Raw genomic sequence first — 52,936 nt, 5'->3', positions numbered from 1 at the left:
CCCCGTCTGGGAGGTGAGGAGCGTCTCTGCCCGGCCGCCCCGTCTGAGAAGTGAGGAGACCCTCTGCCTGGCAACCACCCCGTCTGAGAAGTGAGGAGCCCCTCCGCCCGGCAGCTGCCCCGTCTGAGAAGTAAGGAGCCTCTCCGCCCGGCAGCCACCCCATCTGGGAAGTGAGGAGCGTCTCCGCCCGGCAGCCACCCCGTCCGGGAGGGAGGTGGGGGGGGGTCAGCCCCCCGCCCGGCCAGCCGCCCCATCCGGGAGGGAGGTGGGGGGTCAGCCCCCCGCCCGGCCAGCCGCCCCATCCGGGAGGGAGGTGGGGGGTCAGCCCCCCCGCCCGGCCAGCCACCCCGTCCGGGAGGGAGGTGGGGGGGTCAGCCCCCCGCCCGGCCAGCCGCCCCGTCCGGGAGGGAGGTGGGGGGGGGTCAGCCCCCCCGCCCAGCCAGCCGCCCTGTCCGGGAGGTGAGGGGCGCCTCTGCCCGGCCGCCCCTACTGGGAAGTGAGGAGCCCCTCAGCCCGGCCAGCCGCCCCGTCCGGGAGGGAGATGGGGGGGTCAGTCCCCCCACCCGGCCAGCCGCCCCGTCCGGGAGGGAGGTAGGGGGGTCAGCCCCCCGCCCGGCCAGCCGCCCTGTCCGGGAGGGAGGTGGGGGGGTCAGCCCTCCGCCCGGCCAGCCGCCCCGTCTGGGAGGTGAGGGGCGCCTCTGCCCGGCCGCCCCTACTGGGAAGTGAGGAGCCCCTCTGCCCGGCCAGCCGCCCCGTCCGGGAGGGAGGTGAGGGGGTCGGCCCCCCGCCCGGCCAGCCGCCCCGTCCGGGCGGTGAGGGGCGCCTCTGCCCGGCCGCCCCTACTGGGAAGTGAGGAGCCCCTCAGCCCGGCCAGCCACCCCGTCCGGGAGGGAGGTGGGGGGGTCGGCCCCCCGCCCGGCCAGCCGCCCTGTCCGGGAGGGAGGTGGGGGGGTTGGCCCCCCGCCCGGCCAGCCGCCCCGTCCGGGAGGGAGGTGGGGGGGTCGGCCCCCCGCCCGGCCAGCCGCCCCGTCCGGGAGGGAGGTGGGGGGGGGTCTGCCCCCCTGCCCGGCCAGCCGCCCCGTCCGGGAGGTGAGGGGCGCCTCTGCCCGGCCGCCCCTACTGGGAAGTGAGGAGCCCCTCTGCCCGGCCAGTCGCCCCGTCCGGGAGGGAGGTGAGGGGGTCGGCCCCCCGCCCGGCCAGCCGCCCCGTCCGGGCGGTGAGGGGCGCCTCTGCCCGGCCGCCCCTACTGGGAAGTGAGGAGCCCCTCAGCCCGGCCAGCCACCCCGTCCGGGAGGGAGATGGGGGGGTCAGTCCCCCCACCCGGCCAGCCGCCCCGTCCGGGAGGGAGGTAGGGGGGTCAGCCCCCCGCCCGGCCAGCCGCCCTGTCCGGGAGGGAGGTGGGGGGGTCAGCCCTCCGCCCGGCCAGCCGCCCCGTCTGGGAGGTGAGGGGCGCCTCTGCCCGGCCGCCCCTACTGGGAAGTGAGGAGCCCCTCTGCCCGGCCAGCCGCCCCGTCCGGGAGGGAGGTGGGGGGGTCGGCCCCCCGCCCGGCCAGCCGCCCCGTCCGGGAGGGAGGTGGGGGGGGGTCGGCCCCCCTGCCCGGCCAGCCGCCCCGTCCGGGAGGTGAGGGGCGCCTCTGCCCGGCCGCCCCTACTGGGAAGTGAGGAGCCCCTCTGCCCGGCCAGCCGCCCCGTCCGGGAGGGAGGTGGGGGGGTCAGCCCCCCGCCCGGCCAGCCGCCCCGTCCGGGAGGGAGGTGGGGGGGGTCAGCCCCCCCGCCCAGCCAGCCGCCCTGTCCGGGAGGGAGGTGGGGGGTCAGCCCCCCCGCCCGGCCAGCCGTGCCATCCGGGAGGGAGGTGGGGGGGTCAGCCCCCCGCCCGGCCAGCCGCCCCGTCCGGGAGGTGAGGGGCGCCTCTGCCCGGCCGCCCCTACTGGGAAGTGAGGAGCCCCTCAGCCCGGCCAGCCACCCCGTCCGGGAGGGAGATGGGGGGCTCAGCCCTCCGCCCGGCCAGCCGCCCCGTCTGGGAGGTGAGGGGCGCCTCTGCCCGGCCGCCCCTACTGGGAAGTGAGGAGCCCCTCTGCCCGGCCAGCCGCCCCGTCCGGGAGGGAGGTGGGGGGGTCGGCCCCCCGCCCGGCCAGCCGCCCCGTCCGGGAGGGAGGTGGGGGGGGTCGGCCCCCCTGCCCGGCCAGCCGCCCCGTCCGGGAGGTGAGGGGCGCCTCTGCCTGGCCGCCCCTACTGGGAAGTGAGGAGCCCCTCTGCCCGGCCAGCCGCCCCGTCCGGGAGGGAGGTGGGGGGGTCAGCCCCCCGCCCGGCCAGCCGCCCCGTCCGGGAGGGAGGTTGGGGGGTCAGCCCCCCGCCCGGCCAGCCGCCCCGTCCGGGAGGGAGGTGGGGGGGGGTCAGCCCCCCTGCCCGGCCAGCCGCCCCGTCCGGGAGGTGAGGGGCGCCTCTGCCCGGCCGCCCCTACTGGGAAGTGAGGAGCCCCTCTGCCCGGCCACCACCCCGTCTGGGAGGTGTGCCCAACAGCTCATTGAGAACGGGCCAGGATGACAATGGCGGCATTGTGGAATAGAAAGGCGGGAAAGGTGGGGAAAAGATTGAGAAATCGGATGGTTGCCGTGTCTGTGTAGAAAGAAGTAGACATGGGAGACTTTTCATTTTGTTCTGCACTAAGAAAAATTCCTCTGCCTTGGGATCCTGTTGATCTGTGACCTTACCCCCAACCCTGTGCTCTCTGAAACATGTGCTGTGTCCACTCAGGGTTAAATGGATTAAGGGCAGTGCAAGATGTGCTTTGTTAAACAGATGCTTGAAGGCAGCATGCTCGTTAAGAGTCATCACCAATCCCTAATCTCAAGTAATCAGGGACACAAACACTGCGGAAGGCCGCGGGGTCCTCTGCCTAGGAAAACCAGAGACCTTTGTTCACTTGTTTATCTGCTGACCTTCCCTCCACTATTGTCCCATGACCCTGCCAAATCCCCCTCTGTGAGAAACACCCAAGAATTATCAATAAAAAAATAAATTTAAAAAAAAAAAAAAAAAGAAAAAAAAGAATGGACTTTCCCAGGCCAGCTGTGGTGGCTCACGACTGTAATCCCAGCACTGTGGCAGGCCAAGGTGGGCAGATCACCTGAGATCAGGAGTTCAAGACCAGCCTGACCAACACGGAGAAACCCCGTCTCTACTAAAAATAAAAAAAATTAGCTGGGCGTGGTGGTGCATGCCTGTAATCCCAGCTACTTGGGAGGCTGAGGCAGGAGAATTGCTTGAACCCAGGAGGCAGAGGTTGTTGTGAGCTGAGATTGCACCATTGCACTCCAGCCTGGGCAACAAGAGGGAAACTCCATCAAAAAAAAAAAAAAAAAAGGACTTTCTCAAAGAAAATGTATTTAAATGTCTGCACCAATAATTCCAGCATGTGTATGAATAAATATGATATGTCCTTTAAAAAAAAAAAATAAAAAAAAAAAATAAAAATAAAAATTAAAATGTTTATTGTTTATTCACAAGAGCCAGAGAAAGACTGGAAACAACATAAATGACAAAACAACAGGTGAATTGACAAACAAAATATGGTATATCTGTACAACAGGAAAGTACTTGGTAATATGTGTGAACAGACCACGTGGCTAAACACCAAGATAACCATGCAGAGTGAAAAATGCCAGACACAAAAAAATGCACATGGCATCATTCCACTTACATAAAATCTAGAAAATGCAAACTAATCTCTAGTAACAGGAAGGAGGTCAGTGGTCCCTGTGGCCAGGTGTTGGGGAGGGGACTGAAGAAAGCATAAAGAAACTTTTGGGGGTGTTGGAAATGTTCTGTGTCTCAGTCGTAGTGTTGCTTTTGGTGGGTGCACACGTCTGCCAAACTCATCAAAGTGCACACTACAAATGGATGCACTTTTTTTTGTATGGAAATTATACCTCAATTAACTTGATTAAAAAAATAAAATTCAAAGGCATCGAGGGGTGCCTTTCAGGAGCTCTTAAAAGAAAGGCATAAAAATTTTGACAGAATGAGTTTCCCTTTGCTTTGATTGGAATTACACTAAATTTGTAGACTAATCCAAGGGGAATGCACATCATTCCAACAGTAAGTCTTCATTTAGGGACATAGCAGGTCTTTTCCTATGCTCTGGGACAGTCAAAGCGGCACAATTATTTTCTTGTCCTTTAGGATTTGACAGATTTTACCAGTGAAATAACCTGGGCTGGGTGCCAAGGGACAAGGGGTGGATGGTGGGGGGTGGGGGCACGCTGGTGAGCTTTCGTTGTTAATAACAAGGGTGGAGATTGGATTCAAATAGCACTTACTCCCCATCACCAGTTCATTGCCACTTCATAAAAATCTCAAGATGAGTAGTCTCCATTCAGTTTTGTTTTGTCGTTTTGTTTTGGAGATAAGATTTTGCTCTGTCACCCAGGCTGGAGTGCGGCGGCACAATCATAGCTCACTGCTGCCTTGAACTCCTGGGCTCAAGGAATCCTACCGCTGAGCTTCCCAAATACCTGGGAATACAGGTGTGCACCACATGCCCTGCTAATTTTTATTTTATTTAAAACAAAATTGTCATAGAAACAGTCTTACTACATTGCCCAGGCTGATCTTGAACTCCTGTTCTAAAACACTCTTCCCACCTCAGCTTCCCAAAGTGCTGGGATTACAGGTGTGAGCCACTGTGCCAGCCTTACCTAGTGTTTGGTTATTCACCCTTTTCAGCCAAATGTTTACAAGCACAGATCTCTCTCTTTTTTTTTTTTTTTTTTTTTTTTTTTTTTTTTTGAGATGGAGTCTCTCTCTGTCGCTCAGGCTGGAGTGCAATGGCGACATGCGCCACTGCAACATTCACCTCCCAGGTTCAAGCAATTCTCCTGCCTCATCCTCCCGAGTAGCTGGGAATACAGGCATCCCCCCATCATGCCCAGCTAACTTTTGTATTTTTGTAGAGACAGGGTTTCACCATGTTGGCAGGCTGGTCTTGAACTCCTGACCTCACGTGATCCACCCGCCTCAGCCTCCCAAAGTGCTGGGATTATAGGCGTGAGCCACCACACCTGGCCACAAGCACAGATCTTTCAGCAGATCCTGTCACTGGCCCACCCTGCAGCTCCTCAGCCCACCTCTGGGTTCACCCGTAGCTGTGGTAGACACTGCCCATGCAAGCCTCCCACCACTAGCTTTTTCTCCTCTCTGCTTTTTTTTTCGGTAGGTGGTGGGGGGGTGCGGGGTGAGGGGCACAGTCTCACTCTGTCATGCAGGCTGGAGTGCAGTGGCATGATCTTGGCTCACTGCCACCTCTGCCTACTGTGTTCAAGTGATTCTCTCACCTCAGTCTCCCAAGTAGCTGAGACTACAGGTGTGGACCACCACTCCTGGCTTTTTTTTTTTTTCAGTAGAGACAGGGTTTTGCTGTGTTGGCCAGGCTGGTCTCGAACTCCTGACCCCCAGTGATCTGCCTGACTTGGCCTCCCGAAGTGCTGGGATTACAGGTGTGAGCCACCGTGCCTGGCCTCCCCTCTGATTTTTTTTTTTTTTTTTTTTTTGAGACGGAGTCTCGCTCTGTCGCCCAGGCTGGAGTGCAGTGGCGCGATCTCGGCTCACTGCAAGCTCCGCCTCCCGGGTTCACGCCATTCTCCTGCCTCAGCCTCCCGAGTAGCTGGGACTACAGGCGCCCGCCACTACGCCCGGCTAATTTTTTGTATTTTTTTTTTAGTAGAGACGGGGTTTCACCGTGTCCCCTCTGATTTTTAAGCTAAATGATTTTTGCTTGCTAGTCAGCATGGAGGGCAGCCTGAAAGTACTGGGGAGTTATCCTAAGGGCAACTCTCCACCAAGAAAGGACAGAAATAGGGGGAAGATATCCCAGCTTCCTCATTCCTCAATGGGACAATTTGAATGCATTCTACCTGATCTCTCAGAAGGCCCCGTGGAGCGGGGTGAGCCTGTCCTGAATGCACCCTCCCTGTCTTTTTTTTTGAGACAGAGTCTCACTCTCTCACTCAGGGGCTGGAGTGCAGTTGCATGATCTCAGTTCACGACAACCTCTGCCTCCTGGGTTCCAGTGATTCTTCTGCTTCAGCCTCCAGAGTAGCTGGGATTACAGGTGCATACCACCACACCCGGCTAATTTTTGTATTTTTAGTACAGATGGGGTTTTGTCATATTGGCCAGGCTAGTCTCGAACTCCTGGCCTCAAGCGATCTGCCCGCCTCAGCCTCCCAAAGTTCTGGGATTACAGGCATGAGCCACCGTGCCTGGCCCCCTGTCTCATTCCCTACTCCCTCCCTCATTCCCTACTCCCTCCCTCATTCCCTACTCCCTCCCTCATCCCCTACTCCCTCCCTCATGCTTCCTGAAATCAACTCCCAAATAAACTACCTGCACCCATTCCTTAACTCAGGTGTGCTTTTAGGAGATCCCAAAGACGTGCCACCAATACGCATGTACTATGGTACTATTTTACTATGTTTATAATAAAACATACACTGACTAGATGTTTTAAGGATAAGCTAAAGATAAACAATATTTAAAATAACTTATTTATTAACAACACAATCTTTTTACTCTCACCCAAATATTAATTATGATACTCTTAGTGAATGGCAATGTGATTAAATGTGCTTCATTATTTTTGAAAATCTTGATTAACACTTCGTGATGCAGCAATTTGAAAGCCTGGTTCTGAGTTCATTTTATTTTGATACTTGGTTTAATGGCTTGATAACTAAACAGGCACTTCAGGGAGACATGTGTCTCCCACAGAGCCCGGGCACCGCTGGGTCATGGTGCTCCCCTCCCAGTGACCACGCCTCCCACCAGCCATACAAATGGACCAAGAATTCTGTGACGATCCGGCCAGCAGATGCCAATCTTCCCTGATGACAGTCGGGGTTTGTGCTCCTTGAATGAGAAGAGTTGCATTTTTATGTTTTCAATCAATAGAATCAAAATCCTCCAAAATTAAGTAGTTTGGAAGGTTTAAAACCTATTTCTGGCTGAGTACGGTGGCTCGCGCCTGCAATCCCAGCACTTTGGGAGGCTGAGGCGGGCAGATCACTTGAGGTCAGGAGTTTGAGACCAGGCTGGCCAACATGGTGAAACCCCACCTCTACTAAAAATACAAAAATCAGCCGGGCGTGATGGTGCACACCTGTAGTCACAGCTACTCTGGGAGGCTGAGGCACTAGGATGGCTTGAACCCAGGAGGCGGAGCTTGCAGTGAGCCTAGATAGTGCCACTGCACTTCAGCCTGGGTGACAGAGTGAGAAAAAATAAAAGACGGTTTAAAGCCTAAGTAGACTGGAGTATGGATTCGCCAAATCTTCTCTAAGTTCATTTAAAACGGGTGCATCTCTTTGTGATGTGGGATTTGATGGTGCCTCAACAGCTTACAAATAAGCTCCAGATGTTTCCAGGAAGATCTATGGAGGGCCAGATTTCCAGGAAAATTCAGTCAGTCATCTAAATGGTTCTCTTCTTTCTAGAGTGAAGCAGAGTGGTTGAGCACGTGGGCCGGGGGGCCTTGCAAAACAGAGATAAGGCCAGACCGCTGTGGCAGTCCAGAGCAGAAATAAATCATCCTCCCATGTGTGTCTCTGATGACACAATGCTTTCTTTCCAAGGTATCAGCCTGCCCTGACCCTGGGACCCGCCTCCCCTCCATGGGTCTGTCCAGGCCCTGGGAGGGAGAGGGCAGAAAGAGGCCTGGACCGCATTTAGAAGCAATGGAGGCCTGCCAGGTGGGTGGCAGGAGTAACTATGATGCCACCAGGGCTGTGCACAAATTCTGCAGCCACACAAAATGGAGAGATGAAGGAAGCACCTATGCCCCCACTGCCTCCTCAGCTTCCTGGCAGGGAAAAGTGGACCTTCCTTGGGGTGCCCCAGCTCCCCCTGCAGCAAATTGTGGGGACATGGGATGCTACCCCAGCTTCCGGAGAAGTTCTGCTTGACTTGAAATAGATTCTGGTTTCATCAGTACAGACTCTCTTCTTCTTGACAAAAATGAGAGCACAGGTCCAGGCCTGACTGCTTGCAAAGAGACAGACTATGGTTCACCCATCGGGTCTGGACCCTACAAGGCTAAAAAAAAGCTGGCTTGCATTGTCTAAATGCCATGGGTTAGCCATCATGATGTCCATTTCACAGATAAAGACACTGAGGCTAAGTTGCTTACCTGAAACCCACAGCAGCCATGCCTCCTACAAGAAACCCAGTCTTGGGAGGGAAGAAGATCAGAATCATGTGATGATAGGATGAATTTAAAATGGCCTCAAGGCTGGCCGTGGAGGCTCATGCCTTTAATCCCAGGATTTTGGCAGGCTGAGGCTGGTGGATCACCTGAGGTCAGGAGCTCAAGACCAATCTGGCCAACGTGGTGAAACCCCATCTCTATTAAAAATACAAAAATTAGCTAGTATGGTGGTGGGTGCCTGTAAACCCAGGTACTCGGGAGGCTGAGGCAGGAGAATCGCTTGAACCTGGGAGGTGGAGGCTGCAGTGAGCTGAGATCACACCACCGTACTTCAGCCTGGGACACAGAGCGAGACTGTCTCAAAAAAAAAAAAAAGTACATGTGACACTTTACCAAGGTCCAGCTTAACCTGCTATGGAAATGCACCAATGGACCAGGAACCTAGGCCACACATTGACCCAAGGCAACATCTCAAGTAGAGCCTTTGGGAACTCGAGGGTGGAGGCTTATAGAACCTGGGGACATTCTGCATCAAAGTCCGGAGGTGGCCTGCCAAGCAACCCTTCCTGATGGTGCCAGGAGGCTGGAAGGAAGAGGCCGGCTTCTTGCCTGCGTTGGAGGCTCATGGTTGGATAGGGGACCTGGGTCACAGATATGCACCAAGGCCAAGAGCACTACCCTCTCCCTGTAGCTTAGAACTGGGTGATTTCAACACCACTCTCACTCCCATGTCCTCTGAGGTGTCCACTTGCCTCACTGCAGAGTCCCCCACTTATATTTGGCTGAGGTTTTCATCTTCCGCTAAGATCTTGTGCTTAACTCTGTATCTTTCTTTCTGCTGCTTTGTCCCCACTCAAATGCATATACAGGCTTTGCACCCAGATTTCCCCTTTATACTCCAAGGCATAAAAAGCTAAGGTCATGAGAGATCCATAAGAACAATCCCTCCTCCCCCGCCAGGCTTCTAAGCAGGAAAATATCCAATGGAGCTGGCAAGAATCAGGGAAGACTTCATGGAGGAAGTGGCATTGGATAGTGTCTTTCCTGTTTATCTTCTCTATGAGCCAAGACTCCTTTGGTTGTAAGTGACAGAAAATACAATTCAACCTGGCTAAAGGAAAAAATATTATTGGCTCAGGTAAGTGGAAACTTCCAGGCAGAGTGGGCTCCGGGAGCCCAGTCGATGTCATAAGGACTTGGCCTCCTCTCCTCTGTCGGCTTCAGTCTCAGGCAGGCCATCTCCATGTCATGGTCCCAACCTCTCCCCCAAGAGACCCCAAGCAGCAAAGGGCTTATCTCCTCTTTTAGTTCCAGCAAAAGTGCCAGGATGACACCCTGGTCATGTACCCACCTGTGAGCCCATCTCAGGGACTAGGGCAGGCCTGGATCACATGGCCAGTGGATTGAGGGGATGGAGCAGCCCCCTAGACCTTAGGGAATAAAAGTGGGGCAGAGGGGTCCTTCAAGGGACAATACAGATGTCTTTCTCTGAAGCAGGAGCATGCATGCCATGCGGGAAAAAGCAACACAAAGTCTACTTCTTTAATATGCTCCCCAGGCTTGGGGAGAGTCCAGCACTGGGCCCGGGACATATTTGTCTTTGGTAAATGTTTATGGGATGCATGGATGGATGGATGGATGGATGGATGGATGGATGGATGGATAGATGGAAGGGTGGGTTGATGCATGGATGGATGGATGCATGCATGCATGGATGGGTGGGTGGGTGGGTGGGTGGGATAGATGCATGAGTATCTACCTACCCATGGATAGATGGGTGGATGAATGGGTGGATAGATGGATAGATTCGTAGGTAGATGGATGGATAGATGGGTGGATGAATGAGTACATGGATGGATGGATGGGTGAATAGATGCATGGATGGGTGGGTGGGATAGATGGATGAATAGATGGGTGGATGGATTGGTAGATGGATGCATGGGTGGATGGATGGGATAGATGCATTGGTAGATGGATGGATAGATGGGTGGATGAATGGGTACATGGATGGATGGATGGGTGAATAGATGCATGGATGGGTGGGTGGGATAGATGGATGAATAGATGGGTGGATGGATTGGTAGATGGATGCATGGGTGGATGGATGGGATAGATGCATTGGTAGATGGATGGATAGATGGGTGGATGAATGGGTATGTGGATGGATGGATGGAAGGATGCATGGATGCATGGATGCATGGATGCATGGATGGATGGGTGGGTGGGTGGGATAGATGGATGGATAGATGGGTGGATGGAAGGGTAGATGGATGCATGGGTGGATGGATGGGATAAATGCATGGGTAGATGGATAGACGGGTGGATTAATGGGTATGTGGATTGATGGATGGATGGATGGATGGACGGATGGAAGGATGGATGACTAGATGCATGGATGGGTGGGTGGATGGGATAGATGCATGGGTAGGTGGATGGATAGATGGATGCCTGAATGGGTACACAGATGCATGGGTGGATGGATGGGATAGATTCATGAGTAGATGGATGGATAGATGGGCAGAAGGATGCGTAGATGGATGCATGGGTGGGTGGATGGGATAGATTCATGAGTAGATGGATGGATAGATGGGTGGATGAATGGGTAGATGGATGTGTGGGTGGATGGATGGGATAGATTCATGGGTAGATGGATGGATAGATGTGTGCATGAATGGGTACATGGATGGATGGATGGGTGAATGGATGCATGGATGGGTGGATGGGTGGGTGGATGGGATAGATGGGTGGATGGATGAATGAATGAACAATGTTTCCTATTTCCTGTGGTGCTCCACTTGAGATGTCTGGCCAGAGCAGGGCCCAGAGCCGCTGACCGGCTTTCTCCAGGAGCTGAGATTCCCAGCACACGTGGTAGGAATGCAGCATCCTGGAAAGAAGTCTGGAGGGAGGAAATGGGGGATCAGGAGTGGACAGCAGAACAGGGTAAGGGCCAGAAAAGCAAATGGTGAGGCTTGACAACCTCCTTGATTAAGAAGGCAGCTGTAGCTACCACGTGATGAAACTGCTGGCTGTATATGTGTGGATGCTGGAGTCTGGGCCCAGGTAGCCAGAAGGGACTGGCTTGAACTGAAGCAGAGGGAGGTCTCTGCCTGGGGAACCCCAGACCCAGTACTGCCTGTCTGCTTTGGCCTGGCTCCCCAGCCTGGAATCTTCCACCAAGAATCCTCACAGGCCAAGGCCAGGAGCTCCCCTGGGCCCTTCAGCTTCCTCTGCAGCCTCAGGTATGAGAGGAGGAGGAGGAGGCCCCCTGGGCAGTGACTCCTCTGTTCTGTCCTCACTGCTTTTGCCCCTAGAGCAAGTTCTGCACCTGGGGCTGGAGGCAGGGAAGGAGACAGTGTGGATGGCAAATCCCCAACCCCAGAAATCATCCACCACTCCATCTGCTTTTCCAAGGCCTGGAGACCCCTTTCCAAAAGGCCTTGAAAAAGTCAGAAAACAAAAATCCAAAAAAAAGTCTCTGGATGCAAGAATGAAATACTAGGTCATGAATATGGTAAGTCATCTTATTAAAATTTTGCTGATTGATTGATTATAGACTCACTAATCTCCTAGATTCAAAGATACCTGAAGAAAATGTGAACTTGTGAATTCCGGTCAAACAGTATAGGACACTGCCTAATTTATTTTCTTTAAAGTGACTTACCCCAATAATTTTTGGCTTTAAATTCAACATGAATATTTCATAAATATTCCATACATTTAAGATTTTAACCATTTTTACATCATATCTACAGTACTTTAGTACCTGACTTGTATATTTATGTGACTATTGTTAGAAGTGACTAATTGGGTTTGATTAGTTTCATCATTAATATTCTGTCCATAATTTAACATGCTTCAATAAAATACCCTAAAGCAGTGTAATGATTAGATTTCAGGAATATGTGTTTTGCAATTAAGTTCCTCTTGATTTTGATATGCAGATGAAGAAATGGTGGTCTCATTTAAAAAAAAAACTGCCCTTATTAACTCAGCAGTATACTCTGAAGATTAGGTAAGAAATCCAAGATTTTCTCTTTGTATATGCTAGTTAAAATGTATTTCAATCAAGCCTATGTGGGCAAATCAGATTTGATTAGTTTAAGTTCACAGTCATTCTATCTAAATGAATAATGTGTCACCTAACATTGCAAAAATTTGATTAATAGTTTATCAGTTAATTAAAAATGGGGTTTAATTTTTCTTTTTTAGGAAAATGCAAGGTAGATATTCCTTGTGTTCATCATAAATGCAAATTATTTCAGCTTGAATCTATTGTTCCTTTTTTGCTTCTTAGCCAACTGGAAAGAAAATGGAGCTCTTAGAAATATCTCTGGGAGGGAGGAGTAGCAAAACTTTTTTTGCTCCCATCTGCGGCTGTTGCTTGAGTCCTGCCTGCAGAGAGCTTGCTCTGGGTGGAGTTGGTTCCCTGGACCTCAACTTCTCCAGGCATCTCACCTCCTTTCCCCGCCCTTCTCTCCCACTCCTCATTCCACCTGCCGTCTTTAGCCACAAGACTTTGACTTTCCTTCTTTTTTTTTTTTTTGGTGAAACAGAGTTTAACTCTTGTCGCCCAGGCTGGAGTGCAATGGTGTGATCTTGGCTCACTGCAACCTCCGCCTCCAGAGTTCAAGCAATTCTCCTGCCTCAGCCTCTTGAGTAGCTGGGATTACAGGTGCCTACCACCAAGACCAGCTAATTTTTGTATTTTTTAGTAGAGATGGGGTCTTGCCATGTTGGCCAGGCTGATCTCAAACTCCTGACCTCAGGTGATCCACCTGCCTTGGCCTCCCAAAGTACTGGGATTACAGGTGTGAGCCACCGCACCCGGCCTGACTTTTCTTTTTCTTTTTCTTTTTTTTTTTTTTAGAGACAGGGTCTTGCTCTGTTGCCCAGGCTAAAGTGCAGTGGTGCGATCATAGCTTACTGCAGCCTTGAACTCAGGCTCAAGTGATCCTCCTGACTTGGCCTCTCAAGAAGCTACAGACACATGTCACCTCACTCTGCTAAGTCTGAAAAAATTTTGTGGAGATGGAGTCTCACTGTGTTGCCCAGGGTGTTCTCAAACTCCTGGCTTCAACTTCCCAAAGTGCTGGGATTACAGTCATGAGCCACTAAGCCCTGTCCCAAGACTTTTCCAAATGACTCCTTTTGTCACCTTGTCCAGTTTAATTTGTCTGTGGGGCAGGAGCCAGGAAACCAAAGGAGTCCCTTTACCCAGGAACCTGAGACCCAACATCAGAGGTGAAGGAGACACCTCTCATCCTCCTCGGGGCAGTTTGTCCATGCCCAGGAATTAGAACACCAGGGTGCCTTTTCTGCAGAGGTTGGATTCATCACTGCAAAGCTGCTGAGCCAAGGGGTGGTTCTTGCAGGCATGTTTCAGGGAGTGTTGTGTGCAGCAGGGAAGGGAAGGAAGCCAGCACTTCCTTCCTAGTGTACACGTGTAGGGGTGTATGACTGAGCAGATACTGCTGCAGGCAGCCCCTCTACTGGGGCCTCTGGGAGGCAGTGCAGACTCAGCCTTGACCCATCCCGTAGACATGAGAGCTGGGCTACTTATCCAACTTCTCTTCATCATTGCTGAAGGCTGTTCCCTGGGCCATTAATTTCTGGCACTTCCCCCTTGTTCTGCACACAACAGAGCAGTCTCCTGGAGGCAGAGCCTTTCCCCAAGCAGAGTGCCAGCCCCTTTCTGGGTCTCATGCAAGGGAGCAGTGAACACTGGAGGGACACAGGCAGGGTGTCCCTGAAGCCTCCTACTGTGGGTCCATTGCTAATGTGGCCAGCCCTAGTCATTCTCCTAAATTCTTTCTTAGCTTTACGAGGACCTTACGTCCTCTGATGTTAATCAAGTGCATTAATCAACAGATGGTTAAATGGGGTAGTACCCCAGCTCCAGACACAGTTGTAGCTGCTGTAACTAGAGCTGTGAACTTGCACTCTACAGACAGGAGACTGACCCAGATGTGGCAGGTGTGGGAAGCATTTTGTGCGGCGGGGGGCGGGTGGGAGGGGAGGGGTGGCGGGGATTCCTTTAGCCTGGGTGGTCAGGGAGGGTTTCTCAGAGGAGGTGACCTTGAGCAAGACTTAAAGGGTGAGAATCAACCTGCTATGTAAAGATCTGTGAGGAGGATGTGCCAGGAATAGAGAAGAGCAAGGGCCCAGGCTTCAAGGTGAAGATCAAGGAAATGTATCTGTAGCTGGAGAGCAGGGATTGAGGTCAGCAGAATGGGGGTGACATTGGGAAGGAGAGGAGGGACCAGGTGACTGATAAGGGGCCCTCAACCCTGCCTGCCCCAGAGTCACTGTGGAACTCTCCATACAGGGAGAGAAAGCAGAACTACCCAGAAAGCCCCCTGACTTGCCACCGGGACAGCATGCGTGGTTTATGGTCCACAGCTCCGTACAGGAACTCTCGCATGTGTTCATGTTCATTGATATCCTCCAGTCTGCACCAAAGGATGTCTGAGAATTAACGATCAACTCCAGTTTCCTGGAAATGAATGTGGAGGGGCAGACTGAGGTTGCAGGGTGTTCCTGGAGGCCTACGGTGAGACCTGTGCTACTGTGGTCAGCTCTATTCACAATGCATGCTTGAAAATGAGGCATCAGGGTAAATAACAGTGCTCTCTGGGTTTTTTTTTTTTTCTTCCCCCGCTCTGCTCCCTTTTTTTTTTTTTTTTTTTTTTTGAGACAGACCCAGGCTGTTGTATAACTGGCATGATCTTGGCTCACTGCAGCCTCCACCTCCTGGGTTCAAGTGATTCTCCTGCCTTGGCTTCCTGAGTAGTTGGGATTACAGGTGCCCACCACCATGCCCAGCTAACTTTTATATTTTTAGTAGAGGCGGGGTTTCGCCACGTTGGCCAGGCTGGTCTCGAACTCCTGACCTCAAGTGATCCAATGGCCTCGGTCTCCCAAAGTACTGGGATTACAGGCATGAGCCACTGCACCTGGCCTTTCCCCTGTATTTTTATGCATAGGTTGGAAGTGCTCTCTGTCTGGGGGGCCACGTGGAAAGATGGGTCAAAGACGGAAGCAGTGATGCTCCCAATAGCATCCTGGCTGCAGATCAGCTGGGTCTGGAGCTAAATCTTGGTGAATTTGACACACAGCCTGATTATTGTCTGGAAAGTTCTGGAGAGGAACTCAGTCACCTGTCACCTGTCTTCCCAGGCAGGTATTTCCTTCGAGCTCTTTGAACCTCAGCACCCTGCTGGGGAGTGACCCCTGCCTGGGTTTAGGTTCTGCAGTTGGCATGCAGGTCAAAATGTATCGGAGGTGTGCCTGCAACACAGGCCAGGGCCTGACTGGTGCTGTGTGTGCCATTATCCTGGAATTGAAGGGAGGAGAAGGCACTAGAATTTTGAAGACGCTTCTCAGGCGAGGGCTGTGCATAGCCAGGGTTGACAGGCTCAGGAGCTGGGAGGGGGTCCTGGGAAGAGGGTGAGAATTGGACTCTGATCTCACCAGCCAGGTGCTTCAGGCTGGACCCCAGAAACACCTGTCAGGTAGGTCACAGAGATGAAGGACAACTCAGGTCCCAAGAAGTCGAGAAGAGAGCCAGCCAGTGAGCAGGTTTAAAAGTTAGAGCTGGGCCAGGTGCGGTGGCTCACGCCTGTAATCCCAACACTTTGGGAGGCCAAAGTGGGGGATCACTTGGGGCCAGGAGTTTGAGACCAGCCCAGCCAACCTGGCGAAACCCTGTCTCTACAAAAAATACAAAAATTAGCCAGGTGTAGTGGTACACACCTGTAGTCCCAGATATTCTGGAGGCTGAGGCATGAGAAGCGCTTGAACCCAGGAGGTGGAGGTTGCGTGAGCTGAGATCACACCACTGCACTCCAGCCTGGGTGACAGAGCGAGACTCTTTGTCTCAAAAAAATAAAAAGTAAATAAAAGCTGGAGCTGGCTGGACTGTGGGGCTCATGCCTGAAATCCCAGTGCTTTGGGAGGCCGAGGAAGGAGGATCGTGTGAGCCCAAGAATTCCAGATCTCCACACAAAAAATAAATACATAAAAATAAATTTTTTAAAAATCAAAATATTAGCAAGGCGTTGTGGCACATGCCTGTAGTCCCAGGTACTCAGGAGGCTGAGGTGGGAGGATCGCTTGAGCCCAGGAATTTGAGGCTGCAGTGAGCTGAGATGGGGCCACTGCACTCCAGCCTGGGCAACACAGCAAAATCCCATCTCTAAAGTAAACAAAACAAAATAAAATAGCTGGAGCTTCTTGTCACCATAGGAGCTGAGAAGGGACTAGATTTGTCGTAACAAAACTCCTGCACGGGGTCCGGAGACATCATCTCAGACCATCCCCCAATGGCTCCCCGCAACCCTGGGCTATCAGGGATGAGGGGCTGCTTTTCAAGGAGGCCAGTCCAGGACCTTGGCCTGGCCTGCCTGACACAGCTACTCCTGGCTGCCTCCCCGCCCCTCCCACACATCTGCATGGGATGGCTGCCCTCCTTGCTCACCGCGGCCACACAAGCCTGCCCGTCTTGGCTTCCAGGAGCCGCAGTGCGCAGGCCAGGAGCAGCAGCCATCCTCTGGCTCTTCTGCCTTGGCTGAAAGTCAAGGTTATTTCTGCCCCTCCTACCTTTTCCCAAAAGCCCTCAAGGGCAGGGCCGGTTATGGGCAGGGCAGTGCGAGGGGTTGGAGGGCCATTCTGCCCAGGCCACTCATTCCTGATGAGCCCCCAATGCAGCCTGTTGTCGCTGTGTTGGGGAGGGTTTCTAGGAAGTATCTATGTGTGTTGAAGTTAAAGCATTCACTTGCTAAATATAGATGTATTCGGTTCACCTTAATTTGTGTAACCCCTGCTTTAGGAAAGAAGAAAAGAAAGAAAGAGAGAGAAGGAAGGGAATGAGAATGGGAAGGGGAAGGGGAAGGAGAAGGAGAGGAAAGGAAAGGAAAGGAAGAAGGAAGAAGGAAGGAAAGGTGAGAGGGAGAGAAGGAGGAAGGGGAGGGAGGGAGAGAAGGAAAGAAAGAAAAGAAAGAAAAGAAGGGTGCAGTGGCTTACACCTGTAATCCCAGCACTTTGGGAGGCCAAGGCAGGTGGATCACTTGAGGTCAGGAGTTCGAGACCAACCTGGCCAACATGGTGAAAACCCATCTCTACTTTTAGTAGATATAAAAATTAGCTGGAGGCTGGGTGCGGTGGCTCACGCCTGTAATCCCAGCACTTTGGGAGGCCAAGGCGGGTGGATCACGAGGTCAGGAGATCGAGACCGTCGTGGCTAACACGGTGAAACCCTGCCTCTATTAAAGAAATACAAAAAATTAGCCGAGCACGGTGGCGGGCGCCCGTAGTCCCAGCTACTCAGGAGGCTGAGGCAGGAGAATGGCGTGAACCTGGGAGGCGGAGCTTGCAGTGAGCCAAGATCGTGCCACTGTACTCCAGCCTGGGTGACAGAGCAAGACTCTGTCTCAAAAAAAAAAAAAAAAAAAATTTGCTGGGCATGGTAGTGCACACCTGTAATTCCTGTTACTTGGGAGGTTCAGGCAGGAGAATCACTAGAAGCCAGGAGACCGAGGTTGCAGTGAACGGAGATCATACCACTGCACTGCAGCCTGGGTGACAGAGAAAGACCCTATCTCAAAAAACAAAACCAAAAATAAAAAAAGAAAGAAACAGAGAAAGAAACAAAGAAACAAAGAAAAAGAAAAGCTCTCTAAAACTCATCAGGAACAAACTCCAAAGACAGCATCTCTCAGGTGAGCTCAGGAAGGGCTCTGAGTGTTTTGAAAATCAGGACTTGGTGAGGCCCAGTGGTGAGAGTGTCTGTGTAAAGTTGCATTATTCAGAACAAGTTTTCCTGTATAAAAATAATACCAAAAAACTAACCGCAAATGTCAGTAATCAGAGGTTTGGAATTTGGACTACTTCTGCTCCAGAAGGAACTATCTGGAAAGACGGCAGACGGGACCAGTTTCTTTCTGGGGAACGAGACTGGGCTGATGTCAGAATTCCCCAATTTAAAATCAGAACTTCCCCCTGTCCCCAGCTCCAGGCCCTCCTGGCTCCTGGGAGCCACAGAGAGATGGCTCCCGTGGGCAGCCGCTGTGGATGGATCCTTTATTGGGCATCTTGAATTCCAAGCACCAGCCCCACATTTGCAAGCAGAGCCTCCAGGTGACCAAAGTGGAGCTGCACCTGTGACGTGCTAACTCCCCATCTGCTGGGCGGCACAGCGGGGCAGAGGGAAGGTGGAGAACCGCTACCGTCTCCACCCCTCCAACCCCACCCCTCCCCCAGCCAGCTAAAGCGGCTTCAGGAAGGGCCACGTTCTGAAATGAGGGCTGGGGGCAGGCCACGAGGGTGCTATTAGTCCTGTGTTTGCGGCCTCCTTGCCTGCCTGGCTGGTCCATGAGACCAAGCAAGGCCCTTTCTCCCCACCAGCGGGGAACATGCTGCCACCGGAGGGATGGCAAAGGGTTTACGGGCAGTTGACAACTTGGTGTGCTATTTCCATAAGTGCTGATGAGTTTCTACCAGTTGTTCACACATCATTCAAGAGATACCTTTTGAACACCAAGAATACACAAAGCCCAGGCAGGGAGGGCAGAGAGCCTATGCCTGGCTAACACCGGCAGGAGGCAGCTGCTCCCTTCTTTGATGGAGGCAAGTACTCCAGAGGTGACAGAGGGGCCTTGCACCCAGGCTTCGGGGCAGCCACGCAGAGGCTCGGCAGAGGGTGCTTCATTATGGGCCAGGCATTGCCCCAACCCCCACCCTCGCCTGGGGCTACCCACTGCTCCCACTTCTCAGGGGCAGGAAGTAAGCCTGTGAGAGGTTAAGGAGCTTCCCCAGGCCTTTCACTACTCAGTGGTAGAGCTGGGACTTGAACCCATAGCACATGCCTCACACCTCTCCTCGAGCTAGAACCACTTACATGTTTGGGGGTCCGAAAGGCCAGCGTCCGTTGTAAATAATACAGGAACAGAGATGGGCTCTTGGAATGAACATGTCACTCCTGGCCGGGCCGGTGGCTCATGTCTGTAATCCCAGCATTTTGAGAGGCCCAGCTGGGGGGATCACTTGAGGTCAGAAGTTCGAGACCAGATATGGTGAAACCCTGTCTCTACTAAAAATACAAAAATTAGCCAGGCATGGTGGTGCATGCCTGTAATCCCAGCTACTCGGGAGGCTGAGGCAGGAGAATCGCTTGAACCCAAGAGGCGGAGGTTTCAGTGAGCCGAGATCGCGCCACTGCCCTCCAGCCTGGGCAACTGTGGAGACAGGGTCTCACTATGTTGCAGAGGCTGGTCTCGAACTCCTGGGCTCATCAAGGAATCCTCCTGCCTTGACTTCCCAAAGTGTTGAGATTACAGGCGTGATCTGTAATCAGATTTTTGAGACTCCATCTCAAAATAAACCAAGAGAAAATGTCAGCCCTTTGTTGGATGAAGCCATTCCAGGCTGGTGTCACATAATTCACTGTGCTTCCCTGCCCATCCCTCACCCACTGCAGACCTGAAATAGGGCATTGCAAGGGACACCACGACATTTGCAGATGCACACCATTTCTTATGGGTGAGCGCTGATTAGTCACAGGCCACGCAGCCCAGCCCTGTGCTGAATGATGTGGGGCAGATTAGAAACCACAGCCCATTTCTGCTCCTAAGGCTGAATTCCTCCATGGGAAGTCAGGATCAGAAAGCAAAGCAGGAGACGAATATGATCAAGCATTGGATGGCAGCCCCCATTCTCTTATTTCTGCATTTCTCTTAAAGTTCTGTGTTTCAGTCAAGAGTCCACCCAAGGCGGGGCAAGGTGGCTCATGCCTGTAATCTCAGCGTTATGGGCAGTCAAGGCAGGAGGATTCCTTGATGAGCCCAGGAGTTCAAGACGAGCCTGTGCAATATAGTGAGACCCTGTCTCTACAAAAAATAACAACAACAAAAAATTAGCCGAGTGTGGTGGCATGCACTTGTATTCCCAGGTACTTGGGAGGCTGAGATGGAAGGATCTCTTGAGTTCGGGAGGTCGAGGCTGCAGTGAGCTGAGATTACACCACAGCACTCCACCCTCGGTGACAGTGTGAGACCCTGTCTCTGACAAAAAAAAAAAAAAAAAAAAAGAGTCCACCCCAGGCTCCCCGCTGCTGGGCAGGCTTCCTGTCTCCCTCTCCCAGCTGCAGCTCAGACTCTGATCTGCACTTGCACTTAGGACAGCTCACCACACCCCACCAACCCCTCTCCCACCGCTACCCCTCTAGAAGCTGAGCCTCCTGGGAGCAGTGTTGGGGCAGGTTCTGCTTGGTTCCCCTCCAGCACCAGGGCCAGGGTGCGGCACACTCACACCCACCCACTCGGTCACGCCCTGGGTGTTTCTCTAGGGCCCTCCGTGGGCCAGTCTCTGAGCTGGATGCAAACGTTCTTAAGGAGAAAAAGAAATCAGTTTCTGTCTTCTGAGAACTGACAGTGTAACAGCAGTGAACCCAATAAACAACCATAACAAAATGCTCAGCAATGGCAGACCATGATAAGGGTTATGCAGGGAAGGAACAAGACACCCTAGGAGAGAGGAACAGCAGAAACTAAAGCTACATGGGCGTGGAGCATCAGGGAGGCCTCTGCTCAGGGTGTGCACGCCCAGTGCCTCATAGGGGCTCACGGTTTGATGAGCACATTTGAAGGTAATGGAAGGAAAGGTGACAAGAGAGGAGAAAGTGTGCAAAGTGGGGCAAATGGGCTGGGCACAGTAGCTCATGCCTGTCATCTCAGTGCTTTGGGAAGCCAAGGTGGGAGGATTGCTTGAGCCCAGCATTTCAAGACCAGCCTGGACAACATAGAAAGACCCCCATCTCTACGGAAAATAATTTTTTTTTTGAGACAGAGTCTCATCTGTCACCCAGTGCAGTGTCGTGATCTCGGCTCGCTGTAACCTCCACCCCCCAGGTTCAAGTGATTCTCATGCCTCAGCCTCCTGAGTAGCTGGGACTACAGGGGTGTACCACCAAACCCAGCTAATATTTTTGTATTTTTAGTAGAGATGAGGTTTCACCGTGCTGGCCGGGCTAGTCTTGAACTCCGAACCTCATGATCCACCCGCTTTGGTGTCCCAAAGTGCTAGCATTACAGGCATGAGCCCCGGCTCCTAGCCCAGAAAATAATTTAAAAAAAAAAAAGCAAAATGAAATAAAGTGGGGCAAAGGAAAATCCGACTGAAAGAGAGCCTGGCATTCGGTAATCAAAACCCTTTCCAAAGTTGAAGGACCAAAGCTCCGTATGAAGGTGACCAAGGAGGTACTGGGACAGTCGGCCAGCCAGCTCCTGAACGGCTGCAGGTGCACCTGATTCCAAAAAGTAGGAGTAAGTCAGTCCCAGCGGGAAGTACAAGTTCAGCTCCCTGAAGCCTGCTGTGCCATTTATGGGCCATTTCTGCGTGTAAAACAGGAAATTAGGGCATTAAAAATGACGAACGAGCCAAATTAGCCCATCTGTCTCTCACAGAATCCCCCTGGGCTACAGTAACTGTGACCCTGGCCAGCCCCTGAGAGCTGAGAACCAGGCAGGCTGCAGGTCTCCCATGCCCACGGTGCCCGACTCTGCCTCTCTGGGAGACTGAGCCCGGAGCAGGACTCCGCAGGGAGCTGCCTCAGCCAGAGCGGTGGTGGGCATGGTGGGGATGGACGAGATGGCAGGGTCTGAAGCTTCCCCGGGGACGTCTCCCAGAGAGAAGAGCAATCTCCTTCCGGAAGTTTCCAGCAGCCCTGCACCCAGGGGCTCAAACAGCGGCATCAGGACCCAGATTGTCATGAGAGGCTCAGCTGTCCTCGGAGTGGAATTCTTTCACAGGCAGGCTCTCCCCAGTGGCGCCAAAGGCGACTACAACTTCAGTCCCAGCCTCAGCTCAAGGAGAGGGGCTTGTTCAGCACTTCCCCGCCATATCTTGGGATTCGTTCTGATTGGTTCAGCTTAGCTCACTGCCCACCCCTGAACCAATCACAGTGGCCTGCAGCTGCACTTCTGTGCCCTCATTGGTTGGCCATTCCTGGGTAGTGCCACTCCCTGCTGGAGCTCTACCTAAATCACATGGACTGTGAGTCATGGATGGGTCCTCCAAAGAAAAGCAGGGTGACTTGGACAAAACAAACAAGACAGCCAACTACAGCTGGGATAAGAGACGTGTGAAGGGGGAAAAGCAAAACCGCAATGGAAAGGAAAAGTCCCCAAAGGGAAGTGTTAGGGCTCAGAGATGGAGGGGGACCCCGGCAGATCCAGGAGGTTGTAATGGGTCCGGCATAGCAGCTCCAGCCTGTAATTCCAGGACTCTGGGAAGCTGAGGCGGAAGGATTGCTTGAGCCCAGGAGTTCCAGACCAGCCTGGGCAACAGTGAGACGGTATCTCTACAAAAAATAAATATATATATGTAGACTGGCGTGGTGGCATACGCCTGTGGTCCCTGCTACTCGGGAGGCTGAGGCGGGAGGATCATTAGAGCCCAGGAGGTCGAGGCTGCTCCCTCGGGCTCACTCGAGGCTGATCATAGCTCACTATGATCACACCACTGCACTGCAGCCTGGGCGACACAGCGAGACCCTCTCTCAGGAAAAAAAAAAAGAAGAAGAAGAAGAAGAATGTCATGGAAGGAGTGACATTTGGATGGTTATGAAGACTGGGGAGTTCTCATGAGCAGTAACCACTGGGCCATTTTCTACCCTGCACTTTCTCTCTCCTGCAGGTGCCTTTTTCTTAATTACACCCAGAGAGTATAGGAAAGTGGATGCCAGCGATATTTATTTTCTGCTCTGAGCCCAGCACAGGTATCTCACCAGGGGCATCTTTCTTAATGAGGGAAGAAAAATGTCAGAACAGCGATCAGCCACGATGCACCCAGTGGACTTAAAAATAAGCAAAAATAACATGAAATTTTTTTTGCATTAGCTGGCTGTATATATCATCCAAGACTATGAGAGCAGGATTTTCTTTGTGCCATGGTGAGATCTGTTACTAGGGGTTTCCTCACAGTGGACGTGCTTCACAGAGGGGATATTCATTCTGGGGATTATTTTATTCAATTTAAAACCCGAGCAGAATTCGGGGGCTCAAGCCCATCTGTTCCAGCTGAGGTGCCAATCTCCTCCTTGTGTTTCAGGTCTGTATCCTCTACCCTCTTGGTGGTGCCTCCTTACTTGCATCTGAGGTTACACCTTTTATGTGTATTTGGGGGCTTCAGGGGCAGAGCAGAAGTCCCTGCCACTTAATAAGAAAGCAACCCTCTGTGAGGTCATATTACCTTCACACAAACCTGTGAGTAGGGATTCTCATCCCCATTTAAGAGAAGAGGAGACTGAGGCTTGGATGGGCTTATCTACTGATCCACTGTGCTACACACCTTCCCTATCTGCTCTATCAGGGCCAGAGATTGGCTGGGCACGGTGGCTCACACCTGTAATCCCAGCACTTTGGGAGGCTGAGGCCAACGGATCGTTTGAAGCCAGAAGTTTGAGACTAGCATGGCCAGCATGGGAAAACCCCATCTCCACTAAAAGTACAAAAATGAGCCAGGCATGGTGGTGCGAAATCTAATCCCAGCTACTTGAGAGGCTGAGGCACAAGAATCACTTGAACCCGGGAGGCAGAGGTTGCAGTGACCTGAGATCATGCCACTGCACTTCAGCCTGGGTGGCAGAGCAAGACTCTGCCTAAAAACAAAAAACAAAACAACAACAAAAATTAAAAGGAAAAAAAAAACAATTAGTGGGTGTGGTGGTGCATGCCTATAATCCTAGCTATTTAGGAGGCTGAGGTAGGAGGATCTTTTGAGTCCAGAAGTTAGAGGCTGCAGTGAGCCATGATAGTGCCACTGTACTCCAACCTGGGTGACAGAGCAAGGCTGTCTCAAAAAAAAAAAAAAAAAGCTGGGCCCAGTGGCTCACACCTGTAATCCCAGCACTTTGGGAGACCAAGGTGGCTGCATCACTTGAGGTCAGGAGTTTGAGACTACCCTGGCCAATGTGGTGAAACCACATCTCTACTAAAAAAAAAAAAAAAAAAAAATTAGCCAGGGATGGTGCTCGTGGCCCATGCCTGTAGTCCCTACTACTCCAGAGCCTGAGGTAGTAGGATCGGTTGCTTGAATCTGGGAGGTAGAGGTTGCAGTGAAATCACACCACTGTACTCCAGCCTGGGTGACAGAGCAAGACTCCATCTCAAAAAAAAAAAAAAAAAAAAAGTCTAGCCCGGAGCCCAAGCAGGGTGGCCCTGGATGCATTCTGTCCGATGACTGAATGAATGGATCATGGGTCCCCACCCATGTCAGGACTGTATGCTCCGGACACAGGCACCCCAAATCATTTCTGACGCTGGGTGCACAGTTGGAGCTCTCAATAAGGGCTTGATGCTGGCCAGAGGGGCTGAAGAGAGGAGGGGACTAACTCCCCCTCCCTAATTCTAGGCCAAGGCAGGAGAAGGATGAAAAGACTCCGAGGAGGAAGTCCTTGAAGTGATGAAATGAAAGTAATCCTGATTGGCTTCACTTAGAGTAGTTCAGAGGAGGAAGAGCAGAGAATCAAATGAAGCCCGTCCCCAGGTCCCCAGGGCTCAGCTGCTCTCCTTCCTCTAGCAACACAACAACGGTGTAGAGTGCGTGGGGGCCCCACTGCCACTGGACCACTTGGGAGAGGTGAATGGTACTCACCTCGCCTCTTCTGCAGCAGAGAAGTGGGGAGGATATATCAAGAGGAAAACAGAGAGGAGAGTCAATGAGAGACGGAGGTGATGAAACATGAGAAAGAAAGAGAAATGGTACTTAGCACAGGAGACACAGAAGGAGGCTGGAGAGGTGGAGCGGGTTCAAAAAAGAGAGAGGAGCTGGTAGTCTCCCCTCTGCCCTGCACACCCCCTTCACCCTCCTCCACTGGCTCTGTGTACCCCTCCACAGACTCTATCTGTGGATGCCTCGCTCTGCCTTCTGGGCAGGTGGACCTGGGAGGCCCTAGCAGGAAACTGGGGGGCAGAGGAGAGCACCTAGAGTGGGGGTTCCCTGAGCTCCTCCTCCTTCTTCGGTCACCACTGCTATCAGGGAGTGCTGCCTACACAGCCACCTTGCCCTGCGTCAGAGAACGCCTCCTCACGTAGCCCTGCGGCCCCAGGGATGGGAACAGCCCACTGCTACTAGACCCAGGGTACCACTCCTCCTCCTGAGGTCCCCCATGCAAACAGTTATTTATAAAACTCCGCCTGGATGGCCAGATTGAGCAATCCACCCAATGGGTCCTGGATGATACAGGGGCATTTGGGGCTTTTAATCCCCAGGAACGGAAGAACCCCTCTATGGAGGAGAGAGGCCCGTGCCTCTGATTTGAGAGGGTGTCCTCACTTCAGAGGTCACGGAGCATCCCCTGGAGTGGAGCACGGCCTCTTTTGGAAGGCAGCAGCCAGCACAGACTTCTTAGAAGGCCCTGCCCTCTGCTGAGTACCTATGAATGGCTGTTTGTTTTCTGTTGTTGTTTTTTTATTTGTTTGTTTTTGTTTTGTTGTTGTTGTTTTTGAGATAGTCTCACTGTTTCACCCAGGCTGGAGTTTAGTGGTGCAATCTCGGCTCACTGCAACCTCTGCCCCCTGGGTTCAAGCAATTCCCCTGCCTCAGTCTCCTGAGTATCTGGGATTACAGGCGCCCACCACCACGCCCGGCTAATTATTGTATTTTTAGTAGAGATGGGGTTTCACCATGTTGCCCAGGCTGGTCTGGAACTCCTGACCTCAGGTAATCCACCCACCTCGGTCTCCCAAAGTGTTGGGATTTTAGGCATGAGCCACTGCGCCCAGCCGCGAATGGCTATTTGATGAGTGAGTCCCAGGCTCAGCTGCAGCTGTCTTCAGAGGACAACCCTTAAGATAAATAAATAAAGCCTCCCCTGACTGTGCATGCCCATGTCCAGACTCCCAGCTCTATTTTTAGAATGTAGGACAACTTTCTCCCGGAATAGACAAGACACGCTAATCCAGGAGGGAGGCCTGGAGAGATGAAGACGTCGAGTCCAGATATGAATTAGTCGTGAGTATATTATTTGAAGAAATGTTGAACAGCTAGGCAAATATTTGATACCTTTGAATTGGAGCTGGCGTTTTCACAGGCAGAGTGCTGGCAGCTGCTGAGACATCCCCCTTACTGGTGGCATACCTTGCTGTCACACCCGGTGCTGCAGGCCACCTCTGTGGTACACTGAGAAGTAATTAAAGTTGCATGCCTGCTGGAATCCTCCGCAGCCATGCACCAAGCCTGGGTCTCCGGGACAGTGCTTGGCATGTGAGTGGATCCAAATCGCCTTTTCTTTTTTAAAAGAAATATTTATTTTCCTTAAACATACCATCATCTTATTAAAAGAATGAAGTTTCTGCCTCAGTGGGGCTCCTATTTTTGGAAAGAAAACATGATCTGTGGTTTGGACTCTCTAGTCTGTGATCGTGCGGAGGGGGTTCCCAGGAAAGACACCCGCCTTCCCTTGGCTCAGGAAACAGGCCTTGCCTATAAGGCAGGAGGATATGGGGGGAGACCTCAAGGTTTGGGGGCAGCTGTGGGAGTCTCTGCACACTGGCAGAGAATTAACTAACCTCTTGGAGCTTAGAGGGAAAACCCCGGGGAACAATGATGTCGGGGGCACGGTCAGCAGAGTGGCCGAGCCATCTGTACACCAGGTACCTCATCCGGGAGTGGGGGCTGGCATTGGCATCCCCAGTTTACAGAGGGGGAAACAGAAAATCCGCGATATGGCCAACACCAGTGATGTCAGAGCCGAGCCAGGGCATGACGGAGCGAGTATGGGAAGCAGTTTGCAGACCACCCCATGGGGTTTACAACAGCAAAAGCTAATACTCTTCGAGCTCTTGCCTGGGCCTGGGGCTCTACCTGCCTCGCTCAGTCCCCTGTCCCCAGGCTCAGAGGATTCTGGCCCCCCCCCCGGTGACAGTCCCCTCCCCCTCCCCCCTCGCCCCGAGCCTACAGCCCGTTCTGCAGGGGTCATGCCTTGCTCTTGACGATCAGGGCGATCTGCAGGTGCTCCTGGTGGGAGCCTGGCCCGCCCTCCCCTTTTCTGCACCCCCTCCAGGACCCGCAGCCAGCCAGCTCTGAGGTTAATTCTGTGACAGTGTGCAAATACGGCTGCCGCCAAATCGCAGCCTCGTGCCCGCAGCCTCGCGCCTCAGGGGTAAGGCCTGATTTCTGAGCTAAGGGAACCTGGGAGCCTTGCGAAGCCTCCACAAGGCACGCACTTCCATGAACCCCATTTTAGAGATGAGAAAACCGAGTTAGAGAGGGACGCACGTCACCCCCTGGGCACGGCACCGGCCACCGCGCGCTGGCTCCCAGGAGACGTGGGGCTCGGTTTCTGCTGGGAGAAGCCGAGCAAAGCCAGAGGCTGTTGGGGACTTCCCGGGAGAGCGGCGCGGGCGCGGGGGCGCGGGGGCGCTGGGTGGGGGTCTGAGCACCAGCCTGGCCAGGCTTCCCCGCTCCGCAGATGCCCGGGCGCCGCCACCAGATGGCAGCAGACGCTTTGCGATCGAGCGGCCGGGAGGGCGCGGGGCCGGGTCGGAGCGGGGTCAGGGGAGCCCACCCGCCGCGCGGCTCGGTCTCAGGGCCGCCTCCTCCCTCCGCTCCCCCGGGCTGCGCCACCCAGGCCTCCAGGAGCCCGCCAGAGCAGCACCCCGCCCGCCCTCGGGCAGCCACCTCACGCTGCTCAGGAAGGACTGATTGGCTTGGGCCGGAGCCGGGTCCCCCAGCCATCGACCCCGCGGGGAGGGCGCGGAGCGGGCGGGGACTGTGGCTGGGGAGGCCGCGGAGACCCCTCGGACCAGCCCAGCTCACCCCCGCTACGAGACGGGCCGTCACCCACGCGAGCCCTGAGGATGCTGACCTGGAGTGGCGGCAGAGGGCAGAGCGCGACCCTGCCCTGTGTCCCCGCGGCAAGGCCCGCGCTGGGCCCCGCCGAGCTCCACCACGCCCGACGACGCTCAGAACCCGGCCTGCAGTGCTGGATGCGAGGGGTTTGGGCGAGCATGGGTGCAGGCCCCGTGGGCAAGTCAGGGCGCCTCTGAGCTGGCCCTGGCTGGGTGTTGGAGGTGAAGGCTGCAGAATGGGGGAGGGTGGCCAGGCTCCCACCTCGGGGAGATCACCTGGCCCGTCAAGGGCAACGCATTGCACGGGGGCACAAAGATGGACCAGCGGACACTGGGGACTACCACGGGGTGTGGGCGAAGCAAGGGCTGAAAAACCACCTACTGGGTTCCATGCTCACTATCTAGGTAACGGGATCATTCGTACCCCAAACCTCACAGTACACCCGTGTAACAAATCTGCACGTGTAACCCCCCCCCCCCCAACGAATCCAAAATCAAAGTGGAAATTATTATTACTATTTTAAAGAGCAATTCAGGACGGGCGCAGAACAGGATGGAGGTTCGAGTGGGGGTGGAGGGCCATGACCCGGGAGCTGGAATATTCTGCGCCAGGGGACGGGGGCTGAGAGTTGAGGGTGCCCGGGGACCTCTAGAGGGACCCTGCACTACACAGATCGGGACACTGCAGCCAGGAGCAGCCGCGGGCACCCGGGCGTCAAGGGGGAGGTGGAGGCAAGCACTGGGAAAGCGGAGGAGGCGGCTCCATCGTAGCCTTCAAGAAGCTAAAAATAAAGTGCCTCGCGGTGGACGCTGTACAGCCCACTAAAAAGAATGACCTCCTCGGCCCGCGCCATAAAAAGCCCACCTGGCCGTGCGCTCCTGCGCGCAGCCCCGAAGCTCTCCGCTGCCCCTTGGCCTGGAGTCAGGCTGCCTACGGGCGGGAGGGCTGGGCTGCCCGCCTCAGGCTCATCAGCGAAGGCACCCGCGGGCGGGGAGCAGGGGCTGCACTGCCCCCGCTTGGGCGCCTACTGTATGCACATTGCAGTTCCACGCATTTATTCACAAGTCCTTAGAAAGGGTAAAAACAATGAAATAAAACAAAATGCAATGAAGAGAAGTAAAACAATAAAAAATTAAAAGACAGTGTTGTGGTGTGGAATGAAACCTCGAGTTCCATTCCTGGCTGTCATTCCTCTCTGGGCTGGGTCACGGGGATTTTTGTTTGTTTGTTTTGTTTTTGTTTTTGTTTTGAGACAGGGTCTCACTATGTCGCCCAGGAGGGAGTGCAGTGGTGTAATCTCGGCTCCCTGCAACCTCCACCTCCCGGGTTCAAGCGATTCTCATGCCTCAGCCTCCTGAGTAGTAGCTGGGATTACAGGCGCGCGCCACCATGCCCAGCTAATTTTTATATCACGCGTGGCTAATTTTTTTTTTTTTTTTAAGACAGAGTCTCACTCTGTTGCCCAGGCTGGAGTGCAGTGGCGCCATCTCGGCTCACTGCAACCTCCGCCTCCCAGGTTCAAGCTTAATTTTTATATTTGCAGTACAGACGGGATTTCGCCATGTTGGCCAGGCTGGTCTCGAACTCCTGGCCACAAGCAATGCGCCTGCCTCGGCCTCTCAAAGTGCTGGGATTACAGGCATGAGCTACCGTGTTTGGCCGGATCCTTCATTAAACGGGAATATGAATGCTTGCTGCAGACATTTAAAAGGAAGGAAACACGGGGCAGGGTGTGGACTAAGACCTACCAGCTTTTTCTCAGGGTCTCAGGCCCAGGGCCTTACTGCCTTTATTTTATTTTATGTTATATTTTCTCACTGTGTTTGTTCTTTACTTTGTATTGTGTTTCATTGTTTTTGCTCTTTCTTTTCCTAAGAACCTGACCCTAATGCTGACCTGAGCCCTGCACATTCCTGCTCTGTGGTCTGTAAGTCCTGAACACACTGTGAGCACGTAGTTGGAGGGGGGGGGGCTCTCTATCAGATCTTCTGATCTGCCCCTTGCCCCAGAAAGAACCCTCCCTGCTCACAAGGCTGGCTCCACTTCCTGGGCCTCCTTGACCTTAATAAACAAAGGCCTTCTACAAGCTGATAACAAAAAGGCAAACAACACCGTGGAAAAATGGGCCAAGATAGGAGGAGGCAATTCACAGAAGAGGAGCTCCAGACATCCTACAAGCATGTGCAAAGATCCTCAGCCTCTCAAAGTGTCAGGAACATTCCTGCCAGAACAGTACCTGTGACTATGACAAAAATTCAAAAGAACACTAGCATTTAAGGTGGATGAGGTTGTGGGGAAGTGGACACCTATCCTGGTCATTGCTGGTGGGATGACAAATTGTTACATGTTTTGCAAAGTAACTATAATTTTAATTACAATTAAAAATGTCTGTGAGGCCAAGCATGGTGGCTCACATCTGTAATTCCAGCATTTTGGGAGGCCTAGGTGGGTGGATCACGTGAGGTCAGGAGCTCAAGACCAGCCTGGCCAACATGGTGAAACCCCATCTCTACTAAAAATACAAAAATTAGCCGGGCGTGGTGGCAGATGCCTGTAATCCCAGCTACTGGGGAGGCTGAGACAAGAGAATTGCTTGATCCCAGGAGGCAGAGGTTGCAGTGAGCCGAGATGGTGCCACTGCACTCCAGACTGAGCCACAGAGTAAGACTCTGTCTCAGAAAAAAAAAAATTCTTCTCCTTAATTCCTTTTTTGATCCACATGTCAAGAAATAGTTGAGGCTGGGCGCAGTGGCTCATGCCTGTAATCCCAACACTTTGGGAGGCCGAGACGGGCAGATCACGAGGTCAGAACGAGACCATCCTGGCTAGCACAGTGAAACCCCGTCTCTACTAAAAATACAAAAAATTAGCTGGGCGTGGTGGCGGACGCCTGTAGTCCCAGCTACTCGGGAGACTGAGGCAGGGGAATCGCTTGAACCCAGGAGGTGGAGGTTGCAGTGAGCCGAGATTGCGCCACTGCACTCCAGCCTGGGTGACAGAGCGAGACTCTGTCTCAAAAAAAAAAAAAAAAAAAAAGAAAAAAAGAAATGGTTGAATTTCCAAGTAAGTATTACGGGTTTGTTTTCCTCAATGATTCTTGAGGGGAGCAGGCAGGGGCAGTGGGAGGGCCGGGGGGTGGGGGTGGGGGTTGGATTTTTTTTTTTTTCCCCCGAGACGGAGTCTCCCTCTGTCGCCCAGGCTGGAGTGCAATAATAGTGCGATCTCGGCTCACTGCAAGCTCCACCTCCCGGGTTCATGCCAGTTTCCTGCCTCAGCCTCCCGAGTAGCTGGGGCTATAGGCACCCGCCACCATGTCCGGCTAATTTTTTGTGTGTTTTTAGTAGAGACGGGGTTTCACCGCGTTAGGGATTTTTTTTTTAATTGTTGCTTTCTGTTTTCACTAGGATATGATCAGAGAAGATAACAGGTAGAATTTTTTTTTTTTTTTTTTGGTCTTGATTCCCTGAGATCCTCCCGCCTTGGCCACCAAAGTGCTGGCATTACAGGTGTGAGCCACTGCGCCCGGCCTCCTACAGAGGCCTTTCTACAGAAATCTACTACTTTCTGAAAGAGATACAAGTCATCATCATTATCCAAAAATAATTGTATTAGAGGAAAAAGAAAAAACACTTTAGCGTGAATCCACTTGGGGGAGGGCAAAATTTCATGCATAATGTTATACCGAGACATGAAACCAAGTAGTACAAAAAAGACATTTACTTTATCTAATATTTACTGAAATTTAGGTTATAATTGCAACAATGTCATTTTTAAGACAAATATAAATCCAGTGTACTTTCCCATAGGTATGTTATACTTGAATAAAAAGTTTGCTTAGAAATAATAAATCTAATGTTGACTTTTTGAAAGTATAATTTTTCTAATAAAATTGTGTGATATCATGACAAGACACCCTTCACTTCACATCTGACTTCTGCAATACTACTGTGTTTTGCAAAAGGTAATTGATGGCTTCAGCTATCGTCCTAAGGGCCTCTCTTAATCCTTTGCTATTTGTATCAGTCAGGGTTGCATTTGACAGAAACCCAATTTAGCAACTTTAACAAGCTAGGAGCTTATTTTTCTTATATGACAAAAAAAATCCAAAGGCAAACAGATGGGCTGGTGCCATTGCACACGAAAAACATCACAGATGTGGCCCTTCTGGCCCCCGCTTCACCCTCCTGAAGGTTTCCTATTTGCTTTCTCAAGGTAGCAGCTGCACCTCTAGGAATCTCATCCACATTCCAGTTCAAAGGGGGCATGACTCAAGGCAAAAAGGTTTGAGCCACCTTAGTCTGCCCCTTATTTATCGGGAAAGCAATAACTTTCACAGAAGCCCCACAAGTAGAATTTTTCATGTTACGTTGGCCGAAACACCATCACACGACTACCCCTAGCTGCAGAAGAGTCTGGGAGGAGAGGATTTTTAGCTGAGTACATTACCACCCTAGGCAAAACTGGGTTCATGTCAGTGAAAACAGAATGAATATTGGGTAACAGTTGACAACTTCTGTCACAATAATCAAACCATTTATTTTTATTTATGTACTGAGACAAGCTCTCACTATGTTGCCCACGCTGGTCTTGAACTCGTGGCCTCAAGCAATCCTCCCACCTTGGCCTTTCAAAGTGTTGGGATTACAGGTATGAGCCACCAGCACCTCACCCAATATTGCTCTTTCATAAAATCCTTTTTTTTTTTTTTTTCAAAATGTGTAGTTTCACTTTGTAATTGACTTGAATTATATTGTACTATGGGGTATTTCTACGATTATTGAGAGGCTGACCATCAAAAATGCTGATGCATTTGTCCAGGATAAATGCTAACAGTGAACTGGGAGGAATGGTTGAGTGAATAATAATTTTATAAAAGCTCAATTCATTAGTAACTGGATTCAAGTCACGACTTAACTAAGAATCATAATCATAGCTGTGAAAATTTGGGCAAATTACTCAACCTTCCTGTGCTTCTATTTCCTCATTTGCAAAATGGGAATGGTTTCTCAGTTGTCTAGTTCTGCAAAAGAAACCAGTTCAAAAATTTTAAACAAAAACCATTTTGTTTTCTCACAATTCTGTGTGTGGCAGTTTGGTGTGGGCTCAGCTGGATGGCTCTTCTGCTGATCTTGTCCTTGGTTACTAATGCAGCTATAGTTATCCAGCAACTCAGCTGGGACCAGATGTTCTAAGATGCCTCACCCACATGTCTGATGATGGGTGTTTGGCTACAGGTCTTCAGCAGCCCAGCCCAGGCTTCTTCACACGATGGTGGAAGTGTTCCAAGAGACCAAGAGTGGAAGCTGTGCAGTGTCTTGAGGGCTAACTCACAAGTAAAAAAAAAGTAATTTCCACAACATCCCATTGTCAAAGCAAGTTGCAAAGCCAGACCAGATTCATGGATATAAAAATAGATTCTCTTTGGGAGGCTGAGGGGGCTGGATTGCCTGAGTTCAGGAGTTTGAGACCAGCTTGGGTAACATGGCGAAACCCTGTCTCTTACAAAAATATGAAAAATTAGGTAGGCTTGGTGGTTCGCACCTGTAGTCCCCACTACTGAGAGGCTGAGGTGGGAGGACCACTTGAGCCTGGGAGGAGGAAGTTGCAGTGAGCCGAGACTGAGCCACTGCACTTCAACCTGGGTGACAGAATGAGACCCCATCTCAAAAAAAGAAATAAAAATAGGCCGGGTACAGTGGCTCACGCCACAGCACTTAGGGAGGCTGAGGTGGATGGATCACCTGAGATCAGGAGTTGGAGACCAGCCTGGCCAACTCGGCAAAAACCCATCTCTACTAAAAATACAAAAAAAATTAGCCGGGCATGGTGGTGTGGTGTGCACCTGTAGTCACAGCTACTTGGGAGGCTAAGGCAGGAGAATCACTCCAACCTGGGAGGCAGAGGTTGCAGTGAGCTGAGATCACATCACTGCACTCCAGCCTGGGCAATAGAGTGAGACACCATCTCAAAAAAAAAAAAAAATACATTCTGCCTCTTAAAAGAGGAATTGATAAAGTCACATTGCAAAAGTTTGTATATACAAGGATGGAAGAAATTATTATAGTCATCTTGGCTAACAGATAGTAATAAATCATGACATATAATTTGTGGTAAGGACCAAAAGGGTTAGTACATGTAAAGTACTTAGAACCTTGGCTGGCGCATCATAGGAGCTTAACGTTTGTTATTTCTTATTATCATTATTGTTGCTGCTGTAATTGTACCAGGAATACTTTTGTTTTTCAAAGCAGTCTTATAATTACAGGGACTTGAATAATAGATACTCAGATAATTAGTCCTTTGTATTAAAATACCTTCTATTATAATTATATTTTTACCATGTTCTCTGTGTATTCCTGGGAGTTTTGCTTTATGTGTTTGGCTACCACATTATTTGGTACATACATGTTTCTGAAGACTTTAGTTTCTCTGTGAATTGCACTTCCATGTTTCATAATCTCCTTCTCTGCTCAGGACCTCGCCCCTTGGATTCCATGTTGATTCATCTTCATACTGCCACTATGCTTCTTTTTTTGTCTGCATTTTTCCATTAACTCCTTGCTCAACAATTAATTTTCAACTTTTCATTGTGTCTTTATTTTAAATGTGCCTCATATAAACAGCATCTACTTGAATTTTCTTTTTTTCCAATTTGATAGGAAAATTCATAATTTATAATGATAGATGATATATAATGGGTTTAACCTCTTCCATCTTATTGTGTGTTTACTGATTTTATTACATTTTTCTGGTTTATGCTTACTAAATTATTGTTATTTTCCCTTTCCCATTTACTTTTCTTTGATGGTTGGCTCAGGTTTTTCATCATTCTTTACCCGTATTAATTCAGAAATTCCACAATACTTTTCATTTCCTTTAATGGGTACCTCTCCACTGTTAACATAGAAATTTGTGTTTCTTTACAGATTGTATTATTTATCTATGGCAGGGTAACAAATTACCCCAAAACTTAGCAGTTTACAACAAGAGATGTTTGTTATCTGACAGTTTCTACGGGTCAGGTCCAGGAGCAGCTCTGCTAAATGGTCCCAGCTCAAGGTTTCTCAGGAGGCTGTAACCGGGTGTCGGCCAAGGCTGCAGCCCTCTGAGGCTGGGCTGAGGCTGCAGGATCCTCTTTGAAGCTCATTCATGTGGCTGTTGGCAGGAGACTTCTGTTCCTTGTCCCAAGGGCATCTATGGGGCTGTTCACAACACAGCTTCCCTCACATCAAGTGATGAGAGACAGAGGAACTCCTCGTACCGTTTATGCTTTAACCTCAGTCACATCCTGTCACTCTCTTAGATTCTCTTGGTTAGAAGTGGGTCACTAGGTCTGTCCCACACTACCAGGGAGGGAAATTAAGGTCCATGATCCACATCTTGAAGGGACGATCATCAAAGGGTTTGTGGACTTATTTTTTTTTTTTTTTTGAGATGGAGTCTGGATATATTGCCCAGGCTGGAGTGTAATGGCGAGATCTCGGCTCATTGCAATCTCCACCTCCAGGGTTCAAGCGATTCTCCTGTCTCAGCCTCCCAAGTAGCTGGGATTAAAGGCACCTGCCACTAGGCCAATTTTTGTATTTTTAGTAGAGATGGGATTTCACCATGTCAGCCAGGCTGGTCTCAAACTCCTGACCTCAAGTGATCCGCCTGCCTCAGCTTCCCAAAGTGCTGGGATTACAGATGTGAGCCACCGTGCCTGGCCCAGTGTATCTGTTTTTGGCTGTAGTATTTATTTAGCATTTTCCCCAGAGAGGATATAAGTCTTTGCATACTTTAAAATCTCTTCCAGCTTTGGCAACACAGTGAGACCCGTCTTTACAAAAAAAAAAAAAAAATTAAAATAATGAGTGGGGCACAGTGGCACATACCTGTGTTCCCAGCTACTTGGGAGGCTAAGGTGGGAGGATTGCTCAAGCCCAGCCAGTCTAGGCTGCAGTGAGCCGTGATCACACCAGGCACTCCAGCCTGAGTGACAGAGTGAGACCCTGTCTCAAAACAAATAAAAATAAAAAGAAAAATCTCTTGCCATTGCCCTGATGTATGCATGATATCTCTTGTGGACATAGGATTCCTGGGTCACTGTCCTTGTCCCTGAAGTCACTGTTCCATTCGTCTCCTGACTTCCAGGGTGGCAGATGACAAAGCCAACATCAACGTGATTTTTCTTTCCTTTGTAAGTAACCTTACTTTCTGTCTGGAAGTTCATAATTCAGGAATTACACCAGGGTCTGTTTTAAGTATATGTCTTTTCAATTAATCCTTCCTGGAACTCTATCGGCCCTTTTAATCAAGGCTTTCGCCAGCTTAGAAAATGTTCTTTAATTAGGAGCTGGGTACAGTGGTGTGTGCTTACGGACCCAGCTACTCGGGAAGCTGAGGCAGGAGGATTGCTTGAGCCCAGGAGTTTCAACGCTGTAGTATGCTACAATCACACATGTTAATAGTCATGGAACTCAAGCCTGAACAACATAGCAAGACCCCATCTCTGAAAAAAAAAAAGAAAGGAAGAAAATGCTCTTTGATTAATTATTTGATTATCGTTTTCCCTTTATATCTTTTTTTTCCTTCTCTTTTGCTTTTTTGAATGTTAGATCATCAGGGTTTGTCCTCCAAATCTTTTTCTGGTTTTGCATTGCGGTGAGATTTCCTTCCACCTGAACTCTCATGGTATCAACTTATTTCTCAGCAGTGATCATTCCCTTCCTGGGTTTATCAGTTGAATTTTTAAACAGAGAAGTCGTTTGATTCTTTTGGTTCCTGATAGTCCTCCCCGACCATGCAACTACCAGTTCATCTCTGTCTTACTTTTTTGTGAAAGTTCTTTTCCTTCCTCAGCAGTGCCTGCTGTTTGGAACAGGTTTTGTTTTGTTTTGTATTGTTTTTTGTTTTCTTCCTCCTCCTCATCATCTTCTCCTTCTTCTTCTCCTTCTCCTTCTCCTCCTTCTTCTTTTCCTCTTCCTCTTCTTCCTCTTCTTCTTTTTCTTCTTCTTCTTTTTTTTTTTTTGAGATGGAGTCTCGCTCTGTCGCCCAGGCTGGAGTGCAGTGTCATGATTCGGCTCACTGCAACCTCCATCTCCCGAGTTCAAGCAATTTTCCTGCCTCAGCCTCTGAGTAGCTAGGATTACAGACACAAGCCACCACGCCTGGCTAATTGAGGTTTTTCAGTTTGGACTTCCTCCCTCAGGTTCCTGAGTTTTCTAAGATGGGGTGCAGTTTTCCTGGCTGTCGCATGGCTGGGGGTACCCTGGACAGCCATGTAAATTAGGCTGCTGGCATCTCCTGGCAGTGGCAAACCAGCACCGCAGTTTCAGGCAGCTTCGACTTCAGGGGCTGGCAGGGAGTGAGCTGGCCAACGTGACCCTTCTGCTGAGTGCTGGCAGTGTCCTCTCAGGCCATGCGGGCATGCAGCCCACCAGGTTTCCTGAGGCCAGCAGTGCTACACAGAATGCCAAGTTCCCTTTTCCAGGGGGAGGACAGAGAGGGGCTCCTGCATGGGCGGTTGTGAGGGTGAGCTACTCCTTCCCCAGCACTCCACCGTGAGCTGGCCTCACCCAGCACCCAGCAGGAGGGGAAGGACACTTTCGAGGGGAAATCAAGGAGAAAGGGCCGCACCCCGAACCCCAGGTTTGGTGTGTGCTGGGGTGGAGCCAAGAGGAGACCAGGAATTCTGCAGGGGCTGGAAATCTGGACCAGAGGGTCTGGGCCACATTAGAATTGCCAGGGAGCTTCTTTTTTTAATTTATTTTTTATTTTTATTATTACTATATATATATATATTTTTTTTTTGAGACGGAGTCTCTCTGTTGCCAGGCTAGAGTGCAGTGGTGCGATCTCAGCTCACTGCAACCTCTGCCTCCCGGATTCAAGCGATTCTGCTGCTTCAGCCTCCCGAGTAGCTGGGATTACAGGCGTGTGCCATCACGCCTGGCTAATTTTTGTATTTTTAGTAGAGACGGTGTTTCACCATGTTGGCCAGGATGGTCTCGATATCTTGACCTCGTGATCCGCCTGCCTCAGCCTCCCAAAGTGCTGGGATTACAGGCATGAGCCACTGTACCTGGCCTATTATTACTATTTTTTTTGAGCCAGAATCTCACTCTGTTGCCCAGGCTGGAGTGCAGTGGTGCAATCTCGGCTCGCTGCAACCTCCACCTCCCAAGTTAAAGTGATTCTCCTGCTTCAGCCTCCTGAATAGCTGGGATTACAGGTGCATGCCACCACACCTGGCTAATTTTTGTATCTTTAGTAGAGACAGGATTTCCTCATGTTGACCAGGCTGGTCTCAAACTCCTGACCTCAGTGATCTGCCCATCTCGGCCTCTCAAAGTGCTGGGAGTCTGTGCATTTTTAAATGTAATCAATGTTGCCACGTTGCCCCCCGTGAAGGCTGGTTGTAACAATTTATGCTCCCACCAGCAAGAAAATGGATTCACGAAGTCTTGGATGGTAATGGCCAAAATGCAGGGAATTCCCTGGGCAGCTCAGTAAGTAATTGTGCCCCAAGTCTCTCAGAGTGACTGTCCTGTATACAGTAAGGGCTTTCTTGGTGCTTTCTCCCTGTCCCCTTCAGTCCACACTATATAACTGCCTGCATAGAAATACCCTCCCACCCACTCTCTGCCACAAGGGGAAGGATAAGCAGTGATAGCCCTGGTGCTTCTCTAGACTGTGGAACACACACATTCCTCATGCTTCCTCCCCTCCTGCAGCAGTCCCACCTCCATTTCTAGCACCCAGAGGGCACCCTCTGCAGGGTGAAGTCTCCAGGGTAGAGAAGCTTCCTAGGCAGGGTGTCACTGGACTGGCCAGCTCCCCTCACTCTTCCTGTGGTCAACAGCACCACAGGAACTTTTCCTAGGGAACCACCCCTCTCTCAGTGCTCCTTCCTCCATTTCCCCCTCTGCCTGGCACGTTGCTCAGCTGAGCCAATGCATGTATTCTCCCTGTGGCCACGGTGATTTGTTCAGGAATGGGCACATAACCCAAGTCTATCCAATCAGAGCCTTTCCTGGGACCTTTGTGGGTTTTTTTGTTTTTGTTTTTTGTTTTTTGTTTTGAGATGGAGTTTCACTCTTGTTGCCCAGGCTGGAGTGCAATGGCGCGATCTCAGCTCACTGCAACCTCCGCCTCCCGGGTTCAAGCGATTCTCCTGCCTCAGACTCCCAAGTAGCTGGGATTACAGGCACCTACCACCACGCCCAGCTAATTTTGTATTTCTAGTAGAGATGGGGTTTCACCATGTTGGCCAGGCTGGTCTCGAACTCCTGATCTCAGATGATCCACACGCCTCAGCCTCCCAAAGTGCTGGGATTACAGGCGTGAGCCACCGCGCCTAGCCACCTTTGTGGTTCTATTGGGAAAAAAAACTGCCCTCTTCCACAGGGATTTCTCGCAAGGACAGTGTAAGCCTGGAGCTGCTGGGGCTACAACTGGAAGAACACTTGCAGGATAACGAAGCCAATATAATGAAAAGCAAAGCCCAGGAAGAGGTGGGGTGTGGTGAGGCATGGTGGGGGGAGAGGAAGAGGGAGAGAGAGATGGTGACGTCACCAGAGCCCCAGGATTCAGCAGTTCCAGAAGCACGCTGACCTCATCAGCAGGATAGCAGGTGTCAGAGGGACCCATCCTTCCAGGCTCAGATCCTCCCTTCATTCTGAAGAGCCGAGGACATATTCAAGGAAACCTAAACATACCTTGCTGCCAGGCGTGGTGGCTCACGCCAGTAATCTCAGTACTTTTGGAGGCCGAGGCGGGCAGATCACGAGGTCAGGAGTTTGAGAGCAGCCTGGCCAATATGGTGAAATCCTATCTCTACTAAAAATACAAAAATTAGCTGGGTGTGGTGGCGCGCACCTGTAGTCCCAGCTACTCAGGAGACTGAGGCAGGAGAATTGCTTGAACCCGGGAGGAGGAGGTTGCAGTGAGCTGAGATGGCGCCACTGCACTCCAGCCTAGACGACAGAGCAAGACTCTGTCTCCAAAAAAAAAAAAAAAACAAAAACAAAAACAAAAAAACTTACTGGTAGGAATATGAGCTATGAGCTATTAGATATTAGATTGGTGCAAAAGTAATTGTGGTTTTGGCTGAAAAGTAAATGCACAAAGATTTTGCACTAATCTAACACAAGTATTATTTACAGTTAAATAATTAAAAGTCATTTTATTTGCACATAAGCTACATGACTATAATGGTGGAGTAGGTATTGGTCAGGGCACTTTTGGATACAAGTGATAGAAAACTGATTTCCACTGGCTTAAAGACATAGGGCACTTATTGGTTCACCTGCCCTCCCATAGAAAGATCAGGGTAGGCCCATCTTCAGGAACAGCTGGATGCAGAGATTAGGACACCATGGGACCATCTCTGGGAATATAGTAAGATCCCGTCTGTATAAAAAAAATTAGCCGGGCACAGTGGTGCTTGCCTATAGTCCCAGCTACTCAGGAGGCTGAGGCAAGAGGATCACTGGAGCCCAGGAGGTTGACGCTGCGGTGAGCCATGATTGTGCCACTGCATTCCAGCCTGGGTGACAGAGCAAGTCCAGCTCAAAAAAGTCTTCCCGCCTTTAACTCCAGTTACAAAAATCCTGGAGAAGAATTCTGATTGGTCCAGACTGGGTCACATGTTCACCCCTGTTGTCAAGGCCTGAATCTGTCATCAGAGGCAGGAAGACTGGTACCACACTGCCTCCAGGGGAACCCAGCAGCCAGTCTCAATTGTGTCTACTTGGGGAGGAAAGAGAAAGAGGAGAGGAAAGGGTGGCCATGGGGGGAACTCTATCTCCAGCATAGCAAACCTGGAGTCTAATCAAACAACTGTGGTGGGGTGCGGTTGGTCACACCTGTAATCCCAGCACTTTGGGAGGCCGAGGCAGGCGGATCACTTGAGGCCAGAAGTTGGAGACCAGCCTGGGCAACATGGTGAAACCCCATCTCTACTAAAAATACAAAAATTAGCCAGGCATGGTGGTGCGCGCCTGTAATCCCAGCTACTCAGGAGGCTGAGGCAGGAGAATCGCTTGAGCCCAGGACGCAGAGGTTGCAATGGACCGAGATCGCACCACTGCAATCCAGCCTAGGCAGCAGAGAGAGACCCTGACTCAAAAACAAACAAAACAAAACAAAAGCAAACAAGCAACTTTGCCTAGGACATGAGATGCCCTGAGTCTCGGAATGTGGTATCGGATGGATGGGTACAGTGACTCACACCTGTAATCCCAGTGCTTTGGGAGACCGAGGCAGGCGGATTGCCTGAGTGCAGGAGTTTGAAACCAGCCTGGGCAAATTGAAACCAGCCTGGGCAATATAGTGAGATTTTGTCTCTGAAAAAAAAAGAATTGGGTACCAGAATGGGTATGTTTCCCACCAGGCAGGGGCACTGATAGCACTGTCAGGATGAGGATGGGGACTCGGAGGGAAGCTGGCCTGCCTTGGAATTATGCAAAGTGGAGGCTCACAGTGGCTTTGATGGTGCTTGATTAAATATTTGGCCCATTTAGTTAATTAAATATTTAAATGTTAAATACAGAATCAGATGTTATTTAGTGGACATTACTTCTCAACAGCCATGAGTCATTCAACAGCCCTCTGAATGGGGCCTCTGCAGCCTCAGCCTCCCCTCCCCTACAGGAAGGACTCCAGGAGACACCTGGGGAGTGTAATTAATTAATTACCAATTGAGGTTACACTAGGCTGTGCTGTTTCAGAACACCATGTGTTGGCCGGGGAAGGTGGCTTACCCCTGTAATCCCAGCACTTTGGGAGGCCGATGCAGGCGAATCGCCTGGGGTCAGGAGTTCGAGACCAGCCTGGCCAACATGGTGAAACCCTATCTCTACTAAAAATACAAAAATTAGCCAGGCTTGGTGGCACACATCTGTAATCTGTAATCCTAGCTACTCGGGAGGCTGAAGCAGGAGAATTGCTTGAACCCAGGACATGGAGATTGCAGTGAGCTGAGATCGCACCACTGCACTCCAGCCTGGGCAACAGAATGAGACTTATCTCAAAAAAAAAAAAAAAAAAGAATGTCACAAGTCACTCAGGGGAGCCTCTCCTGCTGGGTCCCAGGGCCAGTTCACAGGCAGGTGGAAGAGGCAAGAGCCCATTTCCTGGGTAGCAAAATCTACCTCAAACCTACATACGCGCACCTGCCGCCTCCTCTGTCTAAAACAGCCCCATGCCCCACATCTCCCCATTGCAGACTGCTTCCTTGTTTTCAGGCCATGTCCCCTCCCCTCGACCTGCCATCTTCCCAGGGGTGTTGGGGGCTCCCTGGCAGCCACAAGGGAACATGCCGCCCCTGTGTGGGGAAGGGCTCCCTGCAAATGGCCAAAGTGTGGTGACCTTCAGCTCCTTTTTGTTTAGTGCTCCGGGACCCTGGGAGGCTCCCTTCCCCACCAAAGCCCCGGGAGCTCAGGAGGGTGGGGTTCCTGGACAGCTTCTCCTGAGGACTGCAAGGTAGGTCGGCTGCCTGCCGAGCCTCGGGCCCGAGGACTTGCAGCTCTTTCCTGGCCAGCACGGTAGGAGGCCCAGGTGTGTGAGTGACAGCGGGTGAGGGGCGATGAGAGGCTAGGCAGTTTGCAGCCATGGCGATCCTTCCGGAGGCCAACTCTGATGGGTTAGAATGGGCTGAGGGCTCCTTACTGCCCTCAAGATAATGTCTAGACTCGGGCTGCCCTGGTCCTGCTGCTCCCAGAGTGCCAAGCATTACCTGGCCTCCCTAGTCCCTCTCCCAAGCCCAACAGTCTGCATTCTAGCCACATCAGCCTCCTGCCAGTTCCTGAAAGCACAGGGTCTGGATTCTCTGGATTTGGGCATATTCCGTTCCCTCTGCCTGAAATCCTTTATTGTCCTGCAGGTCTCACTTAAGATGTCAGCTCCTCCAGGAAGCCCACCTTCCTTTAGCATGGAGCCAAGGATGGGAAGGGGTAGGCAGGCAGTCCCAGGCAGGGGCAGCTGGATGGCCACTAGGCTGCCTCATCCAGCTTCTCAGAATGGCCCAGGGCCTGGAAGCCAGGAGCTCTCTCCAGCCACCTGGGACTCTGTGGTATGTGGACTGGGGGGACGGGCACCCCGGGGGTGGAGGAAGGAGGGTGGCCAGGTGGAAGGCTCAGAACTGCCACCTGCTGGCCACTGAGAGGCGTGGCCTGGAGAGCTCTGAAAGCCGCCGACCTGAGGGATCTCCCAGCCTCTCCCCATTCCCACCTGGACTTCCTGCTGCGCATGGGAAAGGGAAGCCTGGCCACTCCAAAGTTGCCGAAATATTCTTTGACGAGTCAGAAAAAAAATGCCAAAACAAGGTTACAAAAACCATAGCTGGCTGGGCGCGGTAACTCACACCTGTAATTCCGGCACTTTGGGAGGTCGAGGCAGGAGAATCACTTGAGCACTGGAGATCAAAACCATCCTGAGCAACATAGAGAGATCCCTATCTCTACAAATAATTTAAAAATTAGCCAGGGCCAGGCACAGTGGCTCAGGCCGGAACAGTGGTTCACACCTGTAATCCCAGCACTTTGGGAGGCCGAGGCAGGCAGATCACTTGAGGCCAGGAGTTTGACACCAGCCTGGCCAACATGGTGAAACCCTGTCTCTACTAAAAATACAAAAATTAGCTGGGTGTGGTGCATGCCTGTAATCCCAGCTACTCGGGAGACTGAGGCACGATAATTGCTTGAACCACGGAGTCGTAGGTTGCAGTGAGCCGAGATCATGCCACTGCACTCTAGCCTGGGCAACAGAGCAACACTCTGTCTCAAAAAAAAAAAAAATCAGCCTGGCATTGTGGTGCACACCTGTGGTCATGACCACTCAGGAGGCAGAGGTGGGAGGATTGCTTGGGCTCAGGAGGTTAAGGCTGCAGTGAGCTATGATTGCACCACTGCACTCTAACCTGGGTGACAGAGCAAGACCCTGTGTCAAACACAAAAACAAAATACAAAAGAAAACAAAAATAACCGTAGCCTATTTAAAACGAGCAATTTAATGCTTTTTACACCAAAATATATACAACATAATGCAATTACGTTTTTTACAAGATAACTGGAGTTTTTAACCTATAAAAATACTTGGTCGTGGAGCACCACAGGTGCTCTGGGAAGGAGTCACACCACTAAAGTTGTTAAGTAAGCTTAACAGCTTAACAAGGGCATGGTGGCTCATGCCTGTAATCTCAGCACTTTGGGAGGCCAAGGCGGGTGGATCACTTGAGGTCAGGAGTTTGGAACCAGCCTGGCCAACATAGTGAAACCCCGTCTCTACTAAAAATACAAAAAATTAGCTGGGCGTGGTGGCGGGCGCCTGTAATACAAGCTATTCGGGAGGCTGAGGCAGGAATCACTTGAACCTGGGAGGCAGAGGTTGCAGTGAGCCGAGATTGAGCCATTGCACTCCAGCCTGGGCGACAAGAGCAAAACTCCATCTCAAAGAAAAGTAGATAAATAAATAAATAATAAAGTTGTTGAATGGATGTGAGCCTCTCTCCCTCCCCTCTCTGACTCTGTGTAACCTCATTTGGAGAGGATAGTTCCTTTGGGACCCTGAGGCCTGGATCAAGTGGCCCACATGCTCCTTGTATGGATAAGGAAACTGAGGCCTGGAGCAGGGAAGAGGCTAGCCCAAATGGGGCCTTGCAAACCAGGCTGTCCCCTCTCCCTGCAGTTCCTTCCCTCCAGGCTCTGAGGAGCTCTGCACCCTTCTCTGAGCCACCAGCTCTGGCAGGAGCCTGGCCTCCCAGGCTTCAGGGACCGGCCACGGGGCCCCCTCCCTGAGCCGCCCCTTCATCCAGCATCCTCTGCCTGACTTCCCTGCCCTTTATAAATATGCATTGGGCCAGAGAGATAGGGGGCCTCTTTTTGAGGAAAAATTAACCACAATGACAAACTTAGATATTCATGCAAACCATCAGCCTGTTAGACTGATTATGCAGAATGCAAACTGTGAGTATCTGAGTGACTGAGCGGGCTCATCAAAGGCGCCGTCAGGCAGCAGGGGTGCTCCCGGCCTAGCCCACCTTCCCACCGCCTTTGTACTCTCTGCTCAGCCCCGGTGCAGGCCACCGGGCTACTTCCCTCACACAGCACCCGTTTCTGACGCAGGGACCCCTCCACGCTCTATTTTAAAGGATTAATTAACGTTGTAAGATTGGCAGGGAGAGCTCCACCTGGCTATCTGCTGCATGAAAGCATCCGCTCACTAGAGTATTTTAAGCTCACAGTGCAGACCATATGGTATTTCAGAGAACACAAGTTGAAAGTACAGTACATATTTATTCCTTCCACAGAGAGCATTAGAGGGGTTTAAGTATTTTATGAAAGCCTGTATGTGCGGGCATGTGTGTGTGCACGTGCGCGCGCGTGTGTGCATGTGTATGAAGCCAGCAGAAATATACTCCACTCAGAGAAAAAATAAATTACACAGATTTATTTTCATCTCTCTGCCAACCCACCCCATAGCAACAGTGAAAACTTGGTCTATGTAAACTCGAGAAAACAAGAAATATTTTATCAAGTCGTCTCAACTCATGGCTATTGCCAATTCCCCTCTTTCTGGAAACACAAGCAGTCTCCTCATGTCAGTTTTGCAGGCAGAGGGGAGGGAGTGGGGGGCAGGTGTCAGATGAGAGGGGTCAGGCCACGTGGGAAGCCCCAGGCCTGCTTCCCAGGCAGGAAGTGCAGACCCTGTGCCATCGGCTTGGGAAAGGCCCTTCCTCTTTCTAAGCTCAGTTCCCTGTCTGGAACAACATGATCTCTTGGGATAAAATAACTAGATACAAAAGGTAAAGGAAGTGCCTGGCACAGGGCAAGCAACACTCGTGAATCCTGGATCCGGAACTTTGAGAAAAACTTATGTTGTGGAAGTCTGTTGATTTCATCCTCCCAGCATGCATCTCCCTTATCTTGGTAACAGTCCCGCCCTCATCCTTGGGGAAGCCCCCTTCTGTCCAGGTGATTGGGATGGAGTTACCTCTGGCCCTGACTTTAGGGGTGGCCATGACCAGGGCTGGCCAATCAGGGCCCTTCATCTCCCCAGCCTCCGGGACTGGCTCAGGGATGGTCACATGACCGAAGACAGATTAATGAGGCTCAGCCCTGAGACTTTTGCTGGAATTCCTGGGAAAGAGGCTGTCTTTCTCCCAGCAGCCTTGCTAGGCTGGGACCTTAGAGCTTACTGCTAAGCTAGACTTGGGAAAAAAAAAAAACTAGTGATAGAAGAATCTAGGGTAGATGTAGATTCTGTCTAATGGACAACTCCCCTCTCCTAAGCAGGGACAGGAACTGAAGTTCTAAAAAGAAATAAAAATATTAAAGGAAGAAATAAGGTAGAGTAAGGGAAGCTGATCAGGTTCAGCTGCCCAAGGGCCTGACTGTCCTCTCCTGAAAAAGCCACAGGTCTGATCGAATCTGGACAGGAAAGAGCTCTGGGGAATGTCTGGCTGCCCCACCCTTCAACAGCTCCGGCTCTGCCCCAAAACTCCTCTGACAGAGACCTGGGACCTGAGAGAGGCAGGGCCTCAGAAGCGGTGGAGGGGCGCCTACAGCCTTGGAAGGCATCTCCAGCACTGGACTTCCACCCCTTTTTCACAGGGAGAGACTCTTGTCAGGGCAGAAGTTTGTGGCCTCAGAAGTTCGTAAAAAGCACTTAGTGTAAGTGTGCGAGCGAGAACAGACTTTGGAATCTTCTAGACTTCCCTCAACCCCACCATTCTATGCATGAGAAAACTCAGTACCTGGAAGATATAACTACTTTTCATCCAGCCTCTCCCCGATCCCACATCCACCATTTTCAAGGTTTTTCCTTCCTATATGCAGGAGGGAAGATATTTTCAGGCCACAAGATGTAGATGGGAAAATGCACTTTTCTCTACCATTCTATAACTGAAAATTTTACACGATGGCCGAAGAGTCAATCTAGTCAGATGGTGGTTTTCTCAGAAACTTTGAGCTTTGTTCAGTCATTTCAGATTTAAATTCAGCCAGTTTAGACTTTCCTCCCCACCCTCTTCCTCCTTCTGAGTTTCAAGGACTAACAGAGTCATGGCACTGTTGACAGCGTCGTTGCTCAGAGGTCCTGCTCTTGTCATGGTCAACTACCTAATATCTGATCAACCCTTCCGGAGCTAACAGCCACAAATCCGAACAGTAACTGAAGTCCCCAGACAGCAACAAAAAGGCAGATACTGCAGGAGAATCAATACTTAGAAGAGAACAGCACTGGGCAAGTTTCCCTTCTGATGGATCTGAGCCATTCAGGACTACTCCATGCAGGACTCAGATAGAAATTCTTGGGTAGAAAAGTCTTATTGCGCTGGGCACGGTGGCTCACACCTGTAATCCCAGCACTTTGGGAGGCTGAGGCGGGGGGATCACTTGAGCTCAGGAGTTCGAGACCAGCCTGGCCAACATGGTGAAACCCCATCTCTACTAAAAATACAAAAATTAGCCGAACATGATGGCGCGTGCTTGCAATCCCAGCTACCAGGGAGGCTTAGGCAGGAGAATCTCTTGAACCCGGGAGGTGGAGGTTACAGTGAGCTGAAATCGAGCCACTGAACTCCAGCCTGGGTGACAGAGTGAGATTCCATCTCAAAAAAGAAAAAACAAACAAACAAACTTACTGGCTTGAAAAACTAAAGGTCACTGTAATTACAGAAACTAAAAACAAAAAACAAAAACGACTGGCGAAATTTCTAAAAAAAAAAAATAAAAAGAGAGAGAAAAGCCATGCGCAGTGGCTTACGCTTGTAATCCCAGCACTTTGGGAGGCCGAGGCGGGTGGATCACGAGGTCAGGAGTTCAAGACCAGCCTGGCCAACATGGTGAAACTCCGTCTCTACTAAAATTACGAACATTAGCTGGACCTGGTGGAGGGCACCTGTAATCCCAGCTACTCAGGAGGTCAAGGCAGGAGAATCACTTGAACCCAGGAGGCAGAGGTTGCAGTGAGCCGAGATCATGCCACTGCACTCCAGCCTGGGCAACAGAGCTAGACTCCATCTCAAAAAAAAAAAAAGAGCCACAGAAGGGGAGTCCCCAAATCCATGTATAAAATGCACAAATCTCTTGCCAACTCCAGAATCAGGTATGAGTGAGGAAGTCATTAAGCAGCAGTTAAGGCTAAATGAACTTCAGATTTCAACTGTCATCCTCTATAGGGGAGAGAGAGTTTACATGTTAAGTTTAGCCAAGTTAATTGCCTACTTAAACAAAAAAATCAATACTCTTCATATTTAAAAATTGCTATGACAGTAGATCTTAAACGTTCTCACCACACACACACAAAAAAAACGATAAGCATATGAGGTGGTAGATATGTTGATTAACTTGGTGGAATCATTTTACAATGTATACAGATACCGAAACATCATGTTGGGAGCTAAATGATGAGAACTTATGAACACAAAGAAGAAGGAAACAACAGACACTGAGGGGGAGAATGGGAGGCGGGAGAGGAGCAAAAAAAGATAACTATTGGGTACTGGGCTTAATACCTGGGTGATGTAATAATATGTATAATAAACCCCCATTTGTTGTACAATAAACCCTGTTTATCTGTGTAACAAACCTTCACATGTGCCCCCAAACCAAAAATAAAAATTTTTTTAAAAACCCATCATGTTGTAAATATCTATGATTTTTATATATCAACTATACCTTAATAAAGCTGGGGTGGGGGAAGAACCAATACTCTTTAAAGTATAAAGAGTCCAGAGTCTCTGCAACATGTCATGGCAACATCCAGGATAAAATCCAAAATTACCAGACATGTGAAAACAGGAAAACAAGACCCAAACTCCAGAGAAAAGAAAACCAATGGATACGACATAAAAAGTGACCTGTGGTGATGAAACTAGCAGATGGTAACTTTAGGGCAGCTCTCATAACTACACAGATGAATACAAAGGAAACTCTGATCAATATGTATAAAAAGACAACTATTCTCAGCAGAGAACTAGAAACTATGAGAAACAAGACTTGTTGCTCTCTGATGTGGAAATCCACTGGTTACAGTTGAGACATCTACACTTGTAGGCATCAGCTGAGAAAGCCATGCTTCCACCTGAGTCGCAGTTACCAGACCACACTAGCCCCTGTTCATCCTGCTCTTGCAGAGTAAGAGGCCCCATCAAGTGTGCAAGTCCTCCCTTGAGAAACATCCTCCCCATCTCTTGGGCACAGGAAAATGTGACTGATACCCAAACCCCAGGGTCAAATCTGTGTGGAAAATCTGAAAGAATGTATCAAAAATAAAATAAATAGAAGTGACTAGAAACTGAAATTTTAAAATCAATACCATTTAAAATGACACTTGAAGAATGAAATATCAGCCAGGCATGAGGGAGTGTGCCCATAGTCTCAGCTACTGGGGAGGCTGAGGTGGGAGGATCACTGAATCCCAGGGCCTCCAGGCTGCAGGGAACCATGGTCACGCCACTGCACTCCACCCTGGGTGACACAGCAACTCTAAAAATAAACAAGTAAATAAATCAATAGTGAAATTCTTAGGGATGAATCTAACAAAATATGTTTATGATTGGTATGCCAAAACATACAAAACATCATTTAAAGAAATGAAGGGCCAGGGGTAGTGGCTCACGCATGTAATCTCAGCACTTTGGGAGACTGAGGCGGGCGGATCACCTGAGGTCAGGAGTTCGAGACCAGCCTGGTCAATATGGCAAAACCTCGTCTCTACTACAAATACAAAAATTAGCCAGGTGTGGTGGCACACACCTATAATCCCAGCTACTCAGGAGGCCAAGGCAGGAGAATTGTGTGAACCCAGGAGGAGGGGGTTGCAGTGAGCACAAATCGTGCCACTGCACTCTAGCCTGGGCAACAGAGTGATACTCCATCTCATAAAAAGAAACAAGGTTAATTAATTAATTAATTAAGGAAGACCTAAATAAGTGGAGATATACATCTATACCATGTTCATGAATTGGAAGACTCAATATTTTTAAAATGTAGCTCTTCCCAAATTGATCTACAGCTTCAGTGCAATCCCAATCTATATCCCAGCAGGCTTTGTTGGTAGCATATGACAAGCTGATGTTAAAATTTAAATGAGAATGCATTACAGCTTCGTTCTGTCAAAAAAAAAAAAAAAAAAAAAAGAGAGAGAGAACATGCAAAAGATTTAAAATGGCTAAAGCTATTTTTTAAAAAGATAGACAAATTTGGAGAACTTTCACTACTTGATTTCAAGATTTATTATAAAGCTATACTAATCAAAGTAGTATGGGGCCGGGCATGGTGGCTCCCACCTGTAATACCAGCACTTTGGGAGGCTGAGGCAGGAGGAACATCTGAGGTCAGGAGTTCAAGACCAGCCTGACCAACATGGTGAAACCCCATCGCTACTAAAAATACAAAATTAGCTGGCCGTGGTGGCGCACGCCTATAGTCCCAGTTACTCGGGAGGCTGAGGCAGGAGAATTGCTTGAACCTGGGAGGCAGAGGTTGCAGTGAGCCGAGACTGCGCCACTGCACTCCAGCCTGGACAACAGAGAGAAACTCCATCTCAAAAAAAAGAAAAAAAAAAAGAGGAGATTTATTATGGGAATTGGCTCATGCAGTTATGGAGGCTGAGAAGTCCCATGACCTGCTATCTGTGAGTTGGAGATCCAGGAAAGACAATGGGGTAATTCAGTCTATGTCCAAAGTCCTGAGAACCCAGGAAGCCAATGGTGTAACTCTCACCATTGCACTGAAGCTATAGATCAATTTGGGAAGAACTGACATTTTAACAATACCAAGTCTTCCAATTCATGAACATGGTATAGATGTATATCTCCATTTATTTAGGTCTTCCTTAATTTCTTTCAACAGGCTGGGTGTGGTGGCTCATGCCTGTAATCCCAGCGCTTTGGGAGGCAGTGATGGGCAGATCATCTGAGGTCAAGAGTTCAAGACTAGCCTGGCGAATATGGTGAAACCCCGTCTCTACTAAAAATACAAAAATTAGTTGGGTGCAGTGGCAGGTGCCAGTAATCCCAGCTACTGGGGAGGCTGAGGCAGAAGATCGCTTGAACCCAGGAGGCAGAGGTTGCAGTGAGCTGAGATCGTGCCACTGCACTCCGGCTTGGGTGACAGAGTGAGGCTCCATCTCAAAAAAAAAAAAAAATTCTTTCAACAAAGAGCGTGAAGGCCTGTGAACCAGGAACTCCAATGTCTGATGTCCGGGAACTAAAGATGGATGTCTCAGCTCAAGGAGAGAGAATTCACCCTTCCTCTGCATTTTTGTTCTATCTGGGTCCTCAATAGATTGGATGATGCTTGCCCACATTGGTGAGGGCACACTTCCTTTACTCAGTCTCTTGATTCTAATGCTAGTCTCTTCCAGAAACAATCTCACAGGCATACACAGAAACAGTGTTTCCCCAGCTTTCTGGGCTTCTCCTACCCAGTGAGGTTGACACCTAAAATTAACCATCACACCCTTCCTACCCCACCTCTCATTCCAGAGCTGAGCAACATCCAAAATGGTACCGGCTCAAAGCACAACCTCACCTCAAAGCCAGGTGGGGCTGGGACTTGAACTACCTGGAGCTGATGACTTCATTTGCCACTTGAGCTGACAGTACTCAGTTGCATCCTTTGGTCCTCAGTTTCTTCCTAAAGGCCCCTAGACTGCTGTCCCATGACTGAAAAATGTTTTGTTTTGTTTTTAAAGTCAGGGAATCTCCATTTGTCTATGCTGTTTGACAGAAGAGGAGGGAGGAAGATAAGTGGTTTCAGATATCCTTTCTCCTTTGACTCCTAACACCAATTCTGAGTTAGGCCTTATTATTATTCCCATCTCACTGGGAAGAACACCAAAGTTCACTGTGGCTGGGTTTCCTGCCCAAGTTCTCATCTCTAGAGAGTAGAAAAGGGAATGGAATATATGTAAACTCCAAAGTCCAAGCTGTGCCCTCTAAATCCTTTCTGCCTTGACAGAGGAGCAGGATCTGGAATTCTCCAGTTTCTGCCTCCTTATCTGACCTCTGCTTCCTTATAGGCATAGTGAAAATATGCCTAACCCTTCTTAGACACCCTGCGGGCGTCTTCCAACTTTCTTTCTACCTAAATTCAAAGGCATTTATTGGGGGCAAGGCAGGAGGATCAGTGACAAAGGCTCAGAAATCTACAAAACGCTCCAAGGCAGATGCAAATGTCATCTCTGGTCTCACTTCTGAGAAGCTGGAACAAAGTCATTTTGTATTTTGCTCTCAGCTGTCTTTCACCAAGTTCCCCAAACTCCTTCCCAGAGGCCAAGCGCTAGGGAATCCCTGCCCTCTGTAAAAATACTTGTCATTGTCTTCATGTACCAAGTTCTACCTGTCCAGGTCCCTCTGGGGGATACCTACGTCATAAGCAACGCTGTGGACCTCTGATGAAGTCTCTTTAGGTACATAACCAAGAGTGAAACTGTGCGGAACGTACAGGGCTGGGCCTAGGGCAAGGCAATGCGGCACCTAAGGTATAAAATTTAAGAACAGACCCGGTGCGGTGGCTCAAGCCTGCTATCCCAGCACTTTGGGAGGCTGAGGCAGGAGAATCACCTGAGGTCAGGAGTTCTAGACCAGCCTGGCCAACATGGTGAAACCCGGTCTCTACTAAAAATACAAAAATTAGCTCGGTGTGATGCACGCCTGTAATCCCAGCTACTCCGGAGGCTAAAGCATGAGAATCACTTGAACCCTGGAGGCAGAGGTTGCAGTGAACCGAGATCACACCACTGCAATCCAGGCTGGGTGACAGAGCAAGACTCTGTCTCAAAAACAAACAAAAAAACTAAGAAAGCCCTCACTTTCAGGGCTTTATAAGGGGTGGGGTCGACCCTGACAGTAAGTGCTTCCTTACGTGTGTGCCCAAGCACCTCCCTTCCTCTCCCTGG

General features: G+C 50.6%; 10 annotated features.

The window, feature by feature from the left end:
* Window positions 18,601-19,136: an enhancer, noted in NCBI's record as "H3K4me1 hESC enhancer chr19:30373138-30373673 (GRCh37/hg19 assembly coordinates)". NCBI's record gives its function as "activates a minimal SCP1, AML or CMV promoter by ChIP-STARR-seq in primed H9 embryonic stem cells {active_cell/tissue: H9 hESC(primed)}" and the evidence as "EXISTENCE:reporter gene assay evidence [ECO:0000049][PMID:30033119]".
* Window positions 20,407-20,466: a silencer, noted in NCBI's record as "silent region_10472". NCBI's record gives its function as "represses an Ori minimal core promoter by ATAC-STARR-seq in GM12878 lymphoblastoid cells {active_cell/tissue: GM12878}" and the evidence as "EXISTENCE:reporter gene assay evidence [ECO:0000049][PMID:35858748]".
* Window positions 21,852-22,352: an enhancer, noted in NCBI's record as "H3K4me1 hESC enhancer chr19:30369922-30370422 (GRCh37/hg19 assembly coordinates)". NCBI's record gives its function as "activates a minimal SCP1, AML or CMV promoter by ChIP-STARR-seq in naive H9 embryonic stem cells {active_cell/tissue: H9 hESC(naive)}" and the evidence as "EXISTENCE:reporter gene assay evidence [ECO:0000049][PMID:30033119]".
* Window positions 21,852-22,365: a biological region, named in NCBI's record as "Sharpr-MPRA regulatory region 11671".
* Window positions 22,071-22,365: an enhancer, noted in NCBI's record as "tiled region #11671; HepG2 Activating DNase matched - State 20:ReprD, and K562 Activating DNase unmatched - State 4:PromP". NCBI's record gives its function as "activates a minimal TATA promoter and a strong SV40 promoter by Sharpr-MPRA in HepG2 and K562 cells {active_cell/tissue: HepG2 | K562}" and the evidence as "EXISTENCE:reporter gene assay evidence [ECO:0000049][PMID:27701403]".
* Window positions 22,136-22,195: a silencer, noted in NCBI's record as "silent region_10471". NCBI's record gives its function as "represses an Ori minimal core promoter by ATAC-STARR-seq in GM12878 lymphoblastoid cells {active_cell/tissue: GM12878}" and the evidence as "EXISTENCE:reporter gene assay evidence [ECO:0000049][PMID:35858748]".
* Window positions 27,618-28,077: a silencer, noted in NCBI's record as "silent region_10470". NCBI's record gives its function as "represses an Ori minimal core promoter by ATAC-STARR-seq in GM12878 lymphoblastoid cells {active_cell/tissue: GM12878}" and the evidence as "EXISTENCE:reporter gene assay evidence [ECO:0000049][PMID:35858748]".
* Window positions 41,940-42,777: an enhancer, noted in NCBI's record as "H3K4me1 hESC enhancer chr19:30349497-30350334 (GRCh37/hg19 assembly coordinates)". NCBI's record gives its function as "activates a minimal SCP1, AML or CMV promoter by ChIP-STARR-seq in naive H9 embryonic stem cells {active_cell/tissue: H9 hESC(naive)}" and the evidence as "EXISTENCE:reporter gene assay evidence [ECO:0000049][PMID:30033119]".
* Window positions 42,778-43,616: an enhancer, noted in NCBI's record as "H3K4me1 hESC enhancer chr19:30348658-30349496 (GRCh37/hg19 assembly coordinates)". NCBI's record gives its function as "activates a minimal SCP1, AML or CMV promoter by ChIP-STARR-seq in naive H9 embryonic stem cells {active_cell/tissue: H9 hESC(naive)}" and the evidence as "EXISTENCE:reporter gene assay evidence [ECO:0000049][PMID:30033119]".
* Window positions 48,860-48,989: an enhancer, noted in NCBI's record as "active region_14422". NCBI's record gives its function as "activates an Ori minimal core promoter by ATAC-STARR-seq in GM12878 lymphoblastoid cells {active_cell/tissue: GM12878}" and the evidence as "EXISTENCE:reporter gene assay evidence [ECO:0000049][PMID:35858748]".

The sequence above is a fragment of the Homo sapiens genome, chromosome 19 (genome assembly GCF_000001405.40).
Source record: "Homo sapiens chromosome 19, GRCh38.p14 Primary Assembly".
Classification (NCBI taxonomy): domain Eukaryota; kingdom Metazoa; phylum Chordata; class Mammalia; order Primates; family Hominidae; genus Homo; species Homo sapiens.
Note: the sequence above shows the minus strand (reverse complement) of the source record. Positions and strands in the feature narration are given on the sequence as shown.